General features: G+C 41.6%; 2 protein-coding genes across 4 annotated transcripts in view; one reads left to right on the top strand and one right to left on the bottom strand.

The window, feature by feature from the left end:
• Nucleotides 1-4,099: 4,099 nt before the first annotated feature.
• Nucleotides 4,100-38,021, top strand: LOC113988286 (glutamyl aminopeptidase). Of its 2 annotated transcripts, XM_027721727.2 has the most exons (20): nt 4,100-4,731; nt 9,651-9,792; nt 12,329-12,460; nt 16,546-16,666; nt 18,789-18,943; nt 19,583-19,696; nt 21,361-21,495; nt 24,572-24,637; nt 26,020-26,085; nt 27,406-27,557; nt 30,389-30,468; nt 32,119-32,246; nt 32,364-32,419; nt 33,241-33,391; nt 33,990-34,063; nt 34,160-34,261; nt 34,370-34,540; nt 36,315-36,455; nt 37,274-37,352; nt 37,599-38,021. In XM_027721727.2, the coding sequence occupies exons 1-20, from the start codon at nt 4,100-4,102 to the stop codon at nt 37,737-37,739; spliced, it is 2,838 nt and encodes a 945-aa protein (XP_027577528.2). In that variant the 3' UTR covers nt 37,740-38,021. The 2 variants fall into 2 exon arrangements, with proteins under 2 accessions (XP_027577528.2, XP_039235826.1); XM_039379892.1 differs by lacking the exons at nt 33,241-33,391; nt 33,990-34,063 and having other exon boundaries at nt 4,109-4,731.
• A 33,199-nt stretch (nt 38,022-71,220) lies between these two features.
• PITX2 (paired like homeodomain 2) overlaps nt 71,221-72,089 on the bottom strand; it is a 14,255-nt gene continuing 13,386 nt past the window's right edge. For both annotated transcript variants that reach the window (XM_027721726.2, XM_039379891.1), the window contains one exon: nt 71,221-72,089. This exon is cut by the window's right edge and continues 443 nt beyond it. In XM_027721726.2, coding sequence (XP_027577527.1) covers nt 71,969-72,089 — 121 coding nt within the window. In that variant the 3' untranslated portion in view covers nt 71,221-71,968.

Raw genomic sequence — 72,089 nt, forward strand, 5'->3', positions numbered from 1 at the left:
ACATTTGCACTTCCAAAAAAGACAAACCCAAAAGAACTTCTTTTGGAGATAAAAACTGTCATAGAAAAGATTGTGAGTGGAACAAGTACCACTGCAAGTCAGTAATTACTAAGACTTGTGAACTCCAGGGGATTAATGATTCCTAGAGGATGATCAAAGCCAAAAGACGGAGACAAAATCAGTCATTACAGACATAGGAAAACACTGGACAAGAGAATTTGTTCTGACACTGTTCATTTGTGACCTGGTGGAACAACAACCTAACCAGTTTCCTGTCTCTCAAATTAATGTCCTAAAGATTATTTTTTTTCAGGGAGCCACAAGGGAGAAATCTGCAAGTGCAGCTCTGCCAGAAAGCAGTCACTACAACAGATTGCTTCATGCCTTCTTTTTTTTATTTCTTGCAATGAAAAATCTAGCAAGGAGTGTTATTTTAGCATAAAGAGAGGCAAATTCCTCCTGATGGAGGCAGAGGGGATCCATTTATTATCCCTAGGTCTTGTTGCAAGGGCAGCTCAGAGAGTAGAAGGGAATCAGATGTCCTCAGATTCTGCTGCCCTCATGTTGCCTTAAAGTCCCTGGACACAGTGAGACAAAGACCTCCTTGGCATAAGCTTGGTAAGCATTTCATGTTATTCCAAAGATGACTTGGCTCATAGCAGTTTCATTTGTTGTGAGTTGCAGCAGAGTTTTTTCTTTTCTTCTCTCTCTCTTTTTTTTTTAATATACTTCATTTATTTTCATGTCTTTGATGCTTTCCAGAGCAGCTCTTTTCTCACTGTCATCTTCAATTGAGGATATCCTGGGAGTATGTGACATCTTCCTGCATGCCTAGAGCAGGCCTTTGCTAATGTTGATCCTGGCTGCAGAAATTTTATTCTGTTTTGCATACTTAAAGTTGGAATTATATCAGAGTTGGAAATTATATCAGAAATGAAAGACTGACAATTTGTGAATAAAAATTAGGATTCATTACGCTCCTGGTTGTTATCTGAAAGGATACCTGTATTGCTTCTACAGGCATGTACATGTCCCCACCAGCAATGTCATGACAGCGGGGTGACTCCACACCCCCCCTCCTTTTTAGTTAGCTGAAGGGGAAGGGTTAAGCCAGTATGGTAACTCGGTGCAGACTGAAAACTAAATCCTAACTTCAGATGAAATTTGCTTCAGTTAAAAATCAACACCAAACAAATAATATCAGGTGTTAGCATTGGCCAGATGACTGCTAGAAGTGTTTAAATCTCTTTTCAGTTTTCGAAATCAAACTAAAGCAATCTAAACCTGTCCAAGCTTGGCCAGCACTTGCCTGCAGTCACGGTTGTGGTTTGTGCTGGAGCAGCTTGGGGTGGGCTTTTTTCCATTTCCCTTCCTTCTGGAGATTCATCATCTTATTCTTGAGGGGAAAGGGAAACAAAGTATCTGTATCTTGTTGATGAAGGCCATGGTGCTGTCTTCTCCAGAGAGGTAGATCCTCTTCCCTGCCCCTTTCTGCTGGAGAGGGCCAAGCAGAGAGAACACTGGCATTGCGTTTGGGAGCTCTGCCCTCCTTCATTGCTCCTGTGTAGAGGAAGTAATAGTTTGATGCCTGCTTGCCCTTGGACATCTATATTGGGTCATTGGCAGCTGGGCCGCTTCTTAGCACTGCTTAGCACTGACTCCATTAGTGTCGGCTAGCAACAAAGCACATTTCTGATTTGGGAGAAGTAAGTCTGCTCATAGCTACCACTGTTAGAAATATACCTAGTTTTGGCTGCAACTAGGTTTGAACTTCGGTTATACAGAGGTCAATGCTAAAGCTTGTGCACACTACTCTCTTGACTGACACTTTGTAATGGATTTTTCTGCTAGTGTTGTTTTCAAGGCTTAGGATAAGAAATACATAGATATTTGCTTTTAGGACCAGCTCATCTACATATGTTTTCTAGGTCTTCCTGAAGGAAGTAATCGTTACCGGTGAAAAAGTCTGCAAGTCTTTTCAAAACTACAGTAAATAACCTGCTCTTCAGTCTCTCAACTGAAACAGCATTTTTCATCTTCAGGTTAAAAATGTAACAGAAAAGATCATGGCTAAGAAGAGTGCAAATGGAAGTGATGCAAAAAGCATGTCTGAAATCAAGACATATTTACTGTCTCATCACTTATGGTCTGTGCTGGCTAAAGATGTCCTATTTAAAATCTATTGTAGCTCTTTTTCCTTGTCCTGTCCAATCGGAACAAAAGAAAAGATGAAGTGGTTTTTAATGTTAAGACCATGATTTTCAGTGCTGGCTCTGTTGCTAGAAGCTGAATTCTTACCCAATCCATTAAAGGGCACTGGTTTCCCATGTCATATCTAGTTTTGATCACAGCAGAGAAATGGGAAACAATAAAAACAGACGTAATGTGAAACAGATTTTTAGCTTTCTGCTTGATTTTTTTTTTACGTTAGTTTCTCACTTTTGAAAATATCTGAGTAAGAGTTAACTTGATGCTCTGCAAAAAAACTCCAAAACTTTTCTTTTCTCAGTTCCTGTAGCAAATCTTTGCTTTTAAAACAAGATGCTATATAAATAGCAGTGTGCTGGAAGAATGCTGATGCAAACTGGGTGACTTAAGTTCCCTGTGGTGGCTGACAATATTTCAAAGTGAGACTTATGAGCAGATCTAAACAGACTGGGTGAAGTCTTTTCTAGAAAAGTTCCTTCCCGATTCAGTGCATCTCACTCGGAGTATGCGTTAACTAATTCTAAGGCCTAAGTTAATCCATCCAGGTGAAACTTCATCTATCTCAAAAAAAAAAAAATTAAAAATGTCAAGACTAATTAGTCAGAGTTGTAACTAATGTAAAGGGTGATAATAATCTGTCTCCTTATAAACCAAAACAGGAGGCGTGAAGCCAAACTGATGTGCCTGATTAAAAATCTACTCAAGTGGACTACATAAGTGGAGTAAAAGGGTTGAGAGATCCAGGGACTAAGGTTTATATTCTATACTATCTTCCTTTAGCCCAGTAACAACAAGGCCAAGACTACTGCTGTGCTCAGTTTCATACTGCATTAGCAACATCTTGCTTGCAGGCTTAGTAAGGCCTTACTTACAATAAGTTCCCTCGAGCAGAATCAGGCTCTATTCACTTAATTTGTTTCAATGAAGTGCCACATTGTGATGACAAGCAATAAACGCTAAATTAGATCCTCAGTGCTCAAATCATATAATAGCATATTTAGAAGTGTCCCTCACAGCAAGGGTTCACAGGCAGCACTGTAATTGTGCTGACCCACAAAGCAATGCTATCTGAGGCTACCAGCTTGCATGCATGGTTATGATCAATCTCCTGGAAAACCGGCCCTATGAGGGGAAGAGGAATTAGACATCTTTTAAAATTTGAAGTCAGTGATCAAAATTTATCATTCCACTGCGCATTCATCTGTCCGTGACTGCCTTGAATTACTTGGCAAAGGTAAATGAGCCTAGAAAAGAGGGGAAACAATTGAAAGATGTATGTGATTTTTGCTGGATTTTTGAGAGTTTGGAGATGTCATTTCACAACATATTGGGTGGAAGTTCAAGGAAATCTTTATTAATAAGAGGGAAAAAAACCCCCAGCCCAAACCTCAAAAACCTAAACAAGACATAGCAGAGAAAAAAAGGAAGAGGTAGTGGTGAAGTTTGAGGATTTGGAGCAGTTACACCTCTATCTGCAAACTCTTTCTGAAAGCTGCTGACAGAGCTTTGGCATCTGATCATGTCCTGACTGCTGATTAACATAGCACTGTTTTATATTTAACTCAGGCCAGAACAGGAGGGGCTGGGGGTGGGGTTGCACTGCTTATAAGGGTAGCACGGTAGGAACAATGTTCTTCTGTGTCAGTTCCCTCCTTCTCTCAGCCCAGCTGCACTTCTTTTGATCACTAACATTTCCTCCAAGAGCATGTTGTCTTTAATTAATTGAGTGTCTCGTGGAAAGCGAGGTGCAGGAGACAGGCAGAGAACAGCTATAGCTACACAATTAAAATACAAACCAAGACTGCTGAGTTTACTGAATGCAAGTGTTGGAGTGACTAATAACCTTTTTTGTAGTTAATGTTTTGCTCTGAAAGCGGACCCAGGAGCAGAGATGGAGGGCATGGATTTTGAGGATGAGAAGTCCAAGAGGTACTGCATGAAGACAAAGCATGTGGCTATCATCTGTGGTGTTGTGGTTATTGTAGGTCTTGCCGTGGGGCTTGGTGTGGGACTGAGCAGACCTAAATCTCAGAAAACTCCAGAGGGAACAGATCAACCAACAACAGATCAACCAACAACAGATCAGCCTCGTCCTCCAGAGGATTTGGGATCCTGTCCTCCCAAAGATGAGACTGGAGAGTGGACAGAATTTAAGCTGCCCACTTATGTCAAGCCTGTCCACTATGATCTGGAAATCAAGCCTGAAATGGAGGCAGACATTTACAGTGGGACAGTCAATATTTCTATTATTTTGGAAAAACCTACCAGCTCCCTGTGGCTTCACCTGCGAGAGACCAAGATTACAGAAATGCCCACACTCCAGAAATCTTCAGGACAGCAGATTGCTCTGAATGATTGCTTTGCGTACAACCCACAGGAATACATAGTGATGAAGGCAGCAGCAGAGCTCTCTGTCACTGATGAAAGTGATCCCTATGTGCTCACCCTGAAGTTTCAAGGCTGGCTGAATGGTTCGCTGGTTGGGTTTTATAGGACCACCTATACTGAGAACGGAGAGATCAAGTAAAGCAGTTTTTCTTTTATTTATTAAACTTTCTTTATTTCTACTTGTTCAGGCCCGCTCTATTCCTGTTTCAGCTTTTCAGTCTTGCTTCTCACCAACTTGCTGACATTTCTGGGCTGTTCTTTAGTTTTCTCATTCCCCTAAGGAAGATCCTGTATTCAAAACCCTTTGGCTGCTGACTAGTGAATCTGGGCTGGAGAGATGAGGGTTTGTTATTATTTTTCTGAAAAACCTTTTCAAATTCTACTGGTCCCAGGTTACCTTTGAACTTTATGAATTGCTCTGTCAGAGAGCTGAAAGGATTGAGGCCTGTTTTTATCTCTGTAGTACAATAAATAGCATATAACTATTACCACCCTCTTCCTGTCACTCCCCAAGGTAACAGTTTTGGTGTAAAATACTCTTCTGATACGTTTCCTGATATGATGCCTCCTTGATGTTGTAAGCATGAGGAATATTCAAACCAGAACTTCTCTGTCCCTCCTGCAGATGGTTTAAATTATATAGGAAAATCCAAGCAATTAAGGTTATATTTGACTTGGGTTTTTTGTGCTCCATCTCTTCCTTATTAATATATCAATAGTTATGGAAAGCCTCTCCCAGTTCAGCTAACCCATTCCATTTGCCAGATTTGCACTACAGTGAAAGCTTGAAAAAGCCATTGCCCACCATTCAAAGGCTTTTCTTCACAGTTAATGTATGGAGAGGACACTCATCCATTTTCCGATATTTACATTTCTGAAGTGACTCATTCCAGCCTTTACAGCCAAAAGATAAACTTAGCTAGACTTTTACAAGGCCCTGTAGCAGGAACATGAAGACAAGCACCGATGTGTTGTCATGTCACTTGTTTGCCCTCCTGGGACAATGGTGTCATGAGTGAGAATCACATCAGTTCCATTCAACCACTGACAGAAAATGCCAGGAGTAGCAGCAGTGACTGGCACTGACACCAGCAAATCCAAGAGGCAGAGAATAAAGCAAGCATTGATTTTTCCTAGTTAAACACAGTTATCTGATCTGTGAAGAATCTATGTAGTGAACAACTCGAACACCAGACGGCTCTTTCCCCCTTGTTTTCCTCCATCTCTGACCTCAGTATTGTTCTGACTTGAAAGGTGCTTTGATTTTATACTTTGAGTATCTGACATCTCCACAACAGTTTTAAAGTGCAACCTCTTATGATACATCCTAGTTGAGGTGTGTTATTTCCTTTTTATTGGTGAAGGATACCTAGATATTAAAGTAATAGCTCCAGACCTGTCACAATACCAGAACAGCTGGACCAGAATACAGGTCTCCTGAGTTGCAGAGCAGGAGAGGTGAGTGCCTTTCCCTCAGATCCAGACAGTAGAGGTAGACAAGGGCCAAGCATCTGATGTCAGGAGAAAAGGGGAACTTCAAAAACTGAAGAAAATATGAAATGTGGGCTCACTTTGACTGTTCCTACTTCTTGGCTGGAAGCTACAGTTGCAGGGATGATCCTAGCCAGCAGTCTGAAAACTCTCAATACAGAAAGGAACTTGAGCATGTGAGTTTGTTTGTTAGGCCTGAGAAGGGCTTTAATAAGAATGAGCGAATGGTGACTTCTGAAATGTTTTGCATGTAGTTGAGTTTGGGCAGATTGTTTGTGGGGGTGGAATAGGTGATGTACATCATAGCGATAAGTACGGCTTTGAAATTAAAACAACCACCAGCCAAGCTGCTGCTCTGTGGCATGAGGGGAGGTGATAGGATGGAGTGAGAAAGGATGACAAGAGAAGGGTTTTATTATTTAGTAAAACTGCATTTTCCCCTGGCTTTCCATTCAGAGCAATGCTGACTGTAATTGCCTTTTTTGTCTTTGCCTGAGGTAGACATCACTCTTGAAAAATTTCGACCCAAATAGTTCCATTCTTATCATGTTGCAAGTAAATACAAATCAGATTAGGTAAGAACAATGATCAAGTCTATTAATAGGGAGTGTTAAATTGAAGAGGGCTGAGGTGAAAATGCAATCCAACATGTAATTAACCTATTCAACCTTCCCTTCTGTGCAGTGTTAGAAGCAACAGGACCTTTTGAGAGAATTAAGAACAACTGGAAAGTCAGCTCCCAGAACTGAGCTGCTCCCCAGCTATCTATCTGTGAAGGCCAAAGCTTGCCAAAACATTTCTATAACGCCTTTTGTTTACAAACTGGGCACATATCCAGGCTCTGCTGTTGCTTAGATTCAAATCTCCCACTACATTTTGTGGAAAACAGGTAGACATGTGCTGAACATGCCTATAAGTCTGGGATCCTTGAGAGGCTTAGGAGAAGAACACCTCATTTGGGAATCCTGTTAAGACAGATCACACAATTCCCATCAGGGCAAAGGTGCTTTTGGACATGCCCTAAAGCAGATCTTGAGATACTTTGGAACACAACTATTTAAATTGGTGTGCACATGCAGGTAGGGAACAGAAAAGCAGAAACTTTAAGAATGTAGGTTTTGGACATAGACCTGCCTAGATCGTCCTGTGGGTTCCTGAATCCAGCAGTAAGCACATAAGTCCTTTGGTGAAACTATTCCTCGTGTATTCCATTTCCCCATTGATGAAAAGTGAATAACAGTTCTTCCTTATTTTGCATGATGCAGTGAGCATAACTACATTACAACTGTGTTATTTTCAGATATTAGGGAAAGAAGTATAAGAAGAGTCCTTGCCTGGTGTAATGGGTTATTTCAACTCACTAATTTCTTACAAGAAATGTGCTAAAGCCCTCTTGTATTTTCTCCTTAATATTACAAATAATACAAATGTCACAGCAGCTGGCTTGGATTTTGCATGACTATTAGTGATAAGGTATGGCTTCCCTTTTACAGGAATTCTTTCTGTTTTCTATAAGAAAAGAACAAGAGGTTTGGCACATGGCTAACAGGGACACATGCATTTAGGATTTTGTTAAATACTGAAAGACAAAATTTTCTTTAGTGTACAGAAGTAACACTCCTAGTTTTCTTCCTCAAGGAGAAAGTTTCCTCAGAAGAAGCAATGAATCTGAATTTTAGGAAAGACTAAGAGAAAAATGCTTTAAATGGCTTAAGGGGAAGAGAGGTTTTTCACTAATGCCGTGTACTTTGTGGGGGGGCGGGGAGGAAAATCCATCATGGTTCTTAAATGCATCACTATTTTATTTTGAGAACAGCTGGATGCAGTCTCAGTCACATTTTCACTTCTTATTAGGTATGATTTACAACTGTCACCTCTAGTTCACATTTAAAGATCTGGACATCAACAGCAAGTAGAAGAGCAGAAGCCACCAAAGACTGAAGAAAATCTTAGCTAAAAACTACATTATGAAGCTTGAAAGGAAATTACAACATTTTGAGTTTCTTATGCCACTTTTATGCATGCCATAGTCTGGAGCTGTCATTGTCTAGCCTATAGAAATAGTAGCGCTAAGGTTTTGCACTCGTAATGTCTGTATGCCTCTACAAGCATATGAGGATAGATGGATTATCATCTCATAAATCAACAGAGATATCACAGTGTTATCAGTCTGTAGGAACAAGACATAAATGTGTCAAAATATATAGCCAATTTTTTAAGCAATAGCTGTGAAGCATTGCCCTGGAGGCTTGGAGTTAATTTAATTGTGAAATAGCTTTCAAATCCTACAAAAATAGAGAGTGACAGCAAACAATGCACCAAGCAAAAGAAACTCTTTTGAGACTGAAATTATGTTAAGGTGAATGTTCATTATGCTTTCTGCCCATGAACTTTTGAGTTACTATTCCAAAGAACATGAATGGAGAGAACCCAGATATATTACCTCCATCAGACTGGTAAATGACTCTTGCTGCTACAAGTTCCTAATGACCAGTTTAGTATTTAACCGTCACAGGGAAATGCCAAGGGCAACAGAAACATTGAAAAATTGATTGTCAAGTGAGCTTGTAGGATTGCTGCAGATTTGTAATTTATGGTGTACACTTTTAATTACTTTTTGGAAAGAAAAACTACCTTAATATAGTTGGAGCAGCTGTAGAAGTGCTGTCAGAAAATGCTCGACATTCCAGATTAATTGAAGAAGCATCTGTGATCCCTTTCACCATCAATCACTTGAGAATACACCCTGCCACTGTATGGTTCGTTAATGGGAAAGCCCAGTGTCACTGCAAGAAGCAAGCACATGATATGAACATTCACAACCTTCACCTTGTGTTTTTACGTGACCCCTATTGTTCAGCACTTCCAGCTGTTTTTGCACAACTGAGATGGCTTTCTAAACCCCCAATACAGCTTGCATAGCATCAGTTATGTACTAGGATATTCATCTGAACTTTCCATGCTTTCTCCAGCAGTTTCACTAATGGAGTCAGGGAAGCATAACAGCACCAACAGAAAGCTGTATGTGGTAAATGCAAAAAAAGAAACACATAGGCAGGATGAGATTTTAGTGGCATTTACACAATTTCAAGGTGGTGTCTCAGGATATGTTCAAAACTCCAATCCCAAGATATGCTGTAGTGGATAAATGATGCATGGAGTGACTTGATTTCCTTTCAGGTGATATCATCAGTATTTTATTTTAGGTGTATAAATAAGTGGAAAAGCTCATTAGGAAGGTAAGCAAAATTTTTACCATCCATGAGGGGTCATGCCTATCTTACTGCCTGGCTCCTAAAAATATTTGATGATAAGCAATTTGCTTTAGCTTTTGCTCTGAAACCTAGAGGATGCTGATGACAGACTTTGATTTATATGTTACATATGCCTATGTGATGTCAGCTTGTGCATTTTTGCTGTCACTTGGGTTTATGAATGGACAAGTACACACAAATACTTGTAGTTGAATTTAGTTTGTGAAATTGCTAAAAAAATGTTTAGAAATTACAGACAAGATTTCAAAGCTCTATAATGAAGGCTTGCCAATGTGTTGTTTGTTTAAGGAGCATCGCAGCTACTGATCATGAGCCAACAGACGCACGGAAGTCGTTTCCCTGCTTTGATGAGCCAAACAAAAAGGCAACTTACAACATATCTATCATCCATCAAGATACATATCAAGCACTTTCAAACATGCCTGTACAGGTATGTATTTCCCAGCCCTGCTGCCTAAGTGAAATGGTTCTATAAAGCCACTGGAATAGTAGTGTGGATTGCAAGGTCCTTGCGTGTTAACAGACTCTAGCACCTGGACACTGTAAAACTAATGGTTAATAAATATTCCATAGAACAGGACTAGTTGGTTGTTAGGACTCATGGTGGTCCGCCAGGACACAATATGGCAATACAAAATCAAATCCAAAGCAGAAATGAAATGTATTTCCTGTCTTTAGCTAGCTGATCCTGTATTCAGATATTCTAGGTGAGTGTCCTCTAGTAACTATAAATAGATAATGGCAGGTTCTTCAGCCAAACTGGGTGGACTCTGAGAAGGAATACTCTGGAAGACAGCTTATTCCTAGGTGGAAAGCCTAAAATAATCACTAAAACTAAATAAGGTCCAAAGCAAGGGTCTGCTGATCACAATCTAATGGCAAAGAATCCTTCTAGCAAGGAAGTCTAGGATTATTATTTTTAATAATACAGGATCTGAAATCCCATCTGTCAATTCATGGGTGTGGGCACTTGTCATTCCATCATGTCTATAATGTCGTAAATAATCCATTTCTGGACCAAGTGTGTCAAATTCCAAGTTTTGTATGAAATTCAACAGCATCAATTATCTACCTCTGGGCTTTCTGGAAGAAGACTGAATGGCTTTCAGATGAGAGACTTTCTAATGAATAGTTCAACTGAATGTGTAGTCCATTGTGTAATTTCTAATAATATGTTCTGTAGTGGAAGATAAAGTGCCAAGTTAAAAAAAAAAAAAAAAAAAAAAGAAAAAAAGAAAAAAGCCTCCAGGCTTTTGGCATTTTCATCTTCCCAAATTGCTCCCCCACCCAGAAAACAAAGGTCTACTTTACTGTGTACTGTTTTATTTAAAGTCCCCTAAACTTTTTCCCCTAGCAATGCAGTGGAGAAAACTATTACCATTCTAGTACAGATGCCTTCCATACCCTCTGCAAATTTAAAGATCTGACCCATTGTTATTAAAGACATTTCTGTGATACCTAAAAGAGACCAAGCACTTTGATGAATAACACATGAAAGGAGAGTGCTGTACCTTTCCTCACAGACCTCAGATAAGGGAGAGTACCAGCAAGGAAGGTAAGGGGATAAGACTAGATAGTATGAAGATTTAGTGGGTTTTGAGATTTACTTTACACCTTGACATGTGGACCTTGCCTCTAGAATGGACATACAAAAATAAGCTTTTTAAAGGTTAGCTACAGCTTCTTAATTAATTTACTAAAAAACAAGTACAGATAAGAAAATGCAGATTATGCTGAGTTCATACTCAAGTTTGATGAAGGGATTATAGTAGGGCACTTTTATATCTGATATGCTCACAAGGTGAGTAGCTCTGGTCTTAGTAGTGAAAGATCTTTGAGAAACATCCTTTCAACAGATGGAAATGTAGTAATTTGTAAATGCAAGGCATGTTGTGTGTTACGTGTCTTGTAGCAGTTTTCGTGATGTGGAGCTATATAATCAGCATGGCAAAATCAGATCAGCAAAACTGAAACTTGTGCATTTCATTTGCATTTTTCACTGGATTTGATTTTTTAAAAAATTTTTTTTCCGCTTAAGTCCTGAGTTTGTTGAAAGAAAAAGAGATGTTAAGATAAGTCAAATAATGTAAAAGTAGACTGTGAATATCTCTGTCAAAAGTGGGTTATGAATATCTGTGAAAAGGGTTTTTTCTCATGGAATCATATTACCTGTAACATTCACTGTCTGAGCTTTATTTGTATTGTGTTTATAACAAAAAAATCTCATGAAGTATTGTATCTCTAGAAAGCTAATGTCTTTTATATTCTTTTTGCTTTTTTCCTCTTTAAGTTAGTCATCCAGTCAGAAGCACAAAAGATTATCAGACAATAGCACAAAATGAGTAACAGAAATAAATATTTAGGGGATAAATCACATACAACAGGACGAAAGTTTGGTCATATGGTTCATTTGAGAGTTAAGGACATTTGGGAAAATCAAGAAAGCACTACATTTTATGTAAACTGAAGCAACCCACCAGTTAGCAGTGTTCATTTATATTTGAATGAATTCAGGATAGATTCATTACATTGGTCTTTATCCCAAGTAACGTCTCCACAATTCCTGACTCATCCATGATGCATATATTTAAGAGAGGAGAGAATTCAGTCTCTTCTCTGATCTGTCCAAAGTGATGTTATTTTATGCAAGTATTGCAAGAACAAAACACAGTAGCATACACTGGAAAAATTCCTGTGCATGTGAATGATTTCAAATCTCTGATGAAAATTACAATTAAGTAAACTTACTTAGTGCAGAAAAACAAAGTCCCATTTCATGTAGTGCAGTATCGCAGAAGAATCCATGTCTGTTCTCATGCCTTCAGCAATGAGATGCCAGAAGCGGTGAACCTGAAGAGGTGGTTTATCATTCCTGTGTAGTTGCAGCCTTCATATAAATATTGTACCCTCTTCTGCATGTGTTTGCAATTCCAAAAATCAAACTGATTATTTTTCCATTTCTACAGCAAACTGTACAACTTGGCGATGGCTGGAATCGAACAACTTTTGAGAAGTCAGTTCCCATGAGCACTTACTTGGTATGCTTTGCAGTGCACCAGTTTTCCTATGAAGAGAGAATATCCCGTAGTGGAAAACCTGTAAGTCCTGCTGCAACCTGAACATGCTTCAGATGACAGATGTACCTTGATTTGCATTTAAAACAAAAAAATCTCAATTTATAAAAGCAGGAACATATTTTTCCATTTCCCATAGCCTATTTTATGCAGCCTATTTTATCAGATTAGGTGTTCACAGTGGTCCCTCTGACCTTAACTACATATAGTGTTTTGCAGTCCTTCCCTGTCTCCCATCTTTGTGAGATCTCAGTCAGTACCTCCCATATGGGCACACAGGTGAGGAAGAAGCACTATTTCTCTAACCTTGTCCCTGATTTGAAGCTCAGTGTCTGAAGGATTGTACAAGTCAAGGGGTGCAGGAGAGTCACAGGCCATGGATACAAATACCTTATAGTTTTCTGTGGGTTAAAAGATATGAATCCATGCATTTGATATTATCACAGCCATGGAGACATAGGACTACAGTGCTATGTGCCATTATGTGTTGGCCTTAATATTCTTTATTTTACAACAGCTGCTGCAGGCAACTGCCCAGTGTAAGTTCTTTACAAATAAGTATAGAAGTGATAGTGTCTGCCTAAAGAGCTAGCTATTTGGTAGGTGCCCTAATGAAGTGCATGGGTTTGAATCTGAATACATAAAGTTAAAATAGCTCCTTTATTTAGATGCAGTAGGCAGTCCCATCCAGTTCTTGCTTAGATTCAAATCTCCTGAAGGTACAGCTGATTAGAGATAAAGAAATAACAAGACACTACATTGATTCACAAACTGGAATCCTAAATATAATTTGCCCCTCAACATAAACTCCTCATTTAGCCTAAACCTAGACTGGGATGCTCAACCTGCTGTAAATTAGTTATTGGATTAGATTTTTTCTTCATCTGACACAGAGGATGATCCCAGGGCTGTATGCTATTGCTGCTTCCCCTTCCTTTCCCCTTATGTGAAATGTGGTCTTGTGGTTCACCTGAGCCAGCAGTGCTTCCCTCCTTTTCTGGAGATAGTGACACAAATGGACAGGGAATCTATAACAAAGCCCCAGCTGGGCCACCATTAACCTAGCAAGTTAGCTCTTCCTGAGTTTCCCTATCCAAAAAAGCTCAGCAAATCCTTGCCTACTTAGGGCTGTTCACTGATGTGAAGATCTGTCTTATAGAAATCTCCAAGGTTCAGATTCAGTTCTTAGCAAAGACTTCCCAGTATAGTGCTGTGCTGAGGCCTCTCTCCTCTGTGCCCTAACTATTATCATGCTGTATGCTTGTACTGTTTCTTGACAAATAGCTAAGGTTAAATTACACTTCGACAAGCAAATGGAGCTTGGTTTGAGATAGAGATGTAATATGCTTAGTTCCCTGCTGTTTGGCTAAATAATTTGCAAAACAGGAGCACATTTTTAAGCCACCCAGTCACACAATTTTGTTAACCAGTTGCTCTTCAACGCAGCTGATCCACTTACTATCAGGGGCAGGACTTTAACTATTTGGCCTCAATAGATGTTCTCTAGAGTTTAGTTATTTTAAGAAGCAGAATTTGTGTAGCTTTTTGTGCAGAAAATAATGTGGTAGGGTAAAGAAAAGAAGTGTTTTACACTATTTTCTAGTTGCAAAAGTTAATATTCTCTACTTGTCCATGCCACGCTCCAGAATACGGCTCTGAGGTCAATATTTGTTTTTTTTCCCCAAGCAAAACAGTAAAGCCCACAATGTTCCCGACTGGTTGTAGCTTTTCTAAATAGAAGGGAGTGCTCACTGAAACAGGGTAATTAAAGCGTGTGTGTGTAGAAGCAGGGGTATTCGTGTCAGTACAGAGGTTGCCTGAAGAAACATCTTCTAATTCAGGCCTCGGTTACTACATATTTTATTAATGTTGCTCACTAAACAATGTTTGAGGACTTGCCTGCACTAGAAAACTTGGGGTTTAAGCGAGGTTAATATCACAACTGTTTCCTTTCTCTTAACATGGACATAGTTTTACCAATAAAAAGTACATGTGTAAGATTATTTTTAATAAAGGGAATCATAAGCTCTATCAAGAAAAATTACCTTTTACCTAGGAAAACCAGACTATCTTTAGAGTTTTAAATTAGATATTTAGAAAGTCATTCTTCTAACCTTTCCAAGGTTTCCTAGACACCTTTCCAAGGTGTCCAAGAACTTTGAAGCCCAGCTGAACAATGAGGAATTTAGATTCACCAGCAGGAGTTTGCTGTGTCAATTTCTAGCAACAGAAAAGTCCAACAAAAAGTATCATTGTGATCCTTAAATTGCTTTCATAAACAGCAGCAAGAACATACAGCTCATGGTAAATTATTCAAATGGTAAATTATTTAAAAACTCTGCTGTTCACTCTGAAAGCTCTAATGAAGACGTTAATGGAATCAATGGTGGGAAATGTACCTATAGCTGGAAACAGTGCTCCTGAGCTGATTACCTGTCAGGTACCAAATGTCTGGTTTGGAAAATCACAGAGGAGGTTATACAAATAAACCCAGAGTCAGTTCTAGTGCATGCTGAAGGTTTTGGAAACCATTAATATGGATCAGCTAGGGGACTGAAGGCTGCTAAATTGGGTAAAGAGCTTACAGAAGTGGAAATTGCAAATTGTAAATTGTAATTGCAAACTGACCCTGGGGGAAATCCCCTGCCTAGAATGGATTCCCAATTGAACCCCATAAGCTTTTTTTGGTTTTGTTTTTTTTCATTCCAGCTTTATTTCTGACCACTTTGCCACCCTCCCCTCTCATTGGAGGAAATGTAATTTCATGGTATTGAAATCAATGTGTAGTCAGGCTCCAAGAGAGCTCTTAAAATAGACCAGCTCCTTTGCTCAGCTTGGGCCCTAAATGCCTGGCTGTAAGACAGCACTGAGGAGTAAACAAGCCACACCGACATAGCCAGATGAATGTGGCCCATTCATAAGAGTCACAGAGCTGGCAAAATGAGATGGATCGTTTTTCCTAAAACCAGAAACTTTGCCCCATATAGAGATCTCTTACTTTCCACAGTGGAAATATTTAGGGCCAGTGAAGAGAAGAGCCTAGAGCTCCTGCAAGCTTTGGGACAAAGAGATTGAGGGAAAGACCCTCAAGAAATTCTGTAATTCTGAATTCAAACTTTGTCTTCAAAATGTGGAGGTAACATCCTGAAAGGTTTTTTCAAGCCGTAGGTAGGCCTCCTCATCATGGATATGGGTGCCATAAGGTCTCTAGTTCTACAGAGTTTGAGGTTTTCTATTGCTTGACAGCAATAGCCAAAGTAGTCCCAGGCACCAAGCCTCAGGGATTGAAAGGTCAACATACAACACACCATTTTTTTGCATTCAGATATGCAAGAGGAGAACAGAAATGGTCACTCATCACACACAGGGCTACCAAACATGCCAGTTTTCCTGGATTTGCCTGTTGGGAAAAGAAAGAGCTGATTTTTGGCTATGTTTTCCTGGGGCAAAGCAACTCAGTGAGCACCACAGCTGTGATTGGGGGGCTGTATGGCCCAAGGTCCTGCATGGGCCAGAATCTGGGAAGAGTGACCGGTCTGGTAAACACACTATCTTCAGAGGATTTGAGATCTTCAAACACACAAGGCCAAGAGGAAACTGTGATGATAGTAGGTAGAAAAGATAGGAAGAAGTTGAAGAAAATAAGGTGTTATGGGCTTCAGACACACTTCAATACAAATGTGCTCCTAAAGATTGGTCTGATGGGATCGGTGAAGATGAATTAACTGCTCAGAAAAAGTGGATCCCTTTTTACTGTGCTTGCCCAGGTTTCCTTCTGGAGAAAACAAGCCCTTGGGGGAGTAGGAATTGGTATGCATCCAGGCCCAGCTCCAAGCTAGGCCACTCTGAGCTTCTGGACATGAGTCTTGACAGTTTTACAATTTAGGTATACTGTGGAAAGCGTGCACAGATTATGTTGGCTTGGTCTCTCTTCTGTACAACATTTGAAAAACTGTTGAATAAATGTGTTAGGGAACAGAATTCAGCGTTCAGGCCAGTCTTTTAGAGAAAACCTCCTGTGTTATAGGTATGTACGCTAAATGCCTTTTCAATTGACACCTTCTGATTTCTTTTAACTGAAAGCTGCTCTAATTGTCTCTATTTTACAGCTGAGAGTTTATGCCCAGCCACAGCAACTACACACGGCACAATATGCAGCAAATGTAACAAAAGTTGTATTTGACTTCTTTGAAGAGTACTTTAATTTGAGCTATTCTCTTCCAAAACTAGGTAATTATTAATATTTATATTTTTCATTCTGTTAATTCAGTGTCATGGTTATGTTGCTCCTACAGGTCTCTGTACTTTTAGTGGAAAACAGCATGAAAGCATTTGGTTGCTAACTGCTTATATTATGTCAGGATATTTTAAAACTGTAGCAATGTAGTTCAAGATGCTCCTAAATGTCACGATGGAAGAGTTGCTCAGTTTACTGAACTGAAGCACTGGTCTTGGCATGGTTATTTTAAAGTGTCTTGTGGAAAGACAGGGCAAGCGTTGGTGTCATCAGCAAAGGAACATCATGAGTTAAAACAGAGCCAGAAATTTCATAAAAATATGTACCACTTCCATGGGAACTTCTGGACAAAACTCAGCTGTGAGATAAGTGAAGATGTAAACTGCCAGAGAGTATGTCATATTATTTATTAACCTTAGTGCAAAGTGGGTGTGTATCAACCTCTTAGAAAGATGAATGTAGTCCAGCATTTAATTTGTAGCTTCTACTGCTGGGCTAAATAAAGACCCAGAAATAAACAAGACCAGGCACACTCTCAAATTTTGCCCATGGTTACAAAATAAGCAGAGAGAAAGTAGTGCATTTGGGCATCCTTTAGCTTGGAATATCTGGAGTATGGATCTGATTTGTGCAATTTGAACTAATAAAGTTGGGAATGTAATCAGCATTTTGGAAATGCCCCTTCCTAAGACCTTCAAAGAGGTAATTTAGTTGGGTTCATGAACTTAAAAGGATGGAAAAATACTAACTGCAAACAAGGCAAGTGAATGTAATGGGGAAAAAAATACCCAAAACTTTGAAGACAAGTAATAGTGCTATGCAAACTTTTTATTGGCTACTTGTGTTTGTACCTATCAGGCTAACCTATATTACTTTAACAAAAGATTTTTACCTCTTCCTTTCAAAACATTATGAGTTTACTGTAAATATCTTTTTGCATTTCAATGACAACTGAATAGGGAAACCAGTACAACATATTGTTCTTTCACACACTGGTCCCCAATAATTATGGGGACTATATCTCACCTATGCTTCATATTCAAACTTTCATTTCCATGAAAGCCTGATGACTTTGCCAGGTAACATATGTATAAGGGCCTGTCTGCACTACAGGGTGGACTGGTATCCCCAGGTCAGCAGTATCAGAAGTATCAGAAGATAGATACCTTTGTACTGTTTTCCTCAGTGTCTATTTGTTGGATCACAAATCTTGACTTACCATGCCATTTGCTCATTATTAGAAGTCATCTGGGTCAAAATTGATGAATCAAATATGTTTCTGCATAATGTTTTATTTAAATATTGTGTTTCACATTGATTTATGGCTTCTGGCATTGCCAGTCTCCTTGTGGTCCTCATTTTGACTATCACTGAAGCCCTTGCCAGACTATCAGCTTTGACTGTGTAATCAAGTTGTTTAATTTATAGTAAGTAATTCCTATCTTCTCGTATGGTGGGGTGAGAGTTGTTCATTCTATTCAGTTTTAAATTCATATGTACTTTTTCACCAACCCACATAGAATGGCTCTGGTCATTATTTGTAGAAGAAAATACCAGTCCAGTTGAGTCTGCAATTCTCATTTAAATCACTATTGATTACTGACCATAAATGAGTGACCCCTACAAATTACCAGGCGTAGAAACAGATGCTGTTCACAACATGGGGGATTTACTTCAGTTAAAATGTCAATAAATACTTTTAATACAACAATGTGACAAACAATGTCCTGCCTCATTATGCTACAAATAGTTTTAGGAGGTTTACTGCCTGCAGCACATCCCCAGACACTAGTATGATTTCTGGAGCCAAAAGTAAGTAATGAGTGATGCACACGTTCACAGAAGTTGGCATAGCATCACCTCACAGGACAGATCCTCAGCTAGGGCAACTGATCCCAGCTCTATGAATCTCAGCAGAGCCAGGGCACTTGCTATCAGCTCCTGTAGGCCAGTTCCCTGCTTCTGAAACACAGACTGTAGCCTGCAGTCCATAGTAGTAAGCCAGAATCAGAAATGGTAAGCAACACAGGCTGTAAATACTGTAAATACAGAGAGAGGACGAGCTAAGTGGCTTAAGGGTACAGTGGTAATCATGTTATCTTTCTTTCAATGCAGATAAAATAGCTATTCCAGATTTTGGGACAGGTGCTATGGAGAACTGGGGGCTGATCACATACAGAGAAACAAACCTGCTGTATGATCCTGAGGAGTCAGCCTCTTCCAACCAACAGAGAGTAGTTGCTGTGATAGCCCATGAGCTCGTTCATCAGGTACATTTTAGGACATGATTAATTTTTAAAGCGTTTCAAATACGTAGTCACAATATTTAATCTTGAAAATACTGTTTTTAACTCCATCTCAGGATCTTTTATGTGTGCTCACAGTCTGCTTGCAAAATATCATGTTAAAACAGATCCCCATTAGAGCTTTAAAATACGACTACTGCCTTGGAATTTTTCTCAGGAAGTTAGATGCTTGGGCCCAGACTGTCAGCCAGCTTATGAAAATCTGTTTGAAATATCTTAAAGGAACTCATTTACATGTGCAGATGTCTCTTTTGGGCAAGCAAATAGGGACAACTAAATACTGTGGAGGCTGTCTGAAAACATATCTTTACAAGCACAAATCATCAAATCAAGAGGCAAAACCTAAAAATATTTTCAGTGGCACATGAATCATTAGCAATCTTTCCAGTAATATGCAATTTTATAATAAAAGTGATGTTTTAACACAAGGCAAGTGTGTTAATTCCTATTTAAGGAATTCCTATTTAAGCCTCAGAGTTATGATAATTTTCATCTGGCAACCGGAAAAAAGTAAGCAAATGACTATTCTGTGTAGAGATGTGAGATACTGAAATGTACATTTACTGTTTAGCTAACACTACATCTTTATGTTTATAATTGTAGTGGTTTGGAAATATCGTAACCATGGACTGGTGGGATGACTTGTGGTTAAATGAAGGATTTGCCAGTTATTTTGAGTTCCTGGGAGCAAATGAAACAGAACCAGATTGGCAAATGGTAATTATTTCTGTCTTGTAGAGGGTTGGCAGGACTGGGAGGAGTATTTCGGAAGGGAATAAAAATGAGACAAGGTTAAGGAAGACACAAAGTGTATTTGTAGAAAACTAACACAGTGCAGTGCAACATGAAGAAAACATTGGTTTAAGCCTTTTCTCTTACCTAGTCAAAGTAAACTTAGTAAAGTTTTAGTCTGCAGGGAAGAGTAATTATTTTTTAATAAGTGAGTCAAGCGTTTAGTTATGATTACGGCAAATAACACCTAGATGGATTCTGGAGCCTTAGCAACTTTGCAAGATTGTTTAAAGGTTTAACTCTGAAAGAAGGAGATTTAGTTCTTCATGGGACTTATGACTGTTATCTGATCTGGTCAGGGTTGAGAACCTGCGCCTGTCTCCACAGCTTGGGCTACTTGTCAAGGAAAATATCAGACTCCCATTCAGCTTCTGCCAGCATTTTAAGTGTCATTTCAATTGCTCCAACTCAGACAATCTTTATTCTGTGCAGTGCAAAAATAGGTAGTGAGATGGCCTACAGTCACACTGTGCAGCAGAACCAACTCCAGACACTTTAAGGGGGTTGCAAAGAGAGTAGCCTTAAGCACACATTAGATTCTGAGGAACAACAGAAGTGTGTGAATAAAGGGAGGCTTCTTGCTCTTTCCTTCCTCCCCTCCCAAACAGATGTGATGGCACATAGCATGCATAGTTCCCCCAGGTGTCCAGGTGTAATGAGATTCTGGCTACTAAGAAATATACACCATATGCCAGTGGAAGGAAGCAGAGAAGATTTTGCATAGCTTGAGTCTATTTTGTAATCTACTATCCCCTTAGCCTAGTGACTTCAGAAGCAGGCAGTGCCTACTTGGTGCTTTCCCTGCCCCCCTTGCTCCTCCTCATAAATATCTCTTGTGATCCATGTTATATGAGGCTGAGAAAAAAATCATTCCTGGGTCACTTTTATACTTTGAAGTAGAGGATCTGTTATCCTAACTACACGAGAAACATTTTTATTACTGAGTTTAAAATTTAAAAGCCCTTTTTTGTATCTGGATAACATATTAATTTAAGATCTAGAGACAGTTCAATGTTATCATCCTCATGAGTATTAGAAGAGGAAAACCAAACTGAAATTTAGCCTTTTTTGGTCAATATTTATTAGACAGTACAGGTATTTTGACTGCTGACCACCTAATATTAAAAAAAATGAAAATCACTTTAAAAATAATTATAAGCTTTGGGATGGGGAACCCTGCCTCCTTCTTTCCTCTTTCCTTCCTACCTAGCTCTATTTTTGCAAGAGAAGCCCATAATGCTTTACAAATATTGTCACACTGCTGAAATTGGTAACACAGCCTACTTTTTTTGCTTACTGGGAGTGGAGGGAGAGTGGGCTGGGTGTGTTTGTGTTGTGTGTGTTCCCTGTGTTGATACACACAGGAAAACAGGATTTGCAAAAGGCAGTTTATCTTAGCTAGGGAAAAACTTTATCTCTCCCCACTCAGATGTAAAGCAGGAGTTTGCAAGTCCCTCTTTAGAGGGCATGAAATCTCATTCTATTTCCAAATGCCTCTCCCTAGAAAAGTTGCAGTTCAAGCTACCTATTTGAGAAGTTAGACATATATTCCTACCTTTGTTTCTATTCTAATGTCTTCTGTTTCTCAGCTTGAACAGGTTTTAATTGACGATGTGCTTCCTGTACTGAAGGATGACTCTTTGCTGTCTTCCCACGCAATTGTGGTTGATGTGTCATCTCCAGCTGAAATCACCTCTGTGTTTGATGGGATATCCTACAGTAAGGTAGGAAATCCTCCTATTGTGACTTTGGATGTAAAAGAAAGTGGAGGCTTTGCAGAGGAGATAAAAGTCAGGGGTGCTTGTAATCATGACTCCTGATTCACTTGAGCTGTGTCTGTGCAAACCTTTCTTCTGGGACATTCCCAACTGTTGTCGGTGCTGATGCAGTTAAAAGCAACTGTTGAGAGAAGCAGCGCAGCCACAGCCTTGGTCAGCCACTGTGCACCATGCAGACCTGCTCACAGCATGCAGACCTGCAAGAAAATCACAGTATCCGCAGCTTCTGCCACTAGAGTTGTTGGTTTTAAAATGAAATTAAACCAGCTTGTTGCTTTCCCTCCAAGCTCCCATTATCAGCTAAACATAGAGTATATATTGCATTGACTTTTGCTTTAGCTGTGCTACAGTCTGTAAACGTAGTTACTACTTTTATTAACTAGATTTGATCCATCCATTTCCATCAGTTTTGTGTTCTCAGTTGTTAAATCCTCTATCCAACAATACAACCAGTATTTATTGCATCATAAATGCTTCACAGTCAAATCATAAACCATGTGAAAACCTGCATTGTGTAACACTGTTTTTAAATCAAACTAGCAAAAGTCATGAAACATACAGAGCTAAATCAAATACTCTGAACCAAAATGTATTTCAGTGTTGAGCTAAGCAAGACATACACTTTTGCAGGGTCTGAAAAAACAATTGAAGAAAAAAAAATCCTAGCTTTTACTCATCTCTTTGTGCCTAGAGAATTGCTACATTAACTCATTTTTTTTTTAAGCGAAAACACTTGAGGACTTGTGCATTGTTTGGGAACAGTTTGCTTGGGATATAATTTGGCTTGGGATATAATTTGGCTTGAAAGAGAAAGTATTTGCGTAGATTTAGCTCAAATTACTGTTGGTATTTATATATAAATGCGTGACAAAATTAACTTGTTTCTTTTTAGCTTTATTTTGGCTTCTCTTTCACATTTTTCTTATAAAAACAATCTTCTCTTGATAATATTCATCACTAAACAAATAAAGAATAATTTGGAATGCTCTCTGTTAGTCTTACCAGAACAATTACAAGGCTTATACAATCCTAAAACTCTAATGAATTGCCTAAGGGTCTATGGAGCCATTGCAGTGTATTCTGTAACGGAGCCTCTAACTGCTGTATGATCCATAGAGCATTGTATGCCTAGGAAATCTCTACTAGAGTAGAGCTCGTGACTAAACAATTAATGTATATAATTTTTTTAATCTGGTCTTAAAAAGTAATTGCATCTCACCTTTTTTCCAGTCTAATCTTCTCCTTTAGTTTGAAAGATTTTATTGAAGTAACAATGAGAATTTCTGTCTTTGGAGTTCAAACTTTGCAAATCTTTTCAGCAAACAGATACTTAAGTAAGTTGTGCTAGAAATTTGCTCTTGGACCTCCATATTTTCTGAGTCTCCCAGCTAAAGAAGTTTAGGATTCATGTTCCATATTTCTGCCAAAAACAAATCTTGTCATATACTTGGCAATTACTATGACTCTCTATAAGTTCTGTGGGTGTTGATAAAGACTGCCCCTTACATCCCCATCAGAGTAGGTCACTTTCTGGAGCCTCCCCAAATAGTCGAAAGAAAGGAAAGTTATTAAAACACTGGAGTTCCTATAATCAGTGATTTTGTTAGGATGAGTTTTTCTCAAACACACTCCATCATGGACTACAGAGGAATGACAAGAGTAGGGGAAAGACACGATGGAAAGAAAGAAAGGAATGACAGTAGTAGAAAATGCAAGGAACTAACTATGCATTACAATTTGAAGCAAAAGAAATCTCCAATGTTTCCAAATGTATGCATAAGTGTGTATTTCTACTGTGACTTTTAATATAAATGGGAGGGGACAGTTTATGAGAGGTGATTTCAGATGAGAAGTGACTGACAGATAAAGCTGAGGAACTGAGGTACCCTAGTACATACACATGGCCTTATGATCACCATTAATCATAAGCAGCCTTATAATTACCATTAATGGATATCCGTTCTAAATTTTACTGAATTATTTTTGAACATGTTCCATGGCAAACACATTAAATTTCTATATCCGAAAACAGTCCTCTGCTGACCACCTTGACTCTGCAACAATAGCCTGAAAAGCAGTTTGAGGCATATCTGTTCAAACAGTCCCTCTGCCATGACTCGTGCAGTAGTTATTCTCAGACACGTAAAGAGAGGAAACAGGATTTACTGAGAATTCATATAACATTCTTGTTTTCATGGGACAACTAGATTTTTAAACTATTTGTAGCACTAGGGTCTCAGCTGCCCTTTAATTTTGTTCAGAAAATGAAAACATGCTAATCCTCAAATCATATTTTGCATTTTAGACTGGGTTTGCACTGCTTTTTTTTTCTGTCATTTTGTGCCTACTCTGTTCTTTGTTCTACATGAGTCTTCTACTTCCCTCTCCTGTCTTCCTTTTGTTTCTCTCTTCTTTCAAAGCCCTAATTTTTTCAGGGTTTTTCTGTGACATCCAAGTAACTTCCCTGATCACAATTCTACCCTGCTTAAGAGGCCAAAGCTCTTGCACCAGTCCTCAGAAAATCTCCTTCTTAATCTTGAAATGGCATCCCCAACATGTAAAGCCCCAGACTTGCAGCATTTTTGGAGTTCCCTACTTGTTGGATGTTCAGCAGAAGTGTCTGCCTCTGTCAGGCTGTTCCCCTGACAGGGCTACTTCCCCAGCTGCCCTCACCCCTGTCCTGTTCAAAATGAAACAGGGAGCCCTGCTCACAGAAACTGGCAGAGTGGCAGGACTGTAACCCCCAGCAGAAGGGCTTAGTAGCCCTTCCACCAAACACAGCTGAACTTAGAAACAAGTATCTGATCACAACTGAAGACCAATTCCCACATCCACAATTAAACTCCACCAGGCAGGCACATGCCATGCTGCAAAGGAAGTAGAAAACACACTTCTTTAGTTTCATGGATGGTTTCTATTTTTGCCTTATAGAATACTCATTCACATGTTGCTTTTTAGGTGAATGGAAATCCAGTGTTAGAGCAGTGTGGAATAACCTTCTCCCCTTTCCCTTTGTCCATAGGGTGCATCTATCCTCAGAATGCTTCAAGACTGGATTACACCAGAGGTCTTCCAGAAAGGCTGTCAGGTAAGGCTGTCACCAAAACCTGCTGGACATAAAGCCCATCCTCACTACCAAAGCCATTATTCAAAAGCTGAGTATCAGAGATCCTGGTATTAGTAGCAAAAGTATTTAATGCATTTCAGTACTGAGTACATGGAGGGGAAGAAGTTCCATGCTCCCACAGAAGCAGGAATGTGAACTGCATTAAGGTTTGGTAGCCTGTCAGCAAGGACCTAAATTCATGACAGCTTTTAGTGGAGAAACCTACTCCACCCCATTGTTACCCTGTTGTCAGCTAGGATCCCCTCATTCAGCTGTAAAGCACGTCTGTAGCTTCATATGGCCAGTATCCTCCAACCCACACAAGCCTGCTATGTAGGGACACAACAGGCATAAACTCATCTGTGCCCTGATGCAGGGACACTACCAGCCCTAGAAAGTCAAGGTAACAGGGGGTAGAAAAGGGTTGCACACTTCATAGTCCTTTCTTTTGGAGTGCAAATGTGTTGCTACAAAATTAGGGAAAGAAGAAATGGGAGAAAGAAGCCCTCCCAGAAGGAGGAAGTTTATCTGTCCTTTCCTCCCAACCAGCATCGGTTGTCTCTACAGAGTTTTGCAGGTTTACCGCATTTGTTCTTACTTCCGTCCCTTCAGGACAGCACATCTATAGGGTGCTACAAGACATCTGTATTTTGCTTTATTTCCGCTTTTATATATTCAATCGGGACAGTTACACGGGATAGGAAAATACAGCCACCTTGTCCCCGAGAGCCTAACACTTCCCCTTCTACCTTCACGAGCATTAACGTAGGCAGCTGTGGCTAACAGCGAAACTAACAGCACCATCTACTGACTGAACTTCGCCAGGGTCGGGTAACAGCGTAGGAAAACACTAAGCAGCCAGGTAAGACATAGGACAGGAATAGAGTTTAGGAGGTGCAAACACTTCGCTGGATACAATTGTTCCTTGTAATAGTTGTTTCGATCACAACTTAAAGGTGATCTTTAAGGTGACTTTCGTACTTCCACTCCAAGTGCACAGCTAGGGAAATCTCCTGAATTAGCTTCCTTCTGCTAAACAACATCTTACATTAGACAGAAATTTGCAACAGGGTATGTTCGTGTCCCTTCAAACAAAATACAAACAGCTCTTCAACTACAAATTTATTTGTATTAACAAGTCACACCGGAAAAGGCTGACTTTTAACGTTTTGAGATGCATTGCAGAGCAGAGGATCTTCATCAGCTGAATATTAATCCATTTAACCTTCTACTCACTATACTACCACCCATGGGTACTCTGTACAACTGATTGAAACTCTCTGTACAACTGAATATGTGTACTGTTTTCATAGGCAAAAAAGAAAGACCTGGTAGTACTTTCACAGCCTTCTACTTCTCTCTAGGCATATTTGAAGACCTACCATTTCCAGAATGCCAAGACACAACAATTTTGGGAAGCTCTGGAAGAGGTATGTTTTGCATCAATCCAAGCCCTTGCTAATAAATAAAAATAAATAAATAAATAAATAAAAATAAATAAAAATCACACCCACTGATTTCAGTTTCCCAAACTTTTTGTATTCTGTACCTCTCCTGTCACTAAGAGATCACAATAGAGGCAGCCTCCTAGTGTATTCCAGTATATCTTAGTTCCACCAAATATATATAATTTTCTCTTTTTTTTTTTTTTTTTTGCATAAGATCGTGGGAGTGGAATAAGAAACAAGAAAGGAGGCCTTGTTTACAAACAGCCTGCAACTGAAACATTTCCCCCACAACTTGAACTCATTTCATTTTGTGAAAACACCACTCATCCACCAGACACGTGCACCCCATACTCTCCCTTTTCTCTAACCAGATTCAGCTGTTTGAAAGCTCTCAGTAGTATCAATTCCCAAGTAATTTTGGTGCTTATCTGCCTCTCTAGCTTTTGAGTCCCATCTGGGTCATTGTCAGTGCCACCATTTTCTGATCTTTGCTTTTCTTTGAGGCTGGGCTATTTCTTTTCATCTATCTCATTACCCCCAAACCCCACCTACATACTACCAAGTTCTTCCTTGATATTATTTCCTTTCTTTCCACCACTGTGGACACTCACACTGCCCAAGTCATGCTTTTGTGTCTCTTTTCTAGCTCCCATCTTCTCCTTAGTCCCAGACTTCTTCCTGCTCAGCAGGACTTCTTCCTACTTTCTCTCTGGTGCTCTGCATCTCCATATCATCTACCTCATCTTGAGAAGGAAACAGTGACCATAGCTCCCTTTCCTCACAGGTGGCATCCTGGGGAAGCAGTGGCAGCTTTCTCCAGCTTCAGTTCCTAGGACAGACGTTCACAGTCCACATAATGAATCAAATGGGTCAAATTTTACATAAGTGCAGCTGCTGGTGGTTAATACTGGCTGTTCCTTCGCACTGAAAACAGGACACACTGCAAAGAGACTTCTGGCTTGGAAAAATCTCACTGTGTCTTTTTTGTCCTGTTCAGTTATTCCCTCAGAAAAAATGGAGAGATCTTAGAGCATGCAAGGGGCCTCAAAGTATTTCTTGTCCATGTTATTGACCAGTCAGTCTTCCGTCCACGCACTTCTCATTTCTTGTCTGTGTTTAAGTTTTCAACTCACTCTTTCAATGACACCCTAAAAGGATTTAATGGAGCATTTTTTGTGCTGAACCTGTTCTTTCCTCTGCCCCTTTCTGCTCTTTTTTTTCTCAATACCAGAGATATTTAATTTTTTTTCCTCTTTGTACTGAATCTGCATTTTCACTGCAACCTTCTTCCATCATTCATAGGCAAGTAATAAACCTGTGAAGGAAGTCATGGACACATGGACTAGACAGATGGGCTACCCTGTTTTGGAAATGGGGGATAATTCAGTATTCACACAGAAACGTTTTCTCTTGGATCCCAGTGCGAATGCTTCTTATCCTCCATCTGATCTTGGGTAAGTTCCTGCTGTAAATGTCTGTTCAAAACAGGTAGAAATACTGTGCATATACCCTTTTCATCTGACTTATATGTAGGTTATGTTTTGCTCATTCTTGCTAAACTTACTCTCAGCATTTATTTTAAAAGGAAGACAGGAGGAAGTTAGATACAAATATTTCAAATTTAGGACAACATCAGCCCTTTGTCTCAGGGTTTTTCTTTCTCAAATGCAGCAGAATAAAATAGGACAAGATCTCTCAGAAAACCTTATTTGCACACAGACAACTCAGATTATTGCAAATTGTCTGTTGAATCACTGCAAATTATAATCTCTCAGACTAAGAAAACTAATACAAAATTGTTCAGAAATCAGATACTATGACCCAAATATTTTACATGACAGTAGTTTATTGCCTTTCCTATATGGTGTAGGATCTATAATATATCACAGGATCTTCACATACAATACAGGGTCTTCTCTGCATGTCTTTAAAACATGATTTAATGTGAAGTAGCTGGTCATGTATAAATTTCATTAATCCTAATCAGGAGCTATTTTTTTGATATTTTCCTTAGGATGTATTGCCTAATTTTACTCATTTAAAATGTAGTTGTCTAGTCAAAGTTAGCCATCTTGGGCTCTTATGTGACCAGACAGACACCTGTAGACGTTCATCTACCTGTTCAAGACAGGTGGCATACTGTATTGGAGCATATTTTTTAAATAACAGACGATTGATCTGAAGGGAAATGAACTCTATGTGTGGGTTGGTGGACCTGCACAGGACAGTGGCGTGGCTGCACCATGGCATTAAGCAGATGAATAATTTTTCAGATCTGGCATTGTGTAATTTCATAGCCAGCCCCAGTTCTGAGGCAGTACAACTTCATTAACCTTTCACTGAAAGAGATTCAAATTAATCCATGTTAGGAAGGTTTTGTTCCTTGAACTGGATCCTGGACCAATCAATTAAATCAGTAAAACTTGCCAGTATGAAGCAGGACTAAATATACCCAAACGCATTTTTTCCATTAACTTCTACTAGCTCTTTTAATTCAAAGGACAAGAACAAGGACCCTGAGATTAGCTCAGCTGGTTCGAGCATGGTGCTAATAACACCAAGGCTCTGGATTTGATTCCCCTATGGGCCATTCATTTAAGAGTTGGACTTGATGATCCTTGTGGGTCCCTTCCAACTCAGAATATTCTGTGATTCTGTGAAGGAGAAAATGAAGAAACAGAAGAAACGGTTGTGACCACTCTATTTCCTTCTGATTAAAAAGAAAAAAACTTGAGCAATGAGAAGGCCCATGCTATTGGCAGTTTTGGATAGGTATCAAAAGAGTTGGAATGAGATAACTAACTACCTGTGTATTTGCAACATTACACTTCTCCCAACCTAAGCAGAAGATTTCATAGACTCAAAGTACAGCACTGTGCCATCCGAAGGGTGGTGTTACAGACTATTCAGGCAAAAATACTTCTTTGTATTAAAAAATTTGATTTACTGCACTATGCTCTGAAGTAGCAGACTCCGGAATCCTACTTTTGCTTGACTTCAGCGTTTACAGTACGTTACAATTTGCCATTTCTAAAGTAGAAATCCTAGCACTGTTCCTACCTTAATCTGTTAAGAAGCTGTGTATTGTTCCTGCTATCCCCAAAGTGAAAGTGGAAGGTTTTTTCTGAATATGTAGTTTTTATAAATTAATTTTGAAAACTCCCCATAATATATATTATAATGCTGATATTACCTATGCTGTGACAGACTGACTCCCTTGCCTAAGGTCAATTCACCAAAAAATCAAAACCTCCTCCTTCCACCATCACAGATGGGGATGAGAAGCTCCTGAAGAGATCCTACCCCAGATGGAACTGGCCTGTTTCATGTGCAGGTGCAGGGTTTCATTTAAGCAGAGAAAACTCCAGGTCTTGTGTATGCTTTATTCTCTGAACTCTGCAGGAATAGAATTCCAAGCTGCTGGCTTGTTCCAAGCTTGTTTGGCTTGAAAAAGTCCTCTCCTGCATGTTGGCACTCCAAAGAAATGGAAGTTCAAAAACTAGTACTCTCAAAGTAGTGCTGCTGGGCAAATGCATAGCTTCAGCACAGCGTGTTAGGAACACATAAGGACACAGCTAATACATCAAAAGTACTTATGTATGTCATCTCAAGAACATGAAAACTAAATAAAATTCTTCCTGTAAAGGGTGGGTCATCACACACCCTCATTAAATGCATTTACAAAAATCGAGTTTGTATTAAAAGAAATCATATATGGGCTTTCTCTTGGGGAAACAGTACTGGAGCTTCTGGCCAAACAATGACAACTCTAAATTCCATTGCAGTAAGCTCCATAAGAGAACTAGTAAAACCCAGAAGTGTATTAAATCTGTTAACATATTTTGTTTAGCAGATACAAAACAATAGATCTTTCTATCAAGAGGAGATACCATAACTTTCTTTTTTGTATTTTCTGGGAGTTAATGACCATTCACTTAACCCAGGGTTGTTAAGATGACTTAGATTTTCCCATAGCACTTGTCACCAAGGGATTTAAGGCGGAAGAAAAATCTCCCTGGGATGAACTAACATGGAACAGCAGCTGACTGCTCAAAAGGGCTCAGTAATTTTAGCAGGCCTATGCAGATGGCTGTGCAGGTGTGCTCAAAGCATGCTCTGCTGTTCTACTTCCCTGACTCTGCTGTCCCACTTTCCTGACTGCCAGGCCACAGTCTTGGTCAGGCTGTGTTGTGGCTCCATCCCACGTACTGGACATACTGGAGAGGGTTTTTCACCATTTGGTTTCAAATGTCATTTGATTTTCTTTCCCTTTAAATAATTTCAGTTACAGATGGAATATACCAGTGAAATGGAGAGTTGGGAGTTCAACAAATTATACTTTGTACAATGCATCAGATTCTACAGGTAAACTTCATATTCTCTTTTAAGTGTCCTTTACAAGAAATATAACACAGAATTACTTTCATACTTTTCACTTTTCAGATCCAGGAACCAGCACACAGCTTGGTTGGACTGAAGTTGGTAGTAATTTCTGTGAAAAGATTACTATTCCCCCTGTACACACATTATGTCAATTTAGCCACAGTACAGTATGGTTCTTAAGCATCTGTTTAAATACAGTCCTATTCACAGAAGCATCTAAGCATACTCTTAATTATAATGTGCTAAAATCAATTGGACTTAGATATGCCCTTTGTTGAGTCTAGGAAAAGAGGTGAAGTGGAACGCTGATGAATGCATCTGTGGCATGGTAAACTGGAAATTTTAATTCAGTCAAAGATCTACAAATTATTAAACATCTTTTTTAATGCTGATTTCAGGACTGAGAAAATACCTGTGTGGGTAATTTTGATCATTGTTCTATTATGCAGTCATATCTGAATTTCTCATTCTGTAGCTGTAGTGGACAAAAATGGGGGGGAAACTTTGTTTAGTTTTTCAGTAACATCACATGTTGGAATTTCAGAAATATTACAATCAGCTCATCTTTTCTTCAATTTTTTTGAATGTTACCTATTTAAAATGTAATTTGTCTTTTGTTCTGTTTTTTTGGGGGGGTCGTTATTTTTTTTGCCTGGTTGCTTTTATTATACATACAAAAGCAAACAAAAAAAAGTTTTATGTCATGATAAAAGTCAGAAGTTTACACAAAGGAATTTTCTTTCTCCAATTTCCACATGACATTACAGTGGACTGCAAGGGGCTATTGACTTGAAAAAGCCTGCAAAGGCATGACTACGTGCTTACTTCTACATCCATCAAATTCTTGGCTAGTAAGGCAAACAGCAACTGTAAGGAAAAAATGCCTTTAGAAACACTTGTTTCAGGTCACCCAAATAGAAATGTGCTTTTAACTACAGCCATGCTCAAACTGCAGATTGAAGACCACTGTTTTCAATGAGCAATAGAAAAACTTTCATAACTACCATCATCAACTGGACCAGCCCAAGATTCTGAGAAAGGAACATTTTTCAAGTATTCATTTTAAACAGGAAAATCCCTAAACATGAGTGCTTGAGGAAAGTCTCAACTAATTTGTAATTCCTTTATCTATAACTGCAAAAAATGAATTAATAAAGAATACAGAGAAGAAAACCCTTAAAAAGTTAGTTGAAGCAAACTTAAAAATTAAACTAATGGAGGATAAAATATGATAACTTTGAAACTAACAGTAAACATGAGGATGAAAAACTTTTTAAAAATACATTTGCAAGAACTGTTTCTTTGCAATTTTTTACTTCTTACAATGACACTAAATCTCACTGTTCTCACCCTAGTCAAAATGATCTCCATTTTAAATTTAACAAACTAGCTGGCCCAAGTAATTACCACAATTCCTTGTTCTAATACAGATGCTGCTATTCATTAAAGTCTATAATAACTCATCTTTCCTCACAGCCATTTAAAAATAAGTAAATAAATAAAATTAATGTTTGGATCTTATTTTGATATTCATTAAAACCAAATAATACTCTTGGAGTCAAGGAATTTCCAATGAGTTCTGTGTCATACAAGATGCACAAACTGATCCCTGTTTGTTGGTTTGTTTTGCAGGAATTACAATATCAGCTTCTCCTGATACTTTTTTAAACGTCAATCCAGACCACATTGGATTCTATCGGGTGAATTATGATGGTCAAAACTGGGCCAAGCTAAGCTCTCTTCTGTTCCTAGACCACAAAGTGAGTATCATAATGTTAACCTGTCTGGTGGATCTCTTAGAAGAGATCTGTAAAGGCTGCTTTTATCCTGCAAATAATCTATATACTCTTGATGCCTCTTTTCCTCTTTTCATACAGAACTTTTCAACTGCTGATCGTGCAGGGATTTTGGATGACGCCTTTTCTTTAGCAAGGTAAACTAACTCCCTGCAGAGATTTCAACACAAATTTTTCACCTTCCATTGCTAATAATTAGAATTAACTCAACACGGGTGGTTGAAAGAAGTTTTCTGAATTTGTTACGAGCCTTATTTCTTTGTTGCTTTACTTTGTCCTCCAAAAGGAGTGACCTTAAGTATACATTGCCAGCTTGCATTACCAATGCAATCAAGAGAAATGCTCCCTTTCAGTTACATGGCAAGAAAAAAGCAGGCTTTAATTGCACAGGTCTTAGAAGGGGGTGTTTTTATCATGTAAATAACAATAATAGGAGCACTCCAGAAGAAGTTAGGTATCCAGAAAGCCAGAGGCATGCCCACAATGCATACCAAGGCATTAGGTATCTACCACCTCAGCTATCTTATTCAGAAACTTGATCAGAAACTTCTAGCTCTTGTACGCAGCCATGCTGACACAGATAAATTTTAAGCGACATTCTGTAGCAGCCTCTAAGTCTAAGTCTCCTCAGCCTTTCAGGATGTCTACAGTTATCAATTCCTTTATGTGTGGTGTTAATGTAGTCACTTAAGAGCTACCCACTTCTGGGCACACTGGGCTGCTGCACAACGTGAGCAGTCTTCTCATAACAGTGACAGTTCCTACAGTTTGGCATTGATCAACACTGATCCTCAGTATCTCTTTGGAAAACCTTCCAAGTTACATTCCAGACTACTTTTCCCCTCACAGACTTTACTATTTCAGGCCTTCTAGAGTAAATAGTAAATCTAATATCTTTGAAGAAGCAAGTTCTTCAAATTCATTAAAATAACAGACGTTATGTTTTTTCTTTCCGCAGACCTGGACTCGTGGATTACTCTGTTCCCCTGAACCTCACAAAATACCTGAGAAATGAAACAGAGTATTTGCCTTGGAATAGAGCTATATCAGCTGTAACCTACCTTGCAAACATGCTTGAAGATGATACAAATATCTATCCCCTCTTTCAGGTGAAGAAACAATAAAAAAAACCATTCCTGCATGGGACCACTGCATCTGACAGTTCAGGATTTGTAACAAGAAAAATGTTGAAGTTCCAGTGATTTTCAGTGGTGCTGAATTATCAGTATTTACTTTTTGTAATCTTAAAAAAAAAAAAGAAAGCTAAAAACTGCTCAGTAGTGATATCTGAATCATCTGGATTTTGCATTCAGGACTATGAACCTGAATAAAAGAATTTATGGCTAATTATTTCTATAATCCATCACCATAATACATAATAATCCAGAGTACAGACATTTATTAGTCAAAGCTGTCCTGCATTCGATAAAGAAGCATGTATAAGGCCGCAAAATCTCTGACATCTGTCCTCAGCACAAAGTATGGCTATACCTCAGTATGGCAGGGAGCAGGTTTGTTAATTGACCTAACATACTGAACATGATTTAATGGTCACTAAAACAATTATGTCCTGAACTTGGCATCATCTGTGGAAAACAGTTGTGGCAGTGTGTCCTTGCTATACCCCAGGAGAATAAACTGTGAACACAAATATATTATTCTTTAAAGAAATCTACAAAAGTAACCAACCCCCTTTTTCTACCTCAGCGTTATTTTCGCTCTCTGGTAAAACCCATTGTGGATGAACTGAGCTGGAATGATTCTGGAAGCCATTTGCAGAGGTGGAAGAATCTTATTTTTTCCTTCTCATATTATTGATGGATTCAAACAATGGTAAGCAGTAGGAAAATGTCTCTCCCTCTCTCTCTCTTTTCAAGGCTTCTTCGTGCTTCTGTTCTAGACTTTGCCTGCAGTATGGGTGACACAGACTCTTTGAACAATGCTTCTCAACTCTTCGATAAATGGTTACAAGGAGAACCGTGAGTGCTCACAGCTTTTATCGTGGTGAAGAACACAGCATGTGACTTTGTCACTGATTTCAAGCAGGAAAGGGAGAAGAATATTTAAGCACTGTTTCTTTATTTTAGTATTGCTGCAAATCTCCGACTCATAGTATATCGCTATGGGATGCAGAACTCAGGCAATGAGTCATCGTGGACTTACATGTTCAACAAATACCAAGAAACAACATTAGCCCAAGAAAAAGAAAAGCTGCTATATGGCCTGGCATCAGTGAAGAACATTACCCTTTTGGACAGGTGATTTAAGCATACAAAGATTTCTCTTTTCCTGCAGAAGCAACTGGTTTTTCATTCCCTTCTCCTCTCCTCTGTCCTGTCATTTTTGTCAGATTACAGCATGAGGAAATGCAACACATTTTCAAGACCAATTATCTAACACCCTCCTCTGAGACTGTACTAAAGCAGAAAAAAAGCTTTTTTCATTTAGTGGAAAGATATTGAACATATGGTAGTTCCTGCAAACAGTCAACAGACTTCAGCTCGTCCACCTTCACTGTGCACAATTTTAGCTGCCTAATAGTAAAGCATCAGGAGAAAATTAGTCGTCTGTTTCCTCTATAATCAGTGAAGGGAGGAAGGACTTCCAGAGCACTGCTTATCCCAGACCAGGAAAGGTGCTTAAAATCAATGGGAAGAATTGCCTTTGGGTGTTCTCAGTCACCCTCCATTGACTCCAGAGGGAGTTTACTTAGCCTAGATGTCTGCCTTCTCAGTAGGCAAAATTAAGCAAACAACCTTGAGTTATTGTTACTAACTGTCCCGTGTGAACCTGCAATGCTCCCTGAGGTGCTGTGCAGAGGTACTTGAGCTAGAAACAAAAATATCATATTCATGCTGCCGTGGCACTGATGAGGAGTCTGGATACTGCTCCAGGCCAGTCCAGCTGTCAGACGGGGCAAGCATCTCACCAGGCTGTTGCTCTCCATAGACACACCTGCTACTTTCAGCTTATCTGATAACTATGCATGTAGTTATATAACATAGCTGAGATGCAGGCAAACATCTTCACCAGGGCCATTCACCACTGTGTTGGAGCCCTGACTAAATATCATAAGATGGAGCAATCTCTGCCTAAAAGAGTACCAAGTTTAAAAGAGATTAAATCAGGAAGTGTAGGAGGTTCACGAAGAGTAAATATAAGAGTTAGAGTAATTAAAATAGTGATAGGAAGCAGGTGTATTCCTAAATTCTTTTTACCACAACATCCATAATCTAAGCCATTCAATAAATAATAACTGACATGATTAAGACATGAATTAATTAGCTATATCAGCCCATATTTGCAGAAAATAAAAAATCCCCCCTAAACCAGGGAAAATTTGTCACTTAATTTAATACTGAAATAACAAGTAAGGAGAAAAGAGCAAACAGATTGAACAAAATTGCCCCTTATGCATAGGAAAAAGGAAGACAATCCTTAATCCCAGCACACGACACTTTAAAATGGTGTTGTTCTTCTGCAGCTGCTGCTATGAAGCCATGATCAGGTTATTCCTGCAAACGTGCATGCTGGGGGAATCCCTCCACTTTGTCAGTCAAAAACATTTATGCTATGATTGGAACTATAATTTCAGCACTTGCAGGCATGCTCTGCCTGAATGAATTTTAATTTTGTATGGATAAAAGTATCCAAACAAACAGCACGGATGTCAGTGTGAGCAAGCCACTTGTGTGTGTACTCATGGTCCTGTAAGATCATTATAGCCTGGACTACTACTTTTTTGGCTCTTGGCTGCCCAAACAGGCTGAACTACTGACTGATCCAATCTTGTTTTCCCTACTTGACTAAAATATAGGAATAATAATGGCATTTGGCTATTTGCAAGTAGAAACATAAACCCTACCTACTTTCTAAAGAGACTCCTAACTGCCTAGATTTCTTTCAATAAAATTATCTCTTGACACAGTAATGTTTTAGATCCATTTACTTCCCCTTTAAAATGCTGTAGAAAAAAACCTAATATTCCTGTTTGGAAAAGGCTCTCATCAATTCTTATGGTGTTTCCCATAGGTATCTGAAATATATTTACGACACTAACCTCATCAAAAGCCAAGATGTGTTCACAGTCCTGAGATACATCTCATATAACACCTATGGGAAAACAATGGCCTGGGACTGGATACGACTGAACTGGCAATACTTAGTCGACAGGTACTCTAATGAACTCACTGGAAACTGCATCCATCTATAAATCTTGTTACAGGCATGTTTTTTATGGCTGTGTTTTACTATACAGCTATAATCACTGGCCTTTGCAAAATGAAAACTGAAAGCGTATTCAACACAATTATATCCATCTGCTGTGAAAAAGTACTTTGTTGCTAACTTGAAAACCATTCTTTCCCTAAATGATCACTACCAGTAAATCGTGATGAAGAAGTATAGGAAGTTCTACCAAGGCCGTAGAAATCTGGTTATTGCATGGAAATTAGTCAGTCTTGTCTCCACTCTTGCTGCTGATTTCATAACAAGATGACAGCGTACAGAATTTTTTTAAAAATTTTCATCTAATGGTAATAGCAGGCAGCAGACATACGGATCAGCAGTAGAAGTAATAGCAAACCCTTTAGCTTTGCTCCTCCCTATTTGAGTGACTTCACTCTCTTTAGGTTTCCTTTCTAAGTGCTTGGTGGGGGCACGGAAACAGCACATACCGGCAAGTCTAGAGTTGTGAACTGTATTTGTATTGCTGGGCAGCAATATACCTAATTTCCAGCTTGAGACAATAAGTCATTATTTAAAAAGGAAAAAAATCCACCATAAGAGATCACTCCATTAGTAAATGTATTAAAGAACAGCACAGATATTTTATAGGAGTACTATTTTTCAAGAATTTCAAAAAATACTGAAATTTCAATGTATCTGTTTTATTGCAGCACAATTATGAGTTTAAGCTTCAGATAATTACTTGTGCCTTTTCTCTTTCAATAGTTTTGCATGAAGTATCATTTATTAAATTACTTTTCTAGATTCACTATCAATGACAGAACCCTCGGTCGAATAGTAACTATTACCCAAACCTTCAACACCGAGCTCCAGCTTTGGCAGGTATGGTGACAGCACTTTTCTTGGCTTTAAGTCAATATCTTTAATATTCTTCTGGCCCAGAAACTTAGCTTTTTATCCTCTGACTGTGTAAAGCAGCAGGAGTTACTGTAGAACTATTTCAGTGCTACTAACATGAGCTTAAATATCTCTCCCAGCCAAAATTGCCCTTGACCATGTCCTTGTAAAGAGTCACTTGTCCAATAACAGAATTATTTACTTCACGTCAATACTTTTTCTCTTTTCCAGATGGAAAATTTCTTTGAAAAATATCCTAATGCTGGGGCAGGAGAGTTGCCCAGGAGTCAGTCACTTGAGCAGGTGAAGAGCAATATTGAATGGCTAAAAGAAAACAAGGAGGAAATACGTATGTGGCTAGAAGCACAGTAAGACTTCAACGTCTTACTTTGTCAAAAAGACCAGGCAGTCGGATCTTCAAAGATGTTTAGCAATGTGGATTTCTCACCTAGGTACCTCAGAGGACCAAGGCCTAATATTTTTTTCTCCAAACACTCAGCAGACCATTGCCAGAACAATATTTGTGTAGTTGCTTAGCAGGAATAGCTTTAGATTCTGAAAGCTGAATTTGCCTGAACAAATAGGACAAATGTTTAAAGTTACTCAAGGCAGAAGTGATGGCAGAACTGAGGTCCTTACTGATCACTCTGATCTCACTCCTTACACATACCACTCTGAAAAGCTACTCTTGGTTCACGCAGAAGTACATCTAGTACTCTCAGGGATTCCTTTCCAAGCGCACCTCATAAGAGCTTTCTCCTGAAGGAAAGGGAATTAAGCCGTAATTTTAACACTGTCTGAAAATCATCCTCTATATTTATAGCTGTAAAAATTTTACATTTGGGATTTAGATTTGCTTTCTGACACTTCAGAAAGGCCAGTTAAGCTTTCCTCTCCACTGATTTTTTAAGTTTAACTACCAGTACACAAAGGATCAATACTACCAGCTTCTTTTTCAATGTTATTAGTTGGGATTCTGTAGCTTAGGGTAAGGGTTGTCTTGGTTATTTTTGTCTTATTTCTAAATCTTCTCAAAAAAAAAAAAAAAAGAAGGACATGGGGTAGCCAATACTGCAAACAAGATATACTTTACTCACTGTCTCTTTTCTTATGGAAAAATAAAATTAAAAAATCTACCTGAAGTCTCAGTCTTTTTCTAATGAAGTGATAAAATGGCCTGACATATAGAAAAGCAGCTGTTACATAACCCAGCTATGCTGGTACAGATAGCTTCAGGAACTTTTGAGGGGAAAAATCTATTATTTCCTTGGAGAAAACAGAAAAAATGGTAAATGCAGTCAGAGGGAGCAGATGAGTCCCACTGCTTCAATTCAATCGATTGCAGAAGTACAGACACAAAGAAACAACTCTCAGTCCCAAATCCCTGTACTGTTGTGATACTGGAGAAGGGCATGGGGCTGCTCTGTCTGTCCCTCCCAAGCCGGAAGCTGGGGCGCTTTGGAGTTCCCAGATTTCCATGTGCTGTGTCCTGACATTGTATGGGCAGCAAAAGTGAGCGCCTCTTTGCCTTCTCCCTGGTCTCCTGAGTGGAAAGGTGCAGCAGAACATAACCAGCTAGAGCCAGTGCCTGGATGTCCTGGGAGCAGGATCACAGAGCATCTCACAGTAGGTAGCCCTGGGAGAGATTAGGCACAGCTGTCAGGAAACTCTGTAGTTGGATGGGAGGACAGAAGTGGCGAAAAACACTTCTCTTCATCCTGCAGTGCTATTCAAGGGGCAGAGGAGATAGCCCTAAGGTGCAGAAATTCCAGAGTACGGGCTCTGCCTGCCTCTGGGCCTTGGTACAGCACAGAAGGCTCCAGAGGAGCTTATACAGTCCCGGATGGAAACACTTTATCCCACTCCCACAGGGCTGGTACTGTTTTGGCCCTCTCCCTAGACACCCAATTAGCTGCCCAGACAAGCCCAGACAAATCTGATGACCAAGTCAGTAGTCCTGTTGTGCTGGTTTTGGCTGGGATAGACTCAAGTTTCTTCACAGTTGCTGGTATGGGCTATTTTTTGGGTTTGTTCTAGAAACAGCATTGATAAAACAGGGATGTTTTCCTTATTGCTTAGCAGTGCTTACACAAAGTTAAGGCCATTTCTGCCTCTCATCCCACTCCACCAGTGAGGAAGCTAGGGGTGCACAGGCTAGGAGGGGGCACAGCTGGAACAGCTGACCTGAATGCACCCAAGGGATAGTCCATATGGCATCATGCTCAGCATATGGAGATGCAGGGGACAAGAAGGAAGGGAGGGACTTTCAGAGAGATGGCGTTTGTGTTCCCAAGTAACCATTATATGTGATGGAGCCCTGCTTTCTGGGGGATGGCTGAATACCTGCTGCCCCAGGGGAAGTGGTGAAGGAATTCCTTGTTTTGCTTTGCTTGCATGTGTGGTTTTTGCTTTAGTTATTAAACTGCTTTTATTTCAACCCACAAGTTTTCTCAGTTTTGCTTTTTCAATTCTCTCCCCCATCCCACTGAGGGGTAGTGAGCAAGTGGCTGTGTGGGGCTGAGTTGCCAACTGGGGTTAAAATACAAGACCTGTCAAAGGAAAATGTCAGTCATTTGCCTTCTAAAAACAAAATATGGTAGGATTTTGACTAATAGTGGTTACAACTTGCTAGAGATATCAGCTGCTCTTTAAGGTGAGGAAGTGGCAAAGGGTCAGGCAATTTCTTCCAGTTTTTCTTTTTGCTCAGATTCACACACAGAGGACAGTGAAAATGAAGCAGCTGACCACATCCAAACTACCGTCAGCACACAGGGAGCAGACTGTCCTCGGGCAGCTGCCTACTCAGTACAACATATGACAACTCACCTTCACCACTTTACAGTTTCAATGAGTGAATTGAAGGAGTAGAAGTCAAATAACAACTTGGTTTCAAGGTCACAAACTGATTTGGTAGCATCACACCGTAATACTATCAACACACTGTATCACTTTGACTATACAATAGTACAATCATGTCAAAAAATTTTCTGTGCACTGTCAGTATGTTTTGATTGAAAGTTTTTAACTCCAGGTGGCCATGATGTGCTACAATGCAAAACCAATATGAAAATATCCAGGCACATAGCTCAGTTGTTTTCCCTTTCAGAGATGATTTAATGAAATTTGGCAAAAAGAACTGATATTTTAATTATTCATACACATCTGCCATAATTTGTTGTAGAAAGAAAAGGATGACTAGTATGGGAGTGATACAAGATTAGGTAGTTACCTTAAGAGATTTTTATCCTTTGTTACATGTAGTCCCTACTACCACTGAGCAGGCCCTGGCTGGCCAATATTGTTGGCTACAATAGTAGGCTTTCGTCAAAGAAACAGAGCAAGTAATAAAGGTTTTCTATGATGCTGGAAAGCTATAGCTAAAACAGCCTTCATCCAAATCACGCAGTGATTGGACATACCAGTGTTTCAGACAAGATACATATTGGTAGCACTGTGTATTGCTGTAGTAGAAAAAAGGTCGACCAGAGAGAGGGAACAGAAACATACCACTGAGGCAAAGAGAGAACGAGAAGCAGAGGGCAAGCCTGAACAACCACAGGACTCATGATCCTGGGTAAATGAGGGAGAGAAAGGGATTTAAATGGTGAACCAAGCAATTGCCACTTGTCATTTGATTTTCATTCTATTAAGGAAAGTGGGACCAAGGGCAGTCTTTGTGCATGAGCCACACTGGATCAGAGAGACTTTTGACTAGTTCTTGGATACTTTTGGTGTTACAGAAAGGTTAGCTGGATTTCCACACTGATCTTAAGTGGGTAGGTGAACGTGGAATTAAGTCCAAAAGCCCCAGAAGGCAGCTGCTTTTATGGTAGGGTAAAGGTTCTGTCAATTTTAAATAATATTCTCTAGATTATGCAGTGCTCTTGCTACCTTTAAATGGCTCATGGAGAATGTACTGTATGGCATGTGCCTCTTTCAGACTGTTTGTCCTAGACGGATAACAAATCTGGTACATGCTAAATCTTTCGGTCAGGAACTAGTGCTTTTACAAATGGTCTGTGATAAGCTTAAGAATGCCAATTTGAAACTGAATCCAAAGAAATGTGAACTGTTTTAAAAAGAGATAATTTTCCCTCGGTCATTCGATCAGCGAGGAAGGAATTTCTACTGATAAAGCCAAGTGAGGGAGTGCAGAACCAGCTGGCCCCTTATATCCCCACAGCTTTTTGAGGCTCTGCTGTTCCTATTGTACCACAGCAAAAGCTATTGCACACAGTGAGGCAGAGAAACACTTTGAGTAATTGAAGTGCAATGTGGTGAAGTTAGAGGGGCCACTTCTAACTGTAGCAGTGTTGCCTTACGCCAGCTCTGTAAATCCTTCTCATATCAGCCACAGCTGTGCGTCCTATAGAGCCTGAGCCCATGGGCCTCAGGAGGCTGTAAGCCTGATAGGCACATGAAAATGCTTTATCTTGATAATTCAGGTAAAGAAACAACTGAAAACATTGTATTACTGCACAGAGCAAAAAATTAATAGCACCAAGGCGTCTACAACTCGCCAACTAACTCAGTTCCTAAAACAGCAGCTAAGATCCCTACACAGTATGCAGACATAAGAAATGACCCCTACCTTATACATATGGTATGTCTGTTGAAATAAGACATGACTAAGTACCCCACAATAACCAGTGCCATTTCTTGACATTTTGGATGGCATCTTCTAGCAGCTTTTGGGACTCAAGGTGAAAGGGAAAAAGCTAGCCTGTGATGGGCACAGGAAAGTCTATGTGTTTTAAACAGAATCTAAAGGATAGGACCTTATCCTGTTGCTAGCAGCAGCAATACCATACTGCCGGATGAAAAATTTGTTTTGTGCTATATGTATCCAATTATGAAAATTAGTCAAATTAGGTAGTGTTTGCTTTCCCAAGTGTTTAGACAGAAGCCAGTTGACCTGGAGGTATTTTGCTTTCACATCCACACCTATGGCAGCTGGATGTAGGCCTGTATGTAGAAAACTGGTACAGAAAGATGTAGCTACATGAGACTAAGGAAATGTTCTCCAGCTCACAGGGACTACAGTGGTTCATAAGGCTGCCCAAATATCTGAGCTTTTCTGGGATGCATTTCAGAAACCTCCCCGCCCAAATATATTTATAAAAGCATCTAAAACGTATATGGTTCAGATAAGTCTGAGAGTTTCTGGCTTCCCTCTATTCTAAAGAGTCACAAGGGAAGAGCAAATTCTGAAAAATTTGACCATGACACGGTATCTGAGAGACACCATTTGTAAGTAGCAATCACTAGTTCTTTCAGTAATCCCTCACCTGCAGAAAACCTTTCCATATTCTCTTCACAAAGAGATGACCAGATACCAGATACTGCTTGCTAGTGGTTTAACGATGCTGAAACAATGTGTATGGATGGTCTCAAGAACCAGGAAATCAGGGAAAGGAAGAGATCCAGGCATGAGACAGGACTGAAGCCTAACTCTTCAAAAGGAAGGCTAGGGATACAGGGTCATTATTCTTAGTAAGAATCAAAATTTGAAATAGATGTTACAGTTATATATGTGATATCCACCATATAACCTTCATCCAGCTTAAACCATCAACGTTAATTTCCTTTTGGACATTAATGAAATGGTCAGGTGACTTCTAAATATCCTTTCCAGCACTTCTGAATTTTTTTTCAACAGTTTGCAATGGACAAGGGACTGGTCATCTCTATGATTTCTTCCAAGAAGTGCAAGGCGAAGCGTGGATGATGAGGTTCTGCCATTCCAGATTTCCCATTCTGTTTTGCCTGCTGTCAAATCCATTTGTGCACCACTGGTCAGCAAAGAAGCCTCTCCAAGCAGGAAGTGCATACCACTGAGCTACAGAGCTCATACCTGTAGCAGCTCTGCAACTTGGGGCTATTTTTCATGTCTTTCTCTAAGAGGGAGCCTGAAACCAAACAACTGCAGGATGCTCTCTGGAGGGTAGCTAACATAGTTAGTAGCCAGAGCAAAAGCTGCGGAACATCATGGCAAAAAAAGGTGTTAAGCTGTAGGTCAAGCTTTCATAAGCCAAAGGCGTTGCTGTGGCAGTCTGAGAGGCAGATTTTCCAGGTGTCTGGTGAGTAGCTAGCCAAAACCTGATTGGATTCATTTATTTTAGCAAACAGTCACTTTCAGCAAACTGAAATTATGGCCCACCCAGGTTCCTTAAGCAAATTCAGCCGGAGAAAACACTATGGACCTGAAGTTACATAAACCCTGAGGAAAAGTCGTCATCCCCACTTTTTCTTGGGTTGAAACACTTGCAAAGAAAGCAAACAGATCAAGGCTCAGCTCTGCCTCCCCCACAGAAATGCACATGAACTCTTCCACATGACTGTACTGGGACTGGTCTTTCACATTCTCTCGTGGTACTTAAACAACAGCCACAATCAAAAGCAAATTAGTAATTTCCTAGTTTGGTGCTTCACATGAGCATCTGAAAACACAGGATTGCCAGACTATTTTATTAACACTTTATAACAGAATATTTTATTATTACTTTAAGTAAAGATGGATATCTTCAACAGAGGCTGCTAATAAGCTGAGATCTGAATCAATAGGCCCTAAGTATTTAGAAGTGTAGGGGAGCACCACTCAACAGTACAGTGGTTTGAGTAATAGCCTAAAAGGGCAGACATGTGGTTTAAAATTCTTTCCAGCAGAAACAATAATTCACCAAGTCTTCCACTTCCCACACAAGGTCTCCAACCACCGCATGTAAGGGGCACTCCTCTCTCCAGTGCTCTTGTAAATACATCCCTTCTTTTACTCTACCACCTCAAGGACTCCAAACCAAAGGGCTCACTCCTGCAAAAGGGAATATTTCTGTGTCAGGTGAGACAAGACTTCAGTTTTTCATTTCCTCAGCAGAAAACAAAGTTTCATTCAAGCTGTACAGACTCATTCCCCTCCTCCCTAATTCAGGAGAAAAACAAACAAACAGAACTGTACTCCTCCAGTGAATGCCCCAAAATAACACGACTGTTGGCTTCACAGACAAGTTGCTCAGCTCCCCAGCCAGACTGCAACAGAGGAAAGACAAGCTCCAGGTGTGAAAGTCAACCAGTGCAAACTGGGAGGCAAACCAGAGCAAACTACTCCCTCAGGTATCACCTTAGCCACAAAACAGAAGCACACAATTGAGCTGATGCAAACGGGGCTGGCTTTAATGAACATTGAGTCAGACACTAAGTATTACAAAAATGGAACAGCCAACAGAGCCAATAACACAAAGTTAGCATCAAAACACCACAACCAAGGGGAAGGTCAGCCGTGGCTAAAATCAGGTTGCAGGAGTGGGAAATCAGGTACAACACCAAAGAGCATGTCTTAGCTGGCACTATTCATTCAAGCGTGGTGCTACACTAACACACCCATACAGCACCCTCTGCTCACCCTGAACCGACCTCTCCCTATGTCCCCTACTCATGTCCACAGACACACAGCTAGAAGACAACAGAGCAGGGCAAGAAAAGTTTGAACATCTTTGCATTTTCAATGAATGGAGAACAACTCATTTGGCCAAAACTGCTTATTCTGGTCTAGTGGATGGGCGGGTTTACTAAGGAAAAAGACATTTTTGGGGTACCTTCTGGGCTGTCCAAATGAACATGGAAACAATGGGACAGGGGAACAGAGAGACAGTTAAATTACCAAAGCAGGTTGACACCCCTGTCCTAGTGGCACAAACAGCTTGTATGTTTTGTTTATTTAAACACACTTGGCTTAGAGGTTAACAGTTCTGTAGAAAATATTTGAGTTCTTTGCAAAATATTGAAGTTATTTTTATCTTTTAGCTAGGACTCCTCGCATAGGAGATGAATGCAATCTTTCAAGGACAAATCAGATGAGGAAGATTAGGAACAGAAAAAAGCAAGCACCAGAAAACATATTAATGAAGTATCATTAAGTTTTTACTATGTGAAATATATTATTCCAAAACCAAAAATTTCCTTCTATAATTAGGAGCAATTGCTCAAATACTTCTTAAAATGCAATACAAAAATTTTGATCTATTTTCTGTGTGCACTAGAAAAACAATGAGTATTGGTGGTCTGGGAAATATGGCTTGTCCTTGTACTGTATTGTAATAGCTAGGATGATTTCATGGTTAAACGAATATTTAACAATGGAAATAAATAGAATAACCACGCAGATGTAGCATGGTGATTAATTTTTTTTCCCTCTCATTAAAGAAAGGAAAAAAAAAATCTACTTTATAAGAGACAGGAGACGTGCAGTAAATTTTTCCCTATTTTTACTTCGTCACAGTGTATTAAGAGCAGCCCCTAGTGACAGTTGGTAGCCATTGCATTTAATTATAACTAAACACGGCGTGCATGGTTACAGAAACAGTTCCTTAGCTATTTATAATACATCTTCAAAAAATAAACAAAATAACTCCAAACTTGCCTTAGAGACCTTATGAACAGCACCAGTCATTAGGCACATAGAGTCTTCTAAGTAACATCACATAAAACTACTTAATCTAGAATAAATTGCAATCATTCTAAAATTTATAGGTATGAAAAAAGAAGAATCAACCCACAAAACGAATTTCTACATCACTTTTTAAGATTACATGTGGCCATTTTAATCACAGAATGGCCTGGGTTGGAAAGGATCCTAAAGATCATCTAGTTCAACCCCCCTGCCGTGGGCAGGGACACCCTCCAATAGACCAGGTCCATCCAACCTGGTCTTGAACACTTCCAGGGATGGGGCAGCCACAACTTCTCTGAGCAACCTGTCTCAGTATCTTGCAATAAAGAATTTCTTCCTAATATCCAATATAAACCTACCCTTCTTCAGCTTAAAGCCATTCCCCCTTTCCTATCCCTACTTGTTCTTGTAAAAAGTCCATCTCCAGCTCTCTTGTAGCCTCCCTTAGGTACTGGAAGTTTGCTATAAGGTCTCCCTGAAGCCTTCTCTTCTCCAGGCTGAACAACCCCAACTCTCTCAGTCTGTCTTCATAGGAAAGGTGCTCCAGCCCTCTGATCATCTTTGTGACCCTCCTCCAATTTCACTCCAACAGGTCCAAGCCCTTCTTATACTGGAGGTCCCAAAGCTGGATGCAGTATTCCTGGTGGGGTATCATGCAAGTGGAGTAGAAAGACAGAATCACATCTCTTGACCTGCTGGCCATATTTCTTTTGATGCAGCCCAGGACACGGTTGGCCTTCTGGGCTGCAAGCACACATTGCTGGTCATGTTGAGCTTCTTTTCAAAAAACACCCCTCAGGGCTGCTCTCAATCCATTCTCTGTCCATCCTGTATTTATGCTTGGGATTGCCCCAACCCAGGTGCAGGACCTTGGCACTTGTCCTTTTTGAACTTCATGAGGTTCACTCAAGACCACCTCTCAAGACTGTCAAGGTCCCTCTGGATAGCATCCCTTCCCTCCAGCATTCCGACTGCACCACACAGCCTGGTGTTATTGGCAAACTGTCTGAGTGCACTCAATCCCACTGTCCATGTTGCTGACAAAGGTGTTAAATGGCACTAGTCCCAATACTGACCACTGGAGAACACCACTTGCCATCAGAAATGGAGAAATGCATGTTAAGTTTCAAAAAGCAGTGGGCACTGCCATGAAGAACCAAAAAGCCAAATATTCAGAACTGAAGACAGTCACAGCAAGCTCACATAGATGTCTGTATACAGCAGGTGTGCTGGATTCTGGCATGCTATTTTACTTCAAGAAGTTGTTTACAACTAAAACAAGCTTCCTAGCAAAAACAGTCACGTGTAATTTACAGCAATCATAAATGCCCATAAACTCCCTTACGTCACCCTGAGTCAACTATTTTTTAACTTATTTCACCTATAACAACTGAGTCATTAAGAAGATATTACATCTCCTTGCAAACTTGACTTTCTTTATGGACACATACACACACACTTGTGCTTTGAGAGATTGTGGAAACCAAGTGTCTGCCTGTGATCATGCTGTGTAACTCACTGTGCTCAGCAAAACGCTGAGGGGCCATGGAAGGACCCACACTGCAGTTGGGAACAAGCTCTGGCTACCAGAGGTGTGACAGGGAATGGCTCATTCAGTTTACCCCAGAGAGAATGTCCCCCCACAGCCCTGCCAGTAGCCCACAACAAAGCCCTCAACATTTCCAAAACAGGCTTGTTTGTTGTTTTTTTTTAATCCATTGCTCTGAGGAGTCACATGTTCTTTTATTCCTCACTGAAAAGAAGTTGGGAAATATTTGTTTAAGCCTGAGCACCTGCCTTTAAGTCATTACCTTGTGTACAGAAGACAGACTCATCTACCACTGCCTACGGTGGTTACCCTCCTGCAGACATGGCTCTGCACAGACCTCTGGAGAACTGCTCCAGCCAGTCAAGCTCTGCTTATAGAAGATGAACGCAGGTTCACAGTTACGATAGTGTCTGTAGTGTCAGCAGCTCCGTGACACTTTTACAGCATTACAAAGGGAGGCTGGAGAGACAGGGTGAGTCCAGGAATGGTGCCTCAGGCAGGACAGCAGAAAGGCATTGGGCACCTGTCCTCTCAGCACCTGGCACACACGGTGCAGACCCTCTCCCTCAGGCAGCCAGGCTAGGAGAAGCTGCCAGAGGGATGGGTGCCCTCACATGACTGACTTTCCACAGGCTATGGAGAACAAAGCCTTGATCCCAGTGCTGAGGCAGTGTTTGCCCTGACGGGAACAAAGTTTTGGAACACCAGGTCCCCTCTATTCAGGCATGTCTCCTGCCTCCGCTCATACCTACCTCCTCTGATGGGGTGGCCTTGCTCTTACACAGTCTGAGGTCTCTTCCACATACTCATCTCACACGAGTCAAGCTGCTGGTTTACTGTTTTAAAGTATAAAGCCTCTCCCTGAGAGCACAGGTGGAGGCTTGGCCCTGCTGCTGGGCTCTGGGCTGCAGCCCAGTTGGTTTGTGCAGTACAGCGTCCCCTGCGGCTGGATCCCTCCAGCACCCACAGTGGCTCTGGCTTCACCTCCTGTCCCTGGCTGTCCCAAGGTCACCACTGTGAGGGAGACCTCTCTTAGGGAGCCAGGAGCCTACTAAGCATTTGCATCTTCTCCATGTAGCAGGCAGGGCCATGGGAGGGAGAATAAAAGGCCCTAATAGCCATCCTGCATGGTCTGCAGCGTCCAAACCCCCCCTGCACGAGGTTGGGCAGCACCCAAACCTCCTGCAGGTCAAGCCCCCCACGCTGCTGGTGCACCAGGGAGGGCAGGGGTGGGTGGCCGGGCCGCTCCCGTTACAGCCACTCCTCGGACACTAATCCAATCATCCTGGTAATGAAATCAGGCTGAGCTGCTAATGAAATCACGCTGCCACTCTCAGCATCGAGTCAGCCTGCCCGTGGGTAATCTCTGCCAAGAGCCCCTCAGACCTGCTCCCGTTGGTGGGTAACTTCTGCTGAGAGCCCCCAGACCTACTCCCGCAGGTGAGGACAGGCAGAATGTCCACAGCCAGCCACTCTGGCAGCATGTTCTCAAGACCTCTGCCAGCCCTGCCCTGCCAGCAAACAGAAGGGAGCAGAGAGCAGGATGGGCTGATAAGGAGGTGCCAGTTGCTGGTTTTCCAGTTCTCTGACAGCACGGGTTTGCTCTGGGAGATGATGCCCCTGCGTACAGGGAAGAGAAGCCACCTGGGCTGAGCCCTCCACAGGTGATGGCCTACTCGGACCATGCGGTACAGACGCTCAGGGAGGGACCTGGCATCTGCAGCACTCAGTGACTGCATAGACAGCTTTGGGATAATGCTGCTAATGAACAGCTCACACAAATTAGAGAGGAGCATCCCAGCACCCTGGTTCTGGCCTCTCTGGAACTTATTCCCAAGTGTTCCCTGTGTAATCTAGAAGCTGAAAAGAGAAAGGGCACCCATTTCCTTATGAAATGCTTCACTTCTGATACTACCATGCCATCGTGCTAGAAGGTGATGAAAACAATGCTAATGCTGTTCCTTTAAAATGTCTTTTTTTCTCAGAAGACTTTTGAAGATGCCATAAAATATGCCATATTATTTTTTTTTTACTTTTAAAGCTGCTGGATGTAGGGGAGCGAACTGAAGCATGTGGCTTGTGTTTGGCATGAAGTCTACCTTTAATCGGATTTTTTTTAAACAACTTGGAGCTGAAAGAAATGAAGGAGATAGTGATAACAGTATTGTTTGTATGAAACTTATTCATAGAAAAGACTTTAGCATTCTCCAAGCAATGCTCCTCCAAATCTGCTAGTTAATTGTTGCATTCTTTAAGGGAAGAATTAATGGTGTAGGAGGCATAAGCCATTGTAAATATTATTATCTTAAATGCAAAAAGCCTTATCATGCACTCCCTGCTCAGGCAAGTCTCCTTTTGAGATCATCTGGAGTTTTGTGGGGTAAGAAACACAGACTCAAATCTGTAATAACGCAGCTACTTAATCGAGTGGTACAGAGAAACACATTCAAGCAGTTTTCAGTCACACATCTGCTAGACATCAGTACTGCCGTGATCTCACTAGAGGGAGCAATTTATTTTGAAATATTAGTCAATATTAGTTCAGTGCTTAGCCAGGCCACCAGTGGGTCAAAATTAAGAAGACTTTTCTGAAGCAAATACACATTTTAAGATAAAAAGACAAACAAGGGGAATAGAAAAATGAAAAGACGGTGCTAGTTAAAAATCCCAGCTTCTGAAACAATGAGCTGTAAACAGAAAAAGGAATCTATGCAACATATGGAGATGATTTTTATATTGTTTTTCCTGCTAAAACATTTACACTAGAGGTTTTGTTCCCATTTCCAGTAGATTCCTGTTTTCAGGGATTATAGATCATTTTGGTTGGCCCTTGATGTGAAATTTTAAAACATGGATAGAGCTATTCTCTTTTTTTCATAGGCTGTAAAAGGAAATAAATTCCCAGATGCATCAAAATTCTGCGAAGCATTGCTAGCACTCAGGCTCTGTCAACATTTCCATCTTAAACTATTATTTAATGTTGGGTCATAAACACCTTTCTGTAAACACTTATTTAGCGCCTGACAAGGTCTCCCCTCTAAAGCGGTGGGGATGGTGTTGTTCAAAAAAAACAGGGGTTTAAAATATTTTTAACGATATCTTTAAAAGCTGTGTTCTAAATCTGTCATGGTTCAATACTGTCCTTATTCAAATTCTATATCGGGGTAAGTTTGTTCTGGACTCATACAGTGCCTGGCACAGTAAGGTTCTCAGAGACCTGAGGCACTGCAGCAAAAGCAAATAATACAGATTTAATACTGACTGTGTTTATGCAGTCTGACCCTGAGTACTGCTTAGCTCCTGGGTCCTGCTATCTGGCTCAGCTACGTCTTGACTCTGTGTTGGGGTGAAATGTGGGAATATGATCCCTCTGCTTTGCCCCTTGCCCAGTCTGGAGGGAGGAAAGGGAGTCTGTGGACTAGGAGGGAACCAGAACAACTTCCCTGAGGGGCAGTAATACGGAGCACCCCTGGCCCACAGGCAAGACACAGTCACCAGGAATTAATCCCTTCTCACAAAGGCAAAATGATCTGTGCATCTATGTGAGTGCAGAAGCTAGGTCTTTTTTTTCATGTGCTCAGCAAAGAGTCTCTGGATACAAAATCACTGAGTTTGTTTGGTCTGGTGGGTTTTGGATACAACCATTAAAAGCCCTAAATTTGCCATCTAGTCTGCTAAAGGGGAGCTTTCTTTCTATGGAGCACCAACTGTGCGATATAATTTGCAGGATGAGAGCTGAAAAGTTCTATGTGTTAGTAGGTGAGATAACATCACTACCACCTCCCAACCCCTTCAATATGTATTAGACTGAAATTATTGTTATGAGCAGAAATTATAAACCCCACAGTTTTGGACATGATGTTGACTCTATGTCTTATTGAAACAAAAATCAGTTGTTATTTTCCAGATCTGACACACACACAAAAAGGATGGCTTATGCCCATATCCTTGCTGAATTTCAGGAGGCTCCACACTACCCCAGGCTCTGGCCACGCGTTGGTACAGACAGCACAATGTTATGCTTAAGGAAGCCGTGCTTGCGATACAGCTGGATCTTCCTGGACCTAAGTGTCATTTATCACAGGGTGAGAAACTGAGCCCAAGAAAGGGAAGAGGAAAAGAAGGGCTGTACAATTTTCATCTCTATCACAGCCTGGAAGAAAAGCCTTGTTTTTGCTGCCACTGATATTTTACTGTCAAGAAAATCAAATCTCAATTTTCACTGGAAAATTTGAAAAGGATGGTGGTGAGTGCAGATTTAAGACTACCTTCAAGAGTGATTGAATAGTGGAAAAAAATAACTTTCCATAGTTTTAATCTCCACTAATCCACAAGGTTGGGTTTTTTTGTGTGGTTGTTTTTTGTGTTTTTTTGCAGACTGAGATTTTCTGGTAGTACTTTATACGAAGAAATCAAGTCCTGGTTTATTCTACTTGCCTCAGTCTACAGGTGAATAGAGATTTAGTGGATGCGGTGTCAGGCAAGGAGGAAGCGAAATCTGACAGACTGACAGAACATGACTAATAACCAGTTCATACAGAAAGTCTTTTTGTTAATATCGATGTAACGTCCTTGCTAAGAGAGCAGGGAAAAATCTGTTTGTTTCTTTCAGCATAGCAATGAAGCACAAACCTAACTTTAACTATGTGAATGTCACTGAGCTCATATGTATACCTAGTGTTAGAAACTTTAAAATATTTGCATATTCATTTAATTGCTGAAGGATCTGCCACTGCTGAAAGAAAATTCTGAATACTAAAGGAGATTTAAAAAAATTAAACAAACATGGGTACAAATTGCCTTCACTTACCTCCCCTCCAGCTTACTATAATTTCTAGTGGCACCTGCCATTGTGTGTATATATGTATATTTCTGTTGTCTTAGAATTATTGCAGCACCTATCTCTATTGCATTGGCTCTTTATTGCATTTGGTCAAATTCAATGTAATTGAATTGTAAGTAGCACATAGGAGAACATGTCATACATAAAATTCCTTTTGCAGCTTAACACAACTGAGACAGCAGCAATAGACTGGATTCAAAAATGCTTGATTTCGATTAGTGAAAATCATAAGTGGCCTAAAACACAATTTAAGCAAGTATGTGCATAAAGTGTATATAATCCTTTAATATTTAATAAAGCCATAATATTTAGTTGTCCATCTTCTAAGAAACTTCTTTGTGGACCAAGGCTCCTTCAGATTAGCAGTAATGTTAACAGGACAAAGTTAGCACTTAACATAACAAATTTATGATTTTATATGTTTCCCATTAAAATGTATTGCCAGCTTAATGGAGATTGAGATTCTTAGCACGACAAATGTTTTAGGAAAACTTCAGAGGGCTCTGTATTGCTATTATTTTAAAATGTTTGGTATTACATGTAAAACCAAGTAGGTTATGTGTAAAAAAAAATAGAGAGCTGTTGTATTTTTTTACAATCCTAAACTTAAGTACAAATTCCTTCCGTTCCCATATATGGTTGGAGGAAGAGGAGGTTAAGCCTTTGCATCCACCGAACTACACCTAGTTCACACGACCAGATTGCTGTACAAAATCCACAGAGGCATTCAGTAATCAATTCTTTGTAGGAAAGTGGGTTCATCTATTTTTGTTACAAGAAAAAGTTTTTCTTTGCAAAAAGCCCTTTGCCCTTTGCCATGTGAATTAGCAGTGCACTGCTGTTAGTCTAAGTGGATTAAATAAGGGTAAAGACTCCTGGTCCATGAAAGGCTGCTCTATAGCTAGATTTTGTACAAGTGTAACTGTGTCGGTTGTGTGAGAGACCTGGTGCGGGGGAAGCACAACAGGGGTCTTTTAACTGCATCTACAGCTCCTGGTATCAATTCACTTACAGTGACAGGAAGGTGCTTGCAATTCATTCCTTTTCCTGATGAGGAATAACAACATCGGTATGGGGTCTTTATGTTGGTATAATGGCAGTCCCGATGTGGGGGAGAGGGGAATGGTTGTGTTTGTGCTCTTATGCCCGAGTGGTTGAAGCCACACAGCTTCTGTGTGCAGACACAGCCCAAATAATGCATTTCCCAAGGAAGACAACAGTGCCATTCTGCCGTTATAAAGCACTGGGCTTAAGAATTTTGCTTGTGAGCATATCTAGGAGCTTGGCATGCTGACTAGATAAATGTTTAAAAATAAGTCTAGTGCCCAAGCTGACAAGCTTGTGCCTTTTTGAATATATTCATCTGAAGAAGAGAATGGATTTATCTGAAAGTCTGTTTCATCTGACTGAGGCTCTCATCAGGGATGTAACGCGTACTTGCCATTTTCATTGCTCACCTGAATATTTTTGGTATCTGGAGGCAAAGAAGATAAAGAGAGTTGTATTTTATTAATCACCCTTCTCTTTGTTCTCGAGCTGCCTCTGGTCCTTCTATCCCTCTTCCAAACACACCTCTGTTGCCAAATCTTTAGGAAAAAACTAATCGTTGCTATATTCTTTCAGGGAATCTAATACTTACTGGTATGACATGTAATTCTTGTATCTGATTTGGGTTTTTGTCATCTGAATGGAAGACAGTAAAAAAAAAATCACATAAAAATGGAATTTTATAAATAACAGATGTAAGCCTTTTTTTTGGTGAAAAATATTTGTGTTTTAAAATGTTCAACATTTTTAAGGAAAAAAACAATCTAATTCTGTTTACTTATTTTCCTTTTCCTTTTTTTTCCTTGTTCCTGTCTCTATTTTCCTGAGTCTAGCAGGCAAATAAAATTTTCCTAGGGAAGACAAAAAGGAAAAGCATTGTCTTTGGTTTTGTCATGGTGAAGTAAGCACAGAGGAGCTAAAGTCAAGAAGTTTTCACACAATTGGGATACCTGAGAGGTGGCACTGTATTCTTCAGATACTCTCCATAACATGGTACAAATTCCACTGGCATTATTCACCAGTAACATATCTGGATGAAATAGGGTTTGAAGAAGGATTTTGCAGAAAACTGTGTTGCTCAGTGTTAGCTTAGGGCCACCACTTCTGATAGCCTCCTATTCTGTCATATGAGGATCCGGGTGGCACTAATTACAAAACTTGTCAAACTGCAGCTCCCCACATCTCCCTCTCTAGCCATTGTAATAACAAGTAATAATCTCCATGCATAGGTATAGAACTGCTCATGTATAGATATAAGCTACTAACTGCCAATGCTGACTTCTGGTAGAGCCATTGTGTGCCCTCAGGTCTCCATCCCCAGGCCTATTGCAGCTCCATGCCAGGCATGGGAAGTATTGCACAGCAAGGTCTTGACCCAACATGGTCTGGGGACGTCGCTGGGACACATACATGCACTGTGTGAGTCTAAAGTGCTGTCAGTTCTGAACATATAGGCACCGTCCTTGGAGCTGAAGGCTGCACACTAATACCGCTCTTGAGGCTTCTCAGCTGTGCAGCAAAACACCGTTTTCTTCTCCTGGGATAAGAAGACAAAGACTGAGGCAGCCCATCTTGCCATACAGAGGGAATAAAAAATGTGAGGGACTGAAACTGGGTTCCTGTGTGCAAAATCCTGGAGACAGAGGCATGTCACTCCCAGACCAGCTGATAGTGACAGCCCTGTTTCCTTGCCAGCCACAGCTGCTCCCACCTCAGCCCTGAGCCCTTCCTGAGTGGAAACAGCAGCCACCCAACTTTGCATGGCTGTAGCAGAGGTGATGCAGGCAGTGGGGGTTACTCAGGCTGAGCTCTTTCACCAGCATGTTCTTCACCATGACAATGGAAAATCTTATCTTACCAAAACCACTGTTGTCACCTTCCTTAGCCATGCTGACTGCCCACTACTCACACTTACAAACTCCAGAGGGAATATGATCCATCACAGTTCTTCCTAATGCCACGGTGCCCTTGTCTGTGCTGTCTCTCATGGTCTCTGGCTGTGAGTGTTCTAATTCAAACATTGTTTAGTTCCCCACCATCCCTATGGAGAAAGCACTCAGCCCTCCCTAAATTTTAGCCTGGCTTGGATTATTTTTTTTTTTTTTGCAAGTTCTGCTTTACAAAAAGTGGTGATTCCAGCCATCACTTGGCCACAAAGTCTCCTTAAGATCCTCCAAGCTGGGCAAGGAAAAGCCTGCCCAGCCCAGTGGAGCCTGGGCTGGATAGCTGAGGTTCAGGACAGCCTGCAGGTCTGTTTGACAGATGCCTGGGTGGTTTTGAGAAGCGAAGCAAGCAGCAGCCCCTGTCTCGCCATAAGCGCAGTACGGCTGGGACATACTGCAATAGTTTGACTTGTAACACGTTTCTTAAAGCAGTCATAGTTTGATGTGAGCTGGTGAGGGCTACCGCACGCGTAACCTTCAGATAATTTAGCTGCCCAACTCTAAGAAGTCTCTCTAGAATACGTCCAAACTAGAATTTCACAAATTTGGCTGATAATATTTAGGAAAGGAAAGGGCATGTTCTGACACCAGAGTAACCCATTAAGCAAATTCACATCCCTGCTCCTAAGCACACACAAGCCAGCGCTTTGCAGCAGGATGAAGGTGTTTTTCTCCCTTTGGAAAATGAGCCAAACAATAGATTAATTTCATTATCCCTGGAAACACTGGATGAGCCATTTGTGTTGAATCTTTAACCAAAAGATAAATAAATCAACAACTTAAGATAGACATCCTTCGTGAGTTTTTTTAGTACGAAGGAAAGCATGGAAAAATTTTAAGTGCCTAAAATAGTCATTTACATAGTCATTTACATTCTTATGGATGCAATGTAGTGCCATGTTTCCCGGTAACAGCATTTACTAATACAGGCATCTGTGTCACACCTTTTGCTAAAGCATTTCTTCAAGGAACAGGAAACTTGTTTCACAAGCAGTATGTTAAAAATGATCTAATTTTTCTTAACCCATTAGCAGTGAACTTAAATATGCTTCAGAGTGGGATCTTCCCCCCAGTGCTCAGATCCCATTATCCAAAGAACTTCCTTGTGTGCTGTCTTCCTCTTTCCTGCACAGGCAAATAAAGCTGTCCCTATCCCATTCCCATCTTTGCCTTCTCACAGCTACGGCTTTGAGAAACCAAATGAGTTGCAGGTGAAAATACCAGTGGCTCCTCTGCTTGGTTGGAGGTGTCTAAGAATAAAGTGTGATCTGGGCCTTCATCATGGACCAGTATTGTCCTCCTCCTCAAGACCTCATAGGTCTTGAAAGCACCATCTTAGCAGTGTAGTTTCCATGCAATTCTTTTTGATGGCAACATCTAGTCTACTGGATATGATCCTGTAGAATTCACACCCATTAGGGAGGAAAAAAACTTCTCTCAAAATCTTCACAAGCAGATCCCTAGAAGGGTCAAGGGTCTGGATCTACGCCAGAAGATGCAGAATATTTTTGCGAATAATGAAGTATCGCTGCCTTTTGCATATAGATTCATTGGGATGGGGAAGTTAAGGGACATACCCAGGGTAGCAAAGCAGCCAAGTGGTAGAGCAGAAATAGACATCTGGCATCCTGACTCTTATTTGTCTCTGGTTTCTATTCTCTCATTTACTGATGCTTTCAAATCTGCAGTTAACATTGCTGTAATGTATTTAGAAATGAATACAAATAACTATTTTTTCTTGTGGGCAATAAAGATGAGTTGATTTTGCACAATTGTAAAATTCTGTTATGTATAAAGGATTCCTTACTTTATAATAGCTATTGGAATGTTTGTTTCTGGGATTTTCTTGGGCTGGAAACTTCAGAAGGAGTATTGCTTTGAGCTAATCATTTAGCAAAGGACAAAGATGCCTTAGATTGCTGACTTGTCCTATAGTTAATGGTTCTCTCAGCTTTTCTCTGTCAAATGTGGCAACTATGACATCAAATGTTATCTCTGTAAACACATGCCAACTCAAAATAGCACATGGGGGGGAAGGACAAAGAGTTTCTTATCCTATATTTTAGCCAAGATTATGGTCACCAGCATGTTCCTCTCACCACAGAAAAAAAAAAGACTTCAGTTCATCTATGCTTTCCAAAAGTTAGCATTTAAAAATAAATGACCAATCCAACAAATTGTTTCACTTTCAAATTAGTCACCTTAGGGGATCATACTCCAAGTGCATAAAATAAAGAATTCTTATTTCTGGGATGTCAGAATTTGAGTTATGTTATATCATCTGCAGAGAGACACTATGGGCACGAGGATATCTACAGCTATTAGAGACCTTTTTCCAAAGATTTTGCAAGACAGAAGACTGGCAGTTAAGACAACCAGACTGTTTTGTTGATCTGCCACTGATCTGCCATGTGACCTTGAGCAAGTCTTTTCACTTTCCTCTAGCTCTGTCTCTCTTCCTACAGTTTGCCTTATCTATCTAAATGGCAGCCTTTCTGAGCAGGGAATTTCTCACCTTGTGCTAGCTAGCAGTGCTTAGCTGAATGTGAACCCGTCTTCCTTGGGATTATTGTATTGCAAAGCCAGCAAGTAACTACCAATTAAAAGCACTAGTATAAAATCCTAATAAGATATTTTTCCAGAGGGAATGTCAGTGGAGTCAGAAGAACAGTAATGCCTTCTTCTCCAGTACTTCACTTCTGCTGCTCTTCCTGTCTAGAAGCTGAAGCAGTGACATAGCATCACAATGCTACCACTTTATGGTCAAGGTTTTTGGAGGCAAGCCTCAAAACCATGAAGATGTGGGGTACAGCAATGTGAAGCAGAGCTGGCCAAGCTGGTGCTGCTGAGCTGCACTTGGCTTAGGAGCAGGTCAAATCCACTCCCACGCTGCATTTTATCAAGGAGGATGAGAGGTGCTTCTAATCCTGGCCTTGAGTGAAAGTGAGCTTGCAGAGCTGCCAAGGTTTTCCTCTGGCTGCAGTGCTGGACCTCAGACATCCATGCTCACAGCTTGGTGTTGGCAGTATACATCATCCCAGGGGCTGGGTACCGCTGATGATGGCCAGCTCCAAGGAGGATGAGACTTACAGGCAACACAGCCCTTCTGAGCCAGAGAGACCAAAGCCACAGGCATTCCTGTGCGCAAAGCTCTCTCCCTTTAACCTGCACACACAGTTCAAAGCAACAGAGGACAGATAACTCAGGTGGCTCACCCGCCACCAAGACCTTTGTGCCTGAGGAGATATTTTAGATAGAGCTGAAAGACATGCCTGCTCAACAGCAAGAAGCCACAGCCAGCCCTACTGTTTCCACTGTGGATGATTGTCACTGGCAGTGTCCCATAATGAAATACACTGTGAATAAGAACAAGTACAGAGTACAAAGGCTTGCTATGCCTGCTTTCAGAGTCCTGGGTAATGGTGCACCTCTCCAGAGCCTCATCTAGCCATTTAGCAATTTAGCCATTTAACCTGTTTCTGAAGGTTGGAAACATTATAAAATAAAACCCACCCTAAATGGACTTTTCTTCCTTTTTTCGTGGCATATTATCTGTAGACATCTCTGAGCAAGCAATCTGTACAGCCTGTGGAGCCGCATCCCACCGGACTCTTGGTAAGAGACTGTGACCTATGGACCAATAATGCAGGAAAACTTTGTGTTCCCACAGAATCAACAGCATTAAACACAAGTTGGAGTAGAGAGGTTTTCTGGGGCTGAACCATGATTTTTGGATGGAATTTTTTGGTTGGTGATAAAATGTGTGCTACAGCTTATGTTGACTTTGGCCAAGCAGCTTATTATCCTAACCAGGATTTGTTTGTAAATTTGTCCAGAAATATCTAATATATTTTACAAGCCAGGTGCAAGCTGTCAGCCTGCAGCACATCCATAGCACAGCCATTTCCTCAGTGTTTTTTCTATAAATTAGGCGAATGCCCAGACTATTTAAGGCAACAGTTCACTTCACAGAACAGGATTTCTTAACACAGGTCCCAGGAGAAATGTGCCTACCTATCTCACTGGCACAATATGGGGTGCTGAGGCTTTCTCCCAAAAGGGCTGTATGGTATGCATTCACTGTCCTTGCAGCATCCTTTTCCCAGCCAAGCAGACTCTTTCCCCCTCCATCTACAAGCTGGAGAGAGTAAGCATGGGGAGTGTAGGCTGTGCCTTTCTCTTGTGCACACATGGCAAATCACAGAGCTTTCTGCCTGGAATCTCCCTGAGTCAGCAAACAGCTGGGTTTCTATCCCAGTAAGGAGGCAGCTCCCAGAGGAACATCTGGCTCCAGTCTCTATCTTGTCTGCTGTTCCTTCACACATCTACTTCCTTAAAAAGAGCTTACGGGGGATGGGGGGGGGGGAGCAGGAGGGAAAACTGGCCCCAGGTCCTTTTGGCTACTTGAAGAGGACCACCCTGTTGCACTGTCAAACAAAAGTTATATATTTCATACAAAAAATATAATACTTAAATAAGGGAGACAATTAGATGTGGTTGCATTTTCCTATTGCAACGCAGCTCCAACATGTTTGGGATGACTTGGGATGACTCGGAGGTTTATACATGCAAGAATGCTGCATGCAGCTCGCTTCTCTTCAGTTTGAACTTTCAGGCTGTTAAAGAGAGAGCTCTGCATAGAAAGGGAATTGTGTTGAACATTAAGCAGAGATGTCAGTCGACCCAGATCTCCAGATGAAATCCTTGCTTTGCAAATTGCCCCAAAAGGAGCTAGTGGCAATCTTTTTAGATGTTCGTATTGCTTAGTGTGAATGACAGCAGTTGAGTGTCTTCTCTGACAATTTCCAAATAAGCACAGGCCTAATGAGAAAGGAGAAGAACAAAGGACACTGCTGTGAGGCAATAGATTTGAGGGAAAAAATTGTGATTTTGTGGTCAGTCAAATATGGAATGTGCTGATGGTTCCTTAAGATTTTCTAATGGAAAAATCATAAGCTGCAAATAGTTAAATCAGAGTCTCTATTTCTCAGCAAACATCTTAAATTACACAGAAAAAATCTCTTAAATGCTTCAGATTAAGGGAGGCCCTGTCTAGCTCTAGATCCTTTGCCTTTTGGGAATTTTGCAGCAGACCACCCACTGGGAAAATGAAAAGCTGGCATCTCTACCACCGTGGCACTTTTGCTGGAGACGAGTCCCTAAAATGCTGTGGTTTCTTTCCCTGGGGAGACCAAATGAAAAGGTCTAACCTGATCAATATGATTTGACAAAGTAGGGAGGTATAAATCACTCATGGTATAGTACCTAAACTATTAGGTACTCTATTTACATGTATTTGGACCAAATGTCCTGCTTCACCCGGCTACTTGCGTGTAATGTAATCAGCTTACACTTGTCTACAATTTCACAGAGTGACATGCTATAGGCTGTACATGCCTTGTCTCAGATAATGAGCAAGTTGTACTAATTATTATAAATCTGTCCCAGCCTATTAAGGTCTTTCCTTAATGATATTGCAGTGAGATGCCTGCTTCATTTTAAGTCAGTTTTTCCTGTAGCGATGCCTGCCTTTTTGATTGAAACCTTTTGGGGTGTTTAGTGAAGGTACCCAATTTCCAGTTTATAGGCAAACAAGCCACTTTGCTTGTTTGCAAACAAGCTAGACACTTTTAGGAAGATAATGATTATCACCTGAATAGAAGGTCTAGAGTTGAAACTGCTAGTATAATGCATTAAAAACAAACAAACAAATAAAAACACACAATCCAATGAAACCAAGAGACACAACATAAAAAATGAAGTGTGCATTATGCACAGTAAGTATCCATTTCTAGGTAGAAATTAGGGATTTAATTTTCTGTCCACATATTGAAATGCTCTTCCTTGCCAAGTTAGCTGAGTATTTCGCAACCACCAATGCACTTTTATCTTTACATCACATGGGAGACAATTGTTGCTCTAGTTCAGATAAGAGAATCTGAAAAAGAACGTCTGAACCAAGCCTGCATGGCATACGAACTACATGGGACCTTCCAGGTGCCCGTCTCCTTTGGCACACACCGAGCACCTGATGAGAACACATTGTGGTTTCCTCTTTGCTTATTTGCATGCCCGGTTTCCCTCTCGTGCTTGAATACATAGGATTATTCAACATGTTTTTGACTGCTTAAAGCATTACACCAATCTAGATGGCCAGGATATGCATTTGGATCTAAAGGTCTGGAAGCATCTCAGATTCTTCAGTTTAAACACCACCATATGCACAGCCTATTTACAACCTAGTTAGCTAGGCTAAGCTTTAGGACATGCCATTTTTCAGGATGGGCCAGTAACACCATGGCCACAGGCTCTGCATGTAGAAGGGTCCAGGAGACCTGATGTGATGGTCTAACCCTCTGTGCTAGAGACATAGGGTCATTCTGCACTCACACACATAGCATCCAGAAACTGTCTCATCTTCTTGGTGCTGGGGACCAGATCTCAACTCAGCCACAGGCTCTCTTGGGGGTTTTCTGTTTGCTCACAGAGGGAGCTGGCAAGGAGGGTTCACTTTCAGAGGAGAGAGGTCCCATTTCACAGGGCAATATGGGACAGTGGGAAACAGCTGAAAGACAGGTTACTACCGTGTCTCCAGCCCACAGAAACTGTCGCAGGAATCTTTTGGCTACGGTCTAAAACATCAAGAGCCCCTTGGGGTACTGTAAGTGTGTCCAACACCAGTTACTAAGCTGGATTGCATGACAGCATTGTAATCACAGAGGCCACGGAGCCAGGATTACATATCTAATGTCATGCCTTTAAGAGTTAAGTAGTGTTGAACTATAGCATTATGCATAGATGAGTGTCAGATACCCTACTGAATTTCTTGCCAAGATATCAATGAGTGCTTTTTGTGATTTTATCCTTTTCACTCATTTGGCTAAAGTCCATGTTTCTAGCCTCAAATCACACACCTCCTGGTGGACAGAGCAAGGCTTATCTTTGTACGTCTGGGAGACTTCAGTGCACTGAGTGACAAATCCTTGAGCAGGTAACTTCTCAAGCATCCTACAGTTACCTCCAATGGAAAAGGTGACAGGACAGGACCAGAGCATTACTTCTTAAGGCCTGTTCTAGGCTCTGCATTTCTCTTTGTAACAGCCTGACATTCCTAATCCTCTGGGATAGTCAGGATGGGCATTCTGCCCACAGCACTCCATACACTGCTTGTATGTACATGTAAACTGAATTTTACAGTGAAATTAATCAGATGTCATGAAGAATAACAAAGAATAAATTATGAGTATCTTCATTACCTTTATAGAAACTACATTAAGATCACCAAATTAGCTGTCCCATTTTCCCTCTGCAAGCTTATTTCAACTAGATTTCTTTTAAGAAAGTGACACGGTGACATTAAAATAAATCAGTAAAACAAAATTGCTTGGGTTATATCACCAAAGAATTAGATTCAGAATTATTACTCCTATAACATACCACCCCTGAGCTGATCTACAGAGCACACAGACTTTTCTTAATAAGATAACACATTGGTTTCAGTGGCATTGTATTAGACAAAGGTTTCTTCTTGTGATAGTCACTGCACAAGACACCTAACAGGAATCAGAAAGAAGATTTCTTCTTCTCAAACTGTTTCATCTTCTCTTCTTACTCAGCCAAAGGACAGGGTCAACATGGTCTTCATAGCCTGGGCAGCATGGTCTCTTCCTTACCCCATGAAAAGCCTTCACAGACCTCCTCTTTAGAGGGTTTTCTCCAATTTTAATGCATATACATGAGACATACCCGGGTCCCAAACAGCTGATCGATTTCTGTGGCCAGAGATTAAGTATTTTCTGGCTGGGAATTTTTTTAATCTAAGCACTGCAGAACTTCCCAGTTATTCTCCTTGCCCAGCCATGCAAGATTAAATGAGCCTGTCTAAGGCCATAAGAAGGGAAGCTGTTCCCAGTCCCTTCTCTCCAGCCTTGGAGACTGGTCCTGATTCAGCACGCTCTGTGGGCACACGCTCCATTCCTGCTCTGTCTTCCAGGATGAGATGAATTGTACTCATCCTGTTCAAATGCCGTTGGAAGCCCATGGGATTTAAGCATATGCATACATGCCCCATTGGATTGACAAGCATGTCACAGCTTCTGCTCCTTCCAGTGCAAGGAGGAAAACATTACACTGACTAGTGTAGGCCCATAATATTTCCATGTAAACAATGCTCACTTGGGTGCCCGAGCTCTGTTATTTATGTCTCCAGAATTGCCAGCTCTACCCGAGGGAATTTGAGTGGTCTCAAATGGCAGTGCCTGGCCATCGCAAGAATTAAGTACTCCATTGTCATGGAAAGAATTGTTAGAGCTGTACTCCAGTTTCAGAAGCCTTTTTGTTCAGAAGACAGAAAAATGTAACTTATCCTGCACCCTAGACAATTCAAAGGAAACACCCTATAAATTTCTGAGAACCTACAACTGTCACTAAATGAGTGATGAGACCGCTTTTCAAGGTAGTTAATACCCCTTTTTCTTGCAAAAAAACCCCAAATCAAAATAAAACAAACTCACCCTTATCAGTGGTAGCCATTTTTCCTGCTCTGTATTGGGGCTGAAGTTTAAACCAGCACCTAGGTACATGGTCCAGGACTGAAAAATTGACCTGTACATCCCTCCCTATGTCCTTTACTCAGACTCACTGCGCCATAGCTGTTGACATGTGAGAATGGCTGTCGCCCTGATCGTGTCACACCGACAGTATTTGTCAGGGATGTTGCCGGTCACCCACTGATTACAAGTGAAAGTCTCTGACCTCCTGGCTCGGCCAGCAGTTACAAGTACATCAAGTAGGACAAAGGTGTCCTTTAACATCCAAATAAACCATGAGAATAAAGCCCGACTGCCTGTTGGTGTTAACAAAACACATGGAGTATTTTTATCTCTGGAAAGCTATTTCCTATTTGTAATACTACTTGAAACCCCTTCCAAGTCTTCATTTGATGTTAGTCATATTCATATATTTTATGTGTCTTCTTTTCATTTTCCAAACATGTTTATTAAAAAATGTTCTCAGGGTGATGGCCCTTGTGGTAGGAATTTCTGTTTTGGGGGAAGAATACCAGAGTTGGAGGTTTTTGCCAGAAGGATGTGAAAGCTGAAGGAAATAACAATGACTGGGGCTAGAGATTTGTCACAGGGAGTTAGTACGTGAAAATTTACAGTCTGGTCATGAGACAGTCCAGGCTAAAGCCATGAATTTATAGGAAGCATTGCCAAAAGCTGGATACTATTATTTTACTCAAACCCTGTTTTACTTTGCATGAAAAAAAAATGAGAATTGCCAGAGACTTCGGCTCTGCATATAGAAGAGAAAGGGCAGAAGAGCCACCTCTGTTTCCACTGCTCTTCCCATCCCAGCTGAGGAGTGGGAAGCATGCATGACCTTCCCTGTAAAAATCACGGGAATTCAACTGCTCTGAACCTCATAGGGAGAGTTTCTGCTTGCTTGGGAACTGCCCTTGCACCGAGCGCTGCCAGCTCAGGCTCTGCAAACTTCAAAGAAGCATCAAACTGTCTGGGATCTGCTCACACCAACACATCGTCCTCCAGACTTGCAAGAAATTGCTTCATTCCTTAGTTCTGCATCCACCAGAGAAAATGCAAGAGTTTTGTGGCTCAGAGGGTTGAAAACAACTGCATTGGTACAGGGCTTGTAGATTCCTGCTCCTCTCCAGATAATGCAGCCTTGAAAATGCCCAGCAAGGCTTTTCATAAAGGGAAGGCTTTATGCTCCTTTATGCTTGTATTGTCCCAGCGACCTTGATTGTTGATGGGGTTGGTTTTTCTAATTGAATGAAAGAAAAGGGTTCTCTTCACTTTTATCTTAAAAGTATGAGGTCTGGATCTGCTGGAAAATTACTTGTGAGACCTCTGGATCTCTTACTTGCACAGAAGTAGCTACTTACATTTATTGCTTTACATATGGCCACAATCCAGCAAATCACTCAAGCATGTGAATAACTTTAAGCATGGAAGTAGTCCCCCGTGAGGCAGTGGGACAACCACCACACTAAATATATACATCAAGTGATGAGCTCGGCTCCACCCTCGTCTTTTCCCGAGTGCTGCCATTTCTCCCCATACACACCCAAGAGGCCAGGGGGCTTGTTCCTTGGGTTCCTTTCCAATTGCATAAATCTCAGGGGCAGATTTGAACTGTGGGCTGCATTGCTGGCTGCACGCTCATTGATCCTTGCCCGTGCTTGCCCACCAAGACTGTGCAGCACTGTGCTCCCTTTAGACTATATATTCTTCCGTTTTTTCTTTAATACTGAGAAAAATACGTAGAGAATTTGAAGGGGGGAGCCTAACTGAGTTTTATGGAACTGAATAGCTCTTATCACAGGCACAGAGACACAGACCCCTCGAAGGGCAGGAGCAGGAGGGACAGCTGCAAGCCGCCCCACCTAGGCTGGCCCTGAGGGGTGCGAGCTCCAGCCGCCCTGAAGGGTTAAGGGCCGTGCCTCTCCCGCTTGTTTTTTTCCCTTCCGTAGTTTGGAGGGAATGAGGCGGCCCCAGTGCCCCGACGGCTGCGACCAGCAGCACCCTGGTGATCCCCCCGCGGCGCTCGCTCTCTTCACTGGGGGAAAGACTGCATCCCAGGGCATGTGGGTCGAGGGTTAGGACCACAGAGAGCCAGCGGGATTTCGGGGGAGAGAAAAGGGGGGAGAGGAGGAAATGGCAAATACTACGTAGCAACAGTAAGACACGAAGTTGAGATCACTAAGTGCATACCAGGATTTATAGGTGGACTTTACGGGACATTTTACTACAACCTGGGAGATGATTCATTTTTACACATAGCCTGTTACACCGCGGAGCCGCTCCAGCCGATTAATGTTCAACGCAGGCCGGGCTTGGAGGTGGGCGCAAGCCCCTGGCCGGGGAAGGGTCTGCGGCCGTCGGCCTCGCTCCACTCCGGGCCCCACCACGACCCCGCAGACCTTGGGGTGGTGGGGGGAAACCTCAAAAAAAGGTCAAACGGAAGGAGAGACTGGAAGGTGATCACACCCCCCGCTCCTGTCAGGCGTGGGTTTCACCGAGGCAGTCTGTGCGTGGCCAGCCCCTGCGTGGCCGTGCGGGAGCATCCCTCTCATCTGCTGTCAGCGGCTACAAAGCACAGCCCACACAGCACTCTGTGTGTGTATGCGCATACGTGTGTGTGTGTATTAAAATATGTATGTATGTGTGTGCAACATATATGTGTGTGTGTATAGCCATATGTGTATGTGTGCATATGCATGAGCGCGTAAATCTGAAACGCTTCCCCACTGCATTCCAGGTCGGTGGGGAGCCACGCTGGGCTGGAGACGGGTGTCTCCCACGCTCTTATGTACTCACACACAGGCACACACAAGGCTCACACGGCTCCTTCCCCAGCGCCGTCCATCGCCGCCCGGGCAGGGCGCTGAGGCCGAAGCGCTCCCGGGTCTTCCTCACTGCCGGAGCGAGGCACTCGCGGCCTCCTGCTGCCCGGTGGGCTGTTGGGGTCTTTCTGGCTTTATTTTTTTTCTTTTCGTTCTTTTTTTTTTTTTTTTCCTGTTTTCCTGGTTTTGGGCTGGCCGTCAGTCGCGCCCGTTACCCGCTCTCGGCGGCGGGCTCCAGGCGCGCAAATCGCGCCACTCACCCAGAGCCCCCCGGGGACGCGGCTTTGCAGAGTGGCAGCCGCGCAGGGCTTTACCTACCGAGTGGCCCGGCCGCCCCCCTCCCTGCGTGGGGGTCTCTTGCCGAGGTGGTGCCGCGGGAGGATGTATACCTGTCCCCACCTCGGTCACGCTGCCTCCCTCCCGTGGGGCTGAAGCCCGTGAGGCCCCGCTCACACGCTGCCACCGCCGAGCTGGAGGTGCCGGTCACGGGCTGGTGGCGACCGTGCGGAGTCGTGGGGCCGGGGTCGGACCGATGGCCCCCCTCGGGCAGTCACAGCCCGCCCTCCAAGAAGGCAGAGCCGGCGCGGATCCCACTCTGGCGGCGACAGCGGTTGCCTGGCCCCGCCTGGCTCCGCGGCGGCGGGAGCGACCCGCACTGCCCCCTGCACTTCGGGGCAGGCGGGGTTAGAGTGGTCACAGCAAAGGATAAAGCGACCAAACAAGCTACCCTCGACCCCGATCGACCAGAGGAACATTTGTCGAGTATCGCCAGTCTTCTGGCTCCCCGCACAGGGGCGCGGAGCATCAGCTCAGCTCTGCCCTTTCCAGCCCCGCGGATCTGCCCGGCACAAGCGGAGTCGAGCTCGAGAAAAGCGGCCTCAAAAGCGTTTTTTAGTTAAAAAATACCAAAACCGAAATACACACACAAACAAAAAAACAGCATAAAAGATTCCCTTGCCGCTAAAAATTTGCAAGAGAAAGTTTATTTTATTTCCTCTCTTTTCTTTTCTGAGAAGTAGATGTGGGCGCCCGGAGAAATTAACTCCAAAAGGGGTTTGCATTTAGAAAACTTCGGATTTAGCAATCAGTTAGTCCGGCATTGTATGGAGTTCCGAAGGTGTAAATCCTTCCAAGTTTCTGGATTATTGACTGTTACGCTCTATCGGGTGCCTAATATCCAGACCTACAGATGCGTAATACGCGTACCAAAGCAGGCATTTAGCAAGGTAAATTATACGCCCCGAAAAAGCGTATTAGCACCAGTGCGCCGTGAGCTGGTCCCCTGTCCTCCCTCCTTGTCTTAAACGGCGGTGTGAAAGCCCCCCCATCACACTCGCACACCCCCCGCAACCCCGTCCGCGGCGGCGGGGAAAGACGGGCTGCGAACCTGCCCCGCGCCCCGCCGGCCTCTGCCACCGCCCCCGCTCCGCAACGGAGCATTATTGAAACAAACAAACAAACAAAAGTTCCCGCAACGCGGCTTATAGAAAAAAAACCCCAAACCAACAACAAACCCTTTCCTGGGCTCAGATGTCAACTATTTTCACAAGGAAGTTATTTCCCTCGAAAAATGCTAATGAACCTCGTCAGATAAAAAAAGGTTCTTTTATTTTATAGGTACAAACAACTGTACAGGTATGTAAAGATCGGTATCTCGCTGGTTTGGGAAGGCACACGCGGATGAGCGCGCACGTACTAAAAACAAAGCAAGGAGAGGGCAGCGGGAAGCACAGAAAATAACCCAAAGGAGATATATATCCGTGTCTGCGCTTTATTTTGACCTTTGCGAGGCGAGGCACGCCGATCCGACGGCCAGGGACTCTCGCACGCCGCCGGGGTTCCAAGTGCGGGAAGGCACCGTCCGGAAACAAAAGAAGGGAGCCGAGCTAGGACATGGCCCCGGGGCGCCAGCGGCGGGGACCCCTCGCCCCCCGGCAAGAAGCTGGAAGGGGTGCGCTCCCGGCACCGCTCCGCGGCCGCAGCTCCGATCGGGGGGCGGTGGGGGCTCCGCGGACCAGCGGGACTGTGGATTGGGATGTGGATTGGGATGTGGATTAGGAGGCAGACGGCGCTGCCCGCTCGCACGCCCGGTGCGGGGGGCTGCGCAGCAGGCGGCCCGGATAGGCCTTCCCGAGAGCCGAGAGGTGGGCGAGGGGGTGCGAGCCCGTTGTTTAACCACTCTCCCCGCCCGCTTGTCCAAATAGATATTTTGCAAATTCCCCATTTCGTTGTGGCTTTTTCTCTCCCTCTCTGCGGCCTCCATTGTTCCAGGTTCACACCGCCACCGCCGATAAGGGGAAAGAAAGCCGCCGGAAAAAAACAAACAAACAAACAAAAAAACCCAACAAAACCCCCCCAATGAACCAAACCAATTAAAAAAAGAAACCAAACAAAAAAATACCCACCAACTCTCCCCCCCAAAAAAAAAAAAAAAAAAAAACCCAAACCAAAATAAAAAACCCTCCACTACCCAACATTTTGATTTACGACCTAATCAAAACATTATATCTTTGGTCAAGTGGCGCAGAAAAATGATGACCCTCAAAGCTTCAGCTAGGGGGAGAAAGAGAAATTCAGATTACTCTCGGAGTGATTTATGTCCTCTCTGAGCGGTCACGTTGATTTTTCATCGTTTGAGCCATTACACAGTAGAGTGGAAAACTGATCCAATATTTTTCTGGTCCAGCATCGGTATATGTTATTCTTCTAAACGTATATGCGTATACTATATATTATATATTTAATATTACTACACACACACATATTCTAAATATATATATAGCGACATTTTATATATATATTTATAAGAGAGGACTATAAATAACCAATGACACGGAGAAGAAACGAGAGCCGAAAAGAGCTTGTAGAATACCGTGCCGATACCCGCAGCGATCCACTCGCTGATTTCCAAGCCCGTCCCGCCGAGAGGATTTGGGCAGAAAAGCTCCCTCGTTTCTCCGGCTTCCCTGACCCCCGAGGGGGGCTTCCAGGCTGCCAGCACTTCGCCGCCGTCACCCTCAGACCTTTTGCCCACAGCCCAGCCAGGAGGAGGAGGAGAAGAAAGAGGAGGAAGGGGACATTTTTGGAAGCCCCTGGCACTCACCCGCGTGAGGTGTTGACACGGTGCGGAAAAACCGAGGGGAGCGGCGCTGGGTCAGGGCGGTGGCAAGGCCGGACAAGCCGGGGGGGACCTCCCACCTTCCCTCCCCACACCCCAAGCACGGAGGTTCTTTCTCTCCTCTGACTCCCTGGCAAGAACACACAGAGGAAAAGAAAACAGAAAGGTGTAAAATACTAAAATAATTTTAAAAACCCCAACCACACAACAAAATAAGGTAGACAAAAAAAAAAATCTAATAAAAAATTTTTGAAGAAGGAAAAAAGGGGGGGGAGGAAAATAAAAATTAAAGGGGTTAAGTGAAAATAAAAAATGAGGGGGAAAAAAAGTGGAGTCTGGGGTCTGCCCACGCTGCAAATGGTCCCGCGGGTGAATACCCTGATTTCGTGTGGGGGAAGCATTTTCCTCGTGGGAAAGCGCAGGGCGCTGACCTCTTCTCTCCCCCTTCTGCTCCTCTCCCCCTCTAACCGCTGAGGGGGGAAGGAACCCCCTCCACCGTGTCCGCCCACCCCCGGGCTACCTCAGCGGCTCCTCCCGACCTCACAAAAGCGCGCAACGAGCGCGCAAAGGCCGCTCAAGGAGGAAGCTCGCCCTCACCGCGGTGAGTTTCTTTCCTGCCGTCCCCTGCTCCCCTCGCCAGTTTACGCGCCTGCAGAATTTCATAGTGTGTCGATATTCCCGCCGGGTCCTGCGGCTGCCCACCCTCCCGGCAGCCCCTCCTCGCCCGCCCGGGGTGTGAGCCGATGGGAGGGCCGAGCAGCAATTCATCTTGATTTGTTTCAATTGTCCAACGATGGCAAAGTTTTAATCCTGTATAATTTCACGAACAAGCAGGTTGAGAATGAATGGGTCAATATTATTTAAAACAAAACACACGAGAGCACGACCTTTCCCTTCAACGACGTGTTGCAGCACGAAGTTGCAGGAAACTCGGGGCTAACCTCTCACCCCCCGCGCTCCGCGGGGTTGCGGTTATTTGGGCTGCTCTTTGTTTCTCTTCATGTCTGAAAGGGGGATTTGGAAATAGAAATGTAATATTACATGAAGGATCTCCCCGCTGAAGGAAGAAGGTGAGTGCAAGGGGCGGCAAAGGGGATGGATTATTTTGAACAGGAGCAGTTTGTTTGCAAATTAGCTGCCTTTTTTTTTTTCTTTTTTTTTTTTTTTTTTCCCCCCCCACTCCTTGTTCTTTAATGTAATAAAAGCTTCCTTCACAGCAGGATAAATTTATGCTCCAGATATAGCAATTTTGTGGCTGGTAATTCTCGAGGCCAACGATGTCAAATAATCCATTTTCTCGGGGCTGCGCAAGGGAATAAAAGGATCCATAGGGTCCAAGCCCTGAGTTTCTCTAGTATGCAACGTTGGCAAGAGGGATATTTTTTTGTGTGTGGAAAAAAAAAATGCCAGCATTTATTTACATTGCAAAAGTACTGCCACGAGTTTTCAGAGAAGGAGATCCAGTATCAACGATCAGTCAATCACTGCAGACTAGTTACCACTGCACAGCTTGGCTCAGTAAATAAAAAAATCCAGACAGAAGTGTATGCTGTATATTTTACTCCCATGAAATAAAACACATTTTTTTCATGTTTGCTGAAAAGTAAAACAATAATATTGTACGAAATGTTATACACAGGGCATGTTTTACATTGCAATATCAGAAACATCATTGCATCCACCAGAGGTACTATTCTAAAACTGATATTCACACAATTTTTTTAATAATTATATGTTAGAAACATACAGTGTCGCATTTAGTATATACATTCCCTTGCTTGCAAGCGAAAAAATCCTAATCGCTTCTGTGTAACATGCTTTATTTTAAAGCCTAACCTTTTAAAAACACTGTTGTGATATTACTAACAACTGCTTTTATAAAATTAATTTGACATTTCGATATATATACATCCTTTCAGTCATTTTTATGTTAACAATGCTAAACTTAAAAAATAACAAGCTTATAGTAACATTAAAATGTCATATCATATCCAGTCAAACATTTGTCCATATATATATATATATATGTCCTTGTAACTGTTGAAATACTCTTAGTGAAAGAAAGATCTCAGAATCTGTAGGAGGTCCTTTGAAAACAAAGGAACTATCTTATTTCAGTGGTTTCCTCTTTTTTTTCTCTCTTTCTCTGTCTCTTCCTCTCTCTCTGACTCTGTCTGATTTTTCTTCCTTTCTCTTTCTCTCTAGTGCCCATTACTTTCTAGTGAAATTCTCAGTCTCTGCGGGAAATGGGAAGGGATTCCCATGCAGTGTTTCCTACTTGAATGTTTCACACGGGTCTGTCCACCGCGTACTGGCAAGCACTCAGGTTGGAAGCGGGGTTCTGCACACTGGCATAGCCAAAACTGGAGTGCTGCTTGGCTTTAAGTCTCAGACTCGCCAAGCTCGAG

This window comes from Pipra filicauda, unplaced genomic scaffold (assembly GCF_003945595.2).
Source record: "Pipra filicauda isolate LSUMZ 115617 unplaced genomic scaffold, ASM394559v2 scaffold17_size4572894_pilon, whole genome shotgun sequence".
NCBI lineage: Eukaryota > Metazoa > Chordata > Aves > Passeriformes > Pipridae > Pipra > Pipra filicauda.

Excerpts from the sequence above, each read along its gene's own strand:
- LOC113988286 (XM_027721727.2), top strand. The coding sequence starts at position 4,100 with ATGGAGGGCATGGATTTTGAGGATGAGAAGTCCAAGAGGTACTGCATG. Across the intron at positions 16,667-18,788 it reads CTATTCTCTTCCAAAACTAG|ATAAAATAGCTATTCCAGAT; the intron begins GTAATTATTAAT and ends CTTTCAATGCAG. Across the intron at positions 27,558-30,388 it reads TATCCTCCATCTGATCTTGG|TTACAGATGGAATATACCAG; the intron begins GTAAGTTCCTGC and ends AAATAATTTCAG.